This window comes from Symphalangus syndactylus, chromosome 2 (assembly GCF_028878055.3).
Source record: "Symphalangus syndactylus isolate Jambi chromosome 2, NHGRI_mSymSyn1-v2.1_pri, whole genome shotgun sequence".
NCBI classification, from domain to species: domain Eukaryota; kingdom Metazoa; phylum Chordata; class Mammalia; order Primates; family Hylobatidae; genus Symphalangus; species Symphalangus syndactylus.
In genome coordinates, this window is record NC_072424.2 from 79949188 (window position 1) to 80021276 (window position 72089).

The window sequence follows — 72089 nt, forward strand, 5'->3', positions numbered from 1 at the left end:
CTGAGGCTCCTTTGTACCAAACCCATCTTAGTAACCCCCATATCTAGCCAAATCTTTCCTTTCAATGCCATAAGGAATATGATCTCACCTTCAGTTATCAAACTCTGAAATTACTGTCTCTGAACAAAAGCTCCTGTTTTATTTTTTTACTTCTTCATTTCCACAGAAATGTCTTTTACTCTCATTTTCGCCTCATGTCTTCGCCATTCCCAAGCTTTTCAGTAGTTTCATTATATTCCTCCTTCTTCTATTTACCTCCAAGAGAAACACAGTGGAAATAAGAATTTGCAGACAAAGAGACAAGGAAAGAACAAATGTGATACTCTGTTTTTGGAAACATCTGGTTTAAACTTCAAGTTATGTTACTAAGAGTTGTTTATGTTTTCTTCTGGTAACTCTTGTCCATTGTTTTACACTGCTGCATAAAATAGCTATTAATAGATGTGAACCTACTATAAATTATTTATCTATTCTCCAGTTAGTATGTAAGAATGATTTAAGTTATAAACTCTGCTAGTACGTATACTTTTGTGTAAGTCTTCTGATATTCTTGAGTTAAAATTTTATTTATATACATATGTATCCCAGCCTTGGTTTATGTTAATGTGCAACATTGCCAAAGCTGCTGTACCAGTCAGCACTTTAACAATCAAAATATAACAGAATCTGATAATACATTCCTTCTTCAACCTGTGTTCTTGTCAGATTTTTTGAAAGGTTTTTGTTTATCAAATATGTGCAGATGCTACTGTGGTCTTGATTTTCCTTTTGCTTGTGACTAATGCTAATGATATTTTCCAATGTATATTAGATACATGTGTTTCATATTTTGTGAAAAGTCTATTCAAGTATTTTACCCAGCTTCTAATTGACTTATTTTTCTTAATTACTAGAAGTCTATGTACTATTGATATTATCTAATCTGTTATTTTATTTTACTTGCCGCAAATTTCTCCTCCACATGTCACATATGTACAACTCATGCACTGCATAACAGTATTTTAGTCAACAACTAACTGCATATCTGCCAATGGTCCCATAAAATTATAATTATACCATGTAGCTTTGGTGTGTAGTAGGCTATTTTATTTAGGTTTGTTCTCATGCTGTAGATGGTTGTGAAGTACACAGTATGATGTTTGCACAATGGCAAAATTGTCTAACGATGTTATTTCTCAAAATATATCTCCATCGTTAAGTGATACATAACTTTATTTTTCACTTTCTTTAAAGTGTGTTTTGATGAACAGAGATTTGCCAATTTTAATGGTAGCAAATTTGCCATCTATTATTACACTTTCAGCACTTTTGATACCCCATTTAAAAATGTTTCCTTTAATAACAAATGAAATTTATTCATATGTTTTTCTAAAAATTTAAAAATTTAGTTTATGATTTTGGCTTTAATTCAGATTCAATATGTGCATTCATTTTCCCCCATCTGCATAATCATTTTCCTTAACTGAATTTGTTGTACAGTAGCCCCTCTTATTTGATCTGTGAAGCTACATCTGGAACATATCAATATTGTTTCATTTGTACATGGATCTGTATCTGGGCTTTATTTTTAATTCACTTTGGAAAGTAATTGTTCACTATACAAATACTACACCAATTAATTAATATATTTTATAATAAGATTTTATTTTATTCTGGCAGAGAAAATTGCCCTTATTTATTCTTTGTCTTTGGAAGTAAGTTGGTACATCACCTAAATTTCAGATTGAACCAATTTACACAAACATGTTTATCATAACTTTTGGAGTTTTATTTGGAATGAAGTCATATCTCTGTATCAATCTGAAGAGAATTTATATTTGTTAGGTATTATCTTCTTATCCACAAGCACTTGTCTTTTTAAATGTCTTTTTAATAATTTCTTATGTAAAGTTCCCACACATATTTATTTTATTTATCCCTAGAGAAGTTATAATTTACAGGTGTTGTAGCATTTGTAAATAGTGTCTTTTTTAAAATGCATTTTTCATATTGTCTCTTGCTAAGATAAAAGAATGCAATTTATGTTTATGTGTGTATATAAAATAATATATTTTGTGTATATAAACATATTCAGCCACCTTGCTAACCTCTCTTTTTATTTCTACATATTTGTTTTTAGATTATTTTGGATTTCCTATGTAAACAGTCACATGATATGCACACAGTGAATGTCTTGTTTCTTCTTTCAATCTTTTTTTCTTAAGCTTCTTTTTTGTTTATTGAGCTGTCTGTAAACTCTAATACAATGTTGATTATAATAGGTAATGGTAAATATCTTTCTCTTTTCCTAACTTTAAAGGGAATGTTTCCAACCTATGTGTCATTACTCATTTTGCCTCAGTCCTTTTTGTTTCTTACAGCATTATCCTCACCTAATTCTTTCCCCTTTCTTCTCAGCACTTGTCTAGATCTCCAGTCTCTATTATGCACCAGTCCTGCACATACATCTCTCTTCTTGTCTACTGAGGCTGTTCTCTGGATTATTTTCATCTCTAGTAGTGATTTTATATTTTAAGACTCACATATATTAACAATTTTGTGACCCTGTTCACAGTCAGATTTATTTATTTACTTTTATTGGTTCTCATACTGACCTGTAGATAGCCTTTGAATATTCTTTATTTTTTTTTTAATTTAACACGTTTATTGAATCTACCTATGTTTCAGAAACTGTGGTGACCCTCAAATTACAAAGATACATATAAATTACAATCTTTCCCCAGGAAAAAACTGTGATGGAGCCACAGAAAATAACAAGTACATACCCTCAAATATTTGGGGTTTTCTACATGCCTATACAAAGTCAAGGCATTCATTGTATTTTGTTTATTCTAATACATACATCTTCTATCTAGTTTTCCTGTTTCCAGAATTATGCTATTATGCTATTATCCAGTCCACTATTTACTCTCAGTATAGTTGTTTACAAAATGAAACCTGATAATTTTATTTTGCTGAAAACTACAAAAATCTTTGAATTTCAAATACTATCTACGATATAAATACTAGTTTTGACATACTGTTTAGAGACATTTCCAACCTTCCACAAATTGATTCCAAATGTATACATTTTAAGAATATTGAGCATTTCTCCTAAAAGACTGCATCCTACTAACTCAGATCATTCAAATAATTATAAAATATGGGTCTGAGCATCACTCTAAATCCCACAGTTTGTGATCTTCACAATCAGTCCTTTTAATTCTAGTAACAATAGAGTTTATCACTTAGAATCTGTCCTGAGCTACATTTTGACATCCTTGAATATGAACTCATACAGCATTCTTATAGTATCACATCCATACTCATCTCAAATAACTGAGAGGAAGAAATCAGGAATACAGAACAAGAAGAGTTGTACCAAAAAAAGTATTAGATTTTATAATTGTATTTTCAAGAAAATAAAAATGAAGGTGAATGAACATTAAATGAAAAAAATATTTATTTATTTGTGCATTTAATTTAGAGGGATGTAGTGAAAAAATAGATTTAGGGTGAGGTAAATTAACATCCTAATATATGTGGACATCACCAAAAGTCTTTTTTTGTGGTTTTTACTCAGATTTAATCTGTACAGAATATTAAGGAATTACAACATTTTTTAAAAGATTGTTGATTTATCAGATACCTGTTTCATGAAAATTACCTAGAAAATATATTATTTTATAAATTTCTGATGTTTTTAATAAGAATTTTGGTTTAAGTGATATTATGTGGGTGTCAGTGACCAGCATTAAAAGAAAACCTTAGACAATTTGTATTTTTAGTAGAGACGGGGTTTCACCGTGGTCTCGATCTCCTGACCTCGTGATCCGCCCGCCTTGGCCTCCCAAAGTGCTGGGATTACAAGCGTGAGCCACCGCGCCCGGCCCATCAGTCTTTATATGTCTATTTTTATGCCAGTACCATGCTGTTTTGATTACTATAGCTCCGTAATATATTTTGAAGTCAGGTAACGTGATTCCTCAAGTTTTGTTCTTTTTGCTCATGATAGCATTTCCTCTTCTGGGGCTTTGTTGGTTCTATATAAATTTTAGGATTGCTTTTTTATTTCTGTGAAAAATGTCATTGGTATTTTGATTCCTATTGCACTGAATTTGTAGACTGCTTTGAGTAGTACTCACATTTTAACAACACTGATTCTTCCAATCCATGAACATAACTTTTTTTTTTGGTGTTCTCTTCAACTTCCTTCATCTGTGTTTTATAATTTTTATTATAAAGATCTTTATCTTCTTTGGCTAAGTTAATTTCTAGGTATTTAATTTTATGTGTGGTTATTGTAACTGGGATTACTTTTTTATTTTACAGATTGTTCACTGTTGGCATATAGACATACTACTGATTTTGTATGTTGATTTTGTACCCTGAAACTTTACTGAATTTGTTTATCAGTTTTAATAGTTTTTTGGTGGAGCCTTTAGATTTTTCCAAATACAGGATCTCATCATCTACAAACAAGGGCAATTTGACTTTTTCCATTCCAATTTGGATTCCTTTTCTTTCTCTTTCTTTCTTTCTTTCTTTCTTTCTTCTTTCTTTCTTTCTTTCTTTCTTTCTTTTCTTTTTCTTTCTTTCTTTCTTTCTTTTCTTTCTTTCTTTCTTTCTTCTCTTTCTTTCCCTTTCTTTCATTTCTTTCCTTTCTTTCATTTTTTTTCTCTAGCCAGGACTTCCAGTACTATGTTGAAAAAAAGTGGTGAAAATAGACATTCTTGGTGTATTCCAGATCTTAAAGAAAAGGCTTTTAGTTTTTCCTGATTCAGTGTAATATTATTTGTGAATCTGTCATATATAGGCTTTTATTATGTGGAGGTATGTTACTTCTATAAGCAGTATTTTTAGTGTTTTTATCATGAATGGATGTTAAATTGCATCAGATGATTTTTCAGCATAAATTGAAAGCATTATATGGTTTTTATCTTTCATTCTGTTGTTATGATGTATCACATTGATTGATTTGCATATGTTGAAACATCCTTGCATCCCAGGTATAAATCCCACTTGGTCATGATGAATGATTGTTCTAATGTATTGTTGAATTGAGTTTGCTAATATTTTGTTGAAGATTTTTGCTATTGGCCTGTACATATACAGTGGTGTAGATATATACCATGGAATACTATGCAGCTATAAAAAGAATGAGAACATGTCCTTTGCAGGGACATGAATGAAGCTGGAAGCCATCATCCTTGGCAAACTAACACAGGAAAACCAAACACCTCATGTTCTCACTCATAAGTGGGAGCTGAACAATGAGAACACATGGACACAGGGAGGGGAACAACACACACCAGGGCCTACTGGGTGGTAGAGACTGAGGGGAGGGAACCTAGAGTATGTGTCAGTAGGTGTAGCAAACCACCATGGCACATGTATACCTATGTAACAGACCTGTATGTTCTACACATGTATCCTGGAAAAAAAGAAAAAGAAAATATTCATCACCAATGGTGATGAAATTTCACTGAAGTTTTGGTTTATTTCAATAAACCACATAGACTCACAAACAACAACAAAAAATGTTCCATCAATATTTATTAGGACCATTCAATCTATAATGCAGATTAAGTTCCACATTTCTTTGTTGATTTTCTGTCTGGAATATCTGTGCAGTGCTGAAAGTGGGGTGTTGAAGTCTCCAACTATTATTGTATTGGAGCCTATCTCTCTCTTTAGCTCTATAAATATTTGCTTTATATATCTGGGGCTCCAGTGTTGGGTGCATATTTATTTAAAATTATTATATCCTCCTGCTGCATTGATGGTTTTATCGTTTATAGTCACACTTTTTGTCTCTTTTTAAGGTTTTTATCTTGAAATCTATTTTATCTGATATGCGTATAACTACTCCTGTTTTTTTTTGTTTTTTTTTTTTTTGGTTTCCATTGTCATGGAATATTGTTTTTCATTCCTTTAAGTCTAGGTGTCTTCTCTATAGACGAAGTGTGTTTCTTGTAAGTAACAGAACAATGGATTTTTTTTTTTTTTTTCAGCCAGTCTATTTCTTTTGATTGGAGAGTTTAGTCCATTTACATTCAATGTTATTATTGTTAAGTAAGGACTTACTCCTGCCATTTTGTTATTTGTTTTCTGATTGATTTGTGGTCTTCTTTTCCTTCTTTCTTTCCTTCAGGTCTTTCTTTAGCACAGATGATTTTCTCCGGTGTTATGATTTAGCTTTTGCTTTTTATTTTTTGTGTGTACACTGTATGTTGTTTGGTTTGAGGTTACTATGAGGCTTGCAAATACTATCTTATAATCCATTATTTTATCCTGATAACAATGAATACTGTTGCATAAACAAACAAGCAAAATGTAATCTAATAAAAACTCGATTTCTTAACTTCTTTTCCCACTTTTAAACTTCTTGTTGTTTCTACTTGTATCTTTTTGTACTATGTCTTAAAAAGTTGTTGTAGTTTTTTTTTTATTGGTTAATCACTGAGTCTTTTTACTTGAGATAAGAGTGGTTTGCACACCACCATTATACTGTTATATGTTTTTCCTGGCACTTACTATCACCAGTGAGTTTTGTACCTCCAAGTGATTACTCATTGCTCATTAATGTCCTTTTCTTTCTGATAAAAGTACTCCTTTTAACATTACTTGTAAGAAAGGTCTAGTGTTGATGAAATCCCTCATCTTTTATTTGTCTGAGAAAGTATTTCCCTTTCATTTTTGAAGTATATTTTCACCAAATATACTATTCTAGGGTAAAATATTTGTTGTTGTTATTGTTGTTTTTCTATAGCACTTTAAATATGTCATGTCACTCTCTTTTGGGCTGTAAGTTTTCCACTGAAAAATCTGCTGCCAGGCATAATGGAGCTACATTGTATGTTATTTGTCTCCTTTCCCTTGCTGCTTTTAGGATTCCCTTCCTTATCCTTGATGTTTGGAATTTGTTTGATTATTAAATGCCTTGAGGTAGTCCTCTTTGGGTTAAATCTGCTTGGTGTTCTATAAATTTCTTGTACTTTGATATTGATATCTTTGTCTAGGTTTGGGAAGTTCTCTGTTATTTTTCCTTTGAATGAACTTTCTGTTGCTATCTATTTCTCTACCTCCTCTTTGACACCAACACCTCTTAGGTTTGCTCTTTTGAGGCTATTTTCTAGATCCTGTAGGCATGCCTGATTGTTTTTTATTTTTTTTTTGTCTCTTCCTCCTGTGTATTTTCAAATAGCTTGACTTCAAGTTCACAAATCATTTTTCTGCTTCATCAGTTTTGCTACTAGAAGACTCCGATTCATTCTTCCATATGCTACTTTCATTTTTTTTGCTCCATATTTTCTGTTTGATTCTTTTAATTATTTCAATCTTTTGTTAAATTAATCTAATATAATTCTGAATTCCTTCTCTGCATTTTCTTGAATTTATTTGAGTTTCCTCAACATAGCTATTTTTAATTCTCTGTCAGAAAGCTTAGATATTTCTGTTTCTCCAGAATTGGTACCTGGTGGCTTATTTAGTTCATTTGGTAAGTCCTGTGTTCCTGGATGGTACTAACGCTAGTAAATTTCTGGCATTGAATAGTTAGGTATTTATTGTAGTCTTCACTCTCTGGGCTTGTTTATACCTGTCCTCTTGAACACACTTTCCAGGTATTTGCAATAACTCAGTTGCTGTAATCTAAGTAGTGTCTGCTTTAGGGGGCATCCCAAGCCCAGTGACACTGTAGTTCTTATAACTTGTAGAGGTACCACTTTGATGGTTTTGGTCCAGATCCAGGTTAATTCTCTGGATTACCAAGCAGAGACTCTTATTCTCTTCCCTTAGTTTCTCCAAAAATATCTGAGTGTTTCTCTCTTCTGAGTCACCTGAAGCTGTGGTTGGAGTGACACAGGCACTGCTGTGACCACCACTACTATGACCACGCTCGATCAGACCTGAAGACAGCACAGCACTAGGTCTTACATTCGGCCTGCTGTAACCACTCTCGGATACTGCCTATATTTGCTCAAGGCCCTGGAACATCAAGATCAGCAGATATTAAAGCCAGTCAAACTATGTCCTTCCCCCAGAGTGACTGGGTTCCTCAGGCCCTGGGTGGGTCTTGACATGCCATCCAGGAGTCAGAGGCTATAGTCAAAAACTCTAAAAGTCCACCTGATGTTCTATTGTACTGCAACTGAGCTGTAGCTCAATCCACAAGACAATTCTTTGCATTCCTTCTTCCAATTTCCAAAGGCAGAGGAAACTTGCCCTATAGCCACTGCCACCACAGATCAGGAGTACTGCTAGGCTATTGTTGATGTTTTCATAAGTCACAAAGGCTCTTAAGTCAGCTTGTGGCTAATGCTGCCTGGCCTAAAACTCACCCTTTGGGGAAGTAGGCTCCCCACTCACCCAGGGCAGGTCCAGAAATCTCATTCAAGAGGGAATTCCTAGGATTGCAGGCCCCAAGAGCTCATTTGGTACTCTACCCCTCTATGGGCTTGCTGGTACCTGAAGCCAGCAAGTCTCAAAGGCTCATCTGAGGCCCTCAACCTAGTACCTGCATATTCCTGCTAGTTAGTCACTGTCTTCAGGTAGCATATGATGACTGCTGCCAGGACTGCACCCTCTTTTTAAGGCAGTGGGTTCCCTTCTGGCCGAGGTTGCATCTAGAAATGTTGTCCAGGAGTTGATCTTGTAACTGGGGCCTCACAACTCTGACTGGTGTCTGGTTCTGCTGCGGCTAAGCTTGTAACCAATATGCAAGAGGAATTCCTCTCCACTCTTCCCTCTTATCTCCTCAAGCAGAAAGAATGGGTCTCTTTTGGACCTGTGTGCTGTGCAGCCTGCGGTTAGGGGAGAGGCAGTGCCAGAACTCCTTTAGCTGCCTCACGTGGTGTCCTAGCAGGTCGTGTGCCCTCCATCCCATCCGCTGTCACTGGGCCCAGTCCATCACTAGCACTCATCTAAGAGTTGCAGTCCTTATGGTATATTCCGACTTTCAAGTTTTCTAAGAGGCCTGGAGCGGTTTAACCCTCAGTAGCAAGGTTTGCAAGAACTCAAGTTCCAATTGCTGGGACTGGCAATTCCCCATGGTTAAGACTAGTTTAAATGCTACCTTCATGGGCATGGATCATCTGAGTTTGGTCTGGTCCTTCTGTCTGCTCTAACAGGACAGAACTGAGTTCAAGGCCTCACATTTGGGGTGTTGTCCCTTCCCCAGCTCCCAGAGACATTCTCCACATGATGCCACCACTGTCAGGGGTGGGGGACAGTAGCATCGGTGATTTGAGACTGTTTTTTCTATCTCTTCAATGCCTCTTTCAGCAATACAAAAATAAAACCAGGTACTACTGTTTTTTCCTATCTCTTCAGCATGCCTCTTTCAGCAATACAAAAATAAAACCAGGTACTATGAATGGTCACCTGATTTTTTATTCTTGTATAGGTGCTTTTTCTGTGTAGATAGTTTTTAAGTTGGTGTCCTTGTGAGCAGGGGTGATTGGTAGTCTTTTATTGTCCCATCTTGCTACTATACATTGATTTTTTATCCTGAAATGTACTGAAGTCATTTATCAGTTCCAGGAATATTGTGGTGCAGTCATTAGCATTCTAGGCATGGAATCAAATCATCAGCAATAAGAGACATTATGATTTTTCTTATTTGGATGGCTTGTATTTCTTTATCTTTCTTGGTTGCTATGGAAAGGACTTCCAGGACTGTGTTGAATAGGAGTGGTGACAGTGGGAATCCTTGTCTTTTTCTAGTTCTCAAGGGGAACGCTTCCAGCTTTAGTTCATCCTCTATGATGTTGGCTATGGGTTTGTCATAGATGGCTTGTATTATTTAGAGGTATGTTTCTCTGATGCCCAGTTTTTTGAGGTTTTTTACTATGAAGGATGTTGAATTTTATTAAAAGCTTTTTCTTCATCTATTGAGATGATTATATATGGCTTTTGCTTTTAATTCTGTTTATGTGGTGAATCACATTTATTGATTTGCATATGTTGAACTGTCTTTGCATCCCAAATATTGCATCCCAATATTTGCTAGTATTTTGTTGAGGACTTTGCATCTAAGTTCATCATGAATATTGGCTCGTAGTTTTTTTTCTTTTCTTTTTTTTCTTTTTCTTTCCTTTTTTTTCTTTTATTGCATCTTTGCCAAGTTTGGTATCAAAGTCATGCCGGCTTAATCGAATGAGTTTGTGGGGAGTCCCTCTTCCTCAATTTTTTGGAATAGTAGGATAGGTGCCAGTTCTTATTTGTATGGCTCATAGAATTCAGCTGTAAATCCTTCTGGTCCAAGCCTTCTTTTTTATTTTGTTGGTAGTTTAATTATTATTACTTATTCAATTATAGTAGTCAATATTGGTCTGTTCAGGGTTGCAGTTTATTCCTGATTCAATTTTGGGAGATTGTGTGTTTCCAGGAATATATCCATTTCCTCTAGATTTTATAGGCTGTGTGCATAGAGGTGTTCATAATGGTCTCTGAGGTTCTTTTGTGTTCCTGTGGGATCAGTGTAATGTTACCTGCATTTTTTTCTTATTGTGCTTATTTGGATCTTCTTGTTTCCTTTGGTAATCTAGAGAGTGGTCTATTGATCTTGTTTATCCATTCAAACAACCAACTCCTCTTTTCACTGATTCTTTGTTTAAATTTTTTGGTTTCAATTTTATTCTGTTATTCTTTGATTTTGGTTATTTCTTTTCTTCTGGTAGCTTTAGGTTAGTTTTTTTTTGTTTCTTTAGTTCTCGAATTATGATGTTGGATCTTTATTTTGAGATTTTTCTAACTTTTTGATGTAGGCATTTAGTACTATAAACTTTCCTCTTAATGCTGCTTTTGCTACATCCCAGAGATTTTGGTATGTTGTGTCTCTATTTTCACTTATTTTAAATTTTTTTTTGCCTTAATTTTGTTGTTTAACTGGAATTCATTGAGGGGCAAATTGTTTAATTTTCATGTTATTTTGTGATCTTTAGAGACCTACTTGGTAGTGATTTCTATTTTATTCTACAGTGGTCTGAAGGTATTGTTGTTATAATTTTGATTTTTTTAATTTATTAAGAGTTGCTAAATGACCAGGCATGTGGTTGGTTTTGGAGTATGTTCTGTGTGCAGATGAGAGGAATGTATATTCTGTGATTGTTGAGTGAATTATTCTGTAGATATCTACTCAGTCCAACGGTCAAGTGTTGAATTTAAGTACAGAATTTCTTTGTTAGCTTTCTGCCCTGCTGCTCTTTCTAGTGCTATCAGTGGTTTGATGAAGTTTCCCAAGATTATTTCGTGGCTGTCTAAGTCTTTTTTAGGTCTAGAGGTAATTTTTTTATAGATCTAGGTGCTCTAATATTGGTTGCATGTATTTTTAGGATAGTTAAATCTTCTTGTTGAATTGAATTCTTTATCATTATGTAATGCCTTTCTTTGTCACTTTTTACTGTTGTTGGTTTAAAATCTGTTTTATCTGATATGAGAGTAGTGACTCTTCCTCTTTTTTGTGTTCTATTTGTGTGATAGATTTTTATCCAACACTTTACTTTGAGCCTATTGGTATTGTTACATGTGAGATAGCACTCCCGAAGACAGCAGAAAGATGGGTCTTGTTTGTTCATCCTACTTGGCACTCTGTGCATTTTAAGCGGGGTGTTTAGACCATTCACGTTCAAGGCTAATATTGATATGTGAGGTTTTGATCCTATCATGGAATTGTTTGCTTTGCGGTTTCTATTGTGTAGTTGCTTTATAGGGTTTGTGAACTACATGTTTTAGTGTGTTTTTTGTGGTAGCAAGTATCTTTTTTTTTTTTTCATTTCTATGTTTATAACTCCCTTAAGTATCTCTCGTAAAATTTATCTAGTGGTAATGAATTCCCTTAGCACTTGTTTGTCTGGAAAATATTTTATTTATCTTTCACTTATAAAGCTTAGTTTGGTGAGATATGAAATTCTTGGTTTGAATTTCTTTTCTTTCAGAATGCTGAAAATAGGCACCCAGTCTCTTCTTGTTTCTAAGATTTTGGCTGAAAAATCCACTATTAGCCTCATGTGGTTCCCTTTGTACATAATATGACGTTTTTCTCTAGCTGCCTTTTTTTTTTTTTCTTTAGCATTGGTCTTGAACAGTGTGGTGACTATTTGCCTTGGTGATGTTAGTTTTGCCTAGCATCTTGCAGGTGTTGTCTGGATGTTTCTTGAATGTGGATGTCTACCTCTCTAGCAAGACTAGGAAAATTTTCTTAAATTACTCCCTCAAATATGTTTTCCTGGTTGCTTTTTTTTCTTATATTTTTCTCAGGAATGCAAGTAGTTCACAGGTTTCATTGCTTTACGTAATCCCATATTTCTTAAAACTGTTCATTTTTAAAAATTCTTTTTTCTTTATTTTTGTCTGACTTGATTAGTTTGAAAGATCATTCTTCAAGCTCTGAAATTCTTTCTTGTGCTTGGTCCAGTCCATTAATAAAGTTTTCAATTGTATTTTGAAATTCCATAAATTTTTAAATTCCAGCATCTCCAATTCATTTCTTTCTGAGATGATTATCTCTTCATTTATTTCCTTGATTGCTTTAAGAGTTTATTTGTGTTGATGTTCGACCTCATCTTGAATCTCATTGAGCTTGCTTGAAATACATGCTTTGAATTATTTGTCTGTCATTTCTGAGTTTCCATTTTGGTTAGGGACCATTGCTAGAGATCTAGTGTGATTCTTTGGTGGTATCACTACATTCAGATTTTTCATTTTGCAGAATTCTTGCTCTGGTTCCTTCTCATCTGCGATACTGGCACTTATAATTTTTGTAAATTTTTCATGCAGGTAGGATATTTTTTTCTTTCTTTCCCCATGATATTATTTTCTTCTTCCTTCCCCTTTCTCTCCCCTCCACCCCGCCCCCTACCAGGTGGTGTGATTGCAGAGAATATTGTGTAGGGTCTTTTGGCTTTGCTTCTATAGCCCTATGCACTTCTGTCAGCAGGTTTATATTGAGATGTGAAGTTCAACCTACAAGCCAGTAGAGGGCCCCGATGGGACAGAGCTTGTGGTAGTCAGTGCTGCTGGGTAAATATTTGATCCTTGTTTACCCGGAGAATTTCTCTGTTACGTTAGTCAATGGACTGACTTATGGAGCACTCAGTGGTCTGAGCTCCCTCTTCAGCCCAGGGGGGAATGGGGCAAGATGGGCAGGGCTGGACCAGGAAGGTTTTCTTATAGACCCCTCAGTAGCAGGCACAAGAACCAGCATTGAGGGAGAATCAACTGGGCAGCCACCAAGCGTTCAGAGGTGTGCCTGGGTATGGAGTTGAGAAAACTCACCCCACATTTTCTGCACACAGATGGGGGCAGCCTAAACACTTAATCCAGGAGAGTGGGTGCTCCAGATGCATGAAGATCTGCCTGAGCATGAAGCAGAGAGGGCCTCCTTGCACTCAGCTCTCTGCACAGGAAGGGCGAGGTGGCTCAGGCTGCTAAAACAGGCAAGCAGGTGCTCCGAATGCTTAAAGATTTATGTAGGCATGAAGCAGAGAGGATTCCCCTGCACAAGCGTATATGCATAGGAAGGGTAGGGTGACTCAGGCTTCCAGTCTGGGTAAGCAGGTGCTTTGAATGCCTGGAGATCTGCTTGGGTGTAGAGTAGAGAGATCCTCATTGCACTGTGATCTATGTCCAGGAAGGTTGAGGTGGCTTAGGCTGCGGATCCAGGTGAGTGAGTGTTCCAAATGCCTGGAGATTTGCCTGGACATGGAGTGGAGAGAGCTCTGCTGCACTAAAATCTATGCCTATGAAGGGTGAGGAGGCTCAGCTGAACCAGGTGAGCAAGTGCTCCAAGTGCCTAAACATGTGCTTGTGCGTCCGGAATTGGTGGGTTCTTGGTCTCACTGACTTCAAGAATGAAGCGACAGACCCTCGCAGTGAGTGTTAACAGCTCTTAAGGTGGCGTGTCTGGAGTTGTTCGTTCCTCCCGGTGGGCTCGTGGTCTCGCTGCTTCAGGAGTGAAGCTGCAGACCTTCACGGTGAGTGTTACAGCTCATAAAAGCAGCATGGACCCGAAGAGTGAGCAGTAGCAGGATTTATTGCAAAGAGCCAAAGAACAAAGCTTCCACAGTGTGGAAGGGGACCTGAGTGGCTTGCCACTGCTGGCTCGGGCAGCCTGCTTTTATTCTCTTATCTGGCCCCACCCACGTCCTGCTGATTGGTAGAGCCAAGTAGTCTGTTTTGACAGGGCACTGATTGGTGCGTTTACCATCCCTGAGCTAGACATAAAAGTCCTCCACGTCCCCATCAGATCAGTTAGATACAGAATATGGACACAAAGGTTCTCCAAGGCCCCACCAGAGCAGCCAGACACAGAGTGTCGATTGGTGCATCCACAAACCTCGAGCTAGACACAGGGTGCTGATTGGTGTGCTCACAAACCCTGAGCTAGACATAAAGGTTCTCCACATCTCCACCAGACTCAGGAGCCCAGCTGGCTTCACTCCGTGGATCCTGCACTGGGGTTGCAGGTGGAGCTGCCTGCTAGTCCCGCGCCGCGCACTCGCACTCCTCAGCCCTTGGGTGGTTGATGGGACTGGGCGCCGTGGAGCAGGGGGTGGCGCTCGTCGGGGAGGCTCGGGCGGCCCAGGAGCCCATGGAGGGGGTGGGAGGCTCAGGCATGGCGGGTTGCAGGTCCAGAGCCCTGCCCCGTGGGAAGGCAGCTAAGGCCCGGTGAGAAATCGAGCTCAGCGCCGGTGGGCTGGCACTGCTGGGGGACCCAGTACACCCTCCGTAGCCGCTGGCCCGGTTGCTAAGCCCCTCATTGCCCGGGCCGGCCCTGCTCTGAGTGAGGAGCCCGCCAAGCCCACGCCCACCCGGAACTCCAGCCGGCCCGCAAGCGCGGCGCGCAGCCGCGGTTCCCGCTCACGCCTCTCCCTCCACACTCCCTGCAAGCTGAAGGAGACGGCTCGGCCTTGGCCAGCCCAGAAAGGGGCTCTCAAAGCGCAGCGGTGGGCTGAAGGGCTCCTCAAGTGCCACCAAAGTGGGAGCCCAGGCAGAGGAGGCGCCGAGAGCGAGCAAGGGCTGTGAGAGGACTGCTGACATGCTGTCACCTCTCACTTGGACATGAAGCAGAGAGGGCCGCCTGCACAGGAGCTCTGCATTGGAAAGGTAGGCCAACTCAGGCTGCTAGTCCATGTGAGCAGGTGCTCCAAATGCCTGGAGATCTGCGGACACGTGGAGCAGACACGCAGGTGGTTTGGAAGGGCGGGTTGGCTCAAGCTTCAAGGCAAGTTAGTGCTTTAAATGCTTGGATTTCTACCTAGGGCAGAGTGAATAGGGCCCTGCTACGCTAGGATCTCTGGGGAACAGGCTATGACACCCAACAATGGCACATGAAGACTGATTCTAGGTCACCAAGCTGGCCCTGGCTCCAAGTCTCATTGTCCAGGAGAAACTACAACTGTAGCAAATCTCCTACCACCACAGGCCTGTGACAGAAGAGAGCATAATTCCAGTACCTACTTTTGAGGTGCCTTCCACAGTACTGGCTGTGGAAACCCCTACTGTGCTCCAGAGCAGGCACTTCAATCTCTGGTCTGAGATTAAAATGCCTGCACAGCTACACTGCCGAGGCACTAAGGAATGGCTGACTTTGTATGTCCCTGGATTAAAAATAACATGCTGTTCTCAGTTTTATGTCAGGGAAAATGCCTGTAGCTTTTCCTGGTGTGTTTTTCTCACAGCATCTTTAAGTCTCCCTCCCAAGTTAGCTCCAGGGCTTGGAAGAAACAAAGTGCTTTCCCATAGCCTGGATTGTTTAGATCCCCAGTAAAAAGGTGAGTCACAGTGTGAGGCTCCCTGCATGTCTCATGTCTTGAGGCCTCACTCACCTTTGTCAGGTGGATGCCATCACAGGGTTTATTTGTCTGCATTCTCCACCCCAGAATCTGGGATATCCTTCCTTATTCCAGTGGATTCCCATTTTCCTTCCTGAATTAAAGCTCAGAGTTGATCTTTATGCACTATCTATTTCGAATTGGCAGAGGTATGCTAAAGGCCTATAATCTGCCATCTTGAAAAAAATACAAATTCAAGAATTGTATTCTTGAACACAAAGACAAATATAATAATTTATATTTTTTTAGATGAGAAACTCTACTTGATTATTTATTTATTTATTTAATTTTACTTTAAGTTCCAGGATACATGTGCCATGGTGGTTTGCTGCACCTATCAACCCATCATCTAGGTTTTAAGACCCACAAGCATTAGGTATTTATCCTAATGCTCTCCCTCCCCTTACCCCCACCCCACAACAGGCCCCAGTGTGTGTTGTCTCCTGCCCTGTGTCCATGTGTTCTCATTGTTCAACTCCAACTTATGAGTGAGAACATGTGGTATTTGGTTTTCTGTTCCTATGTTAGTTTGCTGAGAACGATGGCTTCCAGCTTCATCCATGTTCCTGCGAAGAACATGATTTCATTATTTTTTTATGGCTACATAGTATTCCATGTTTTATATGTACCACATTATCTTTATCCAGTTTCAAATTGATCAGCATTTGGGTTGGCTCCATGTCTTTGCTACTGCAATAAACATACATGTGCATGTGTCTTTATAATGGAATGATTTATATTCCTTTGGGTACACACCTGGCAATGGGATAGCTGGGTCAAATGTTATTTCTGGTTCTAGATCCTTGAGGAATTGCCACACTGTCTTCCACAATAGTTGATCTAATTTACACTCCCACCAACAGTGTAAAAGCGTTTCTATTTCTCCACAGCCTCACAAGCATATACTGTTTTCTGACTTTTTAATAATCGTCATTCTGATTGGCATGAGATGGTATCTCATTGTGGTTGTGATTTGCATTTCTCTAATGATCAATGATGATAAGCTTCTTTTCAAATGTATTTTGGCCACATAAATGTCTTCTTTTGAGAAATGTCTGTTCCTATCCTTGGCCCACGTTTTAATGGTTTATTTTTTTTTCTTTAAAATTAGTTTGAGTTCCTTATAGATTATGGATATTAAACCTTTGTCAGATGGGTAGATTGCAAAAATTTTCTCCCATTTTGTAGTGGCCTGTTCATTCTGATGTTAGTTTCTTTTTGCTGTGCAGAAGCTCTTTAGTTTAATTAAATCCCATTTGTCAATTTTGGCTTTTAGTTGCAATTGCTTTTGGTGTTTTCATTATGAATTATTTGTCCATGCCGATGTCCTGAATGGTATTGCCTAGGTTTTCTTCTCGAGTTTTTATGGTTTGGGACTTTACATTTAAGTCTTTAAATCATCTTGAGTTACTTTTTGTATAAGGTGTAAGGAAGTGGTCCAGTTTCTGTTTTCTGCTTATAGCTAGCCAGTTTTTTTCCCAGCACCATTTATTAAATAGGGGATCCTTTCCCCATTGCTTGTTTTTGTCAGGTTTATCGAAGATCAGATGATTGTAGATTTGTGGTGTTATTTCTGAGGTCTCTGTTCTGTTCCATTGGTCTATATGTCTGTTTTGGTACCAGTACCATGCTGTTTTGGTTACTGTAACTTGAAGTCAGGTAGGGTGATGTCTCCAGATTTGTTATTTTTGCTTAGGATTGTCCTGGCTGTACGGGCTCTTTATTGGTTAAATTTAAAGTAGATTTTTCTAATTCTGTGAAGAAAGTCAATGGTAGTTTGATGGGAACAGCACTGGATCTATAAATTGCTTTGAGAAGTATGGCCATTTTCACAACATTGATTCTTCCTATCCATGAGCATGGAATGTATTTCCATTTGTTTATGTGCTCTCTTATTTCCTAGAGCAGTAGTTTGTAGTACTCCTTGAAAAGGTCCTTCACATCTCTTTTAAACTGTATTCCTAAGTATTTTATTCTCCTTGTAGCAATTGTAAATGAGAGTTTATTCATGATTTGGCTCTCTGCTTGTCTATTGTTGGTATATAGGAATGCTTGTGATTTTTGCACATTGATTTTGTATCCTGAGGCTTTGCTGAAGTTGTTTATCAGCTTGGGGAGTTTTGGGGCTGAGACAATGGTGTTTTCTACAGAATCATGTCACCTGTAAAGAAAGACAATTTGACTTCCTCTCTGCTCATTTAAATACCCTTTATTTATTTCTCTTGCCTGATTTTCCTGGCCAGAACTTCCAATATTATGTTGAATAGGAGGGGTGAGAGAGGGCATCCTTTTCTTCTGCTGGTTTTCAAAAGGAATGCTTCAAGCTTTTGCCCATTCAGTATGATATTGGCTGGGAGTTTGTCAGAAATAGCTCTTATTATTTTGAGATTTGTTCCATCAATACCTAGTTTATTGAGAGTTTTTAACATGAAAAGCTGTTGAATTTTATCAAAGGCCTTTTCGACATCTACTGAGATAATTATGTGGTTTTTGTCATTGGTTCTGTTTATGAGATGGATTATGCTTATTGATTTGGGTGTGTTGAACCAGCCTGGCATCCCAGGGATGAAGCCAACTTGATCTTGGTGGATAAGCCTTTAGATGTGCTGCTGGATTCGATTTGCCAGTATTTTTTGAGTATTTTTGCATTGATGTTTATCAGGGATATTGGCCTGAAGTTTTCTTTTTTTTGTTGTATCTCTGTCAGGTTTTGGTATCAGGGTGATGCTGGCCTCATAAGATGAGTTACGGAGGAGTCCCTCCTTTTTCTATTGTCTGGAATAGTTTCAGAAGGAATGGTACCAGTTCCTCTTGGTAGCTCTGGTAGAATTGGGCTGTGAGTCCATCTGGTCCTGGCCTTTTTTTGGTTGGTAGGTTATTAATTACTGCCTCAATTTCAGAATTTGTTATTGGCCTATTCCAGAATTCAACTTCTTCCTGGTTTAGTCTTGGGAGGGTGTATGCGTTCAGGATTTTATCCATTTCTTCTAGATTTTCTAGTTCATTTGCATAGAGGTGTTTATAGTATTCTGTGATGGTAGTTTGTATTTCTGTGGGGTCATTGGTGATATCCCCTTTATTTTTTTTTATAAAGTCTATTTGATTCTTCCCTCTTTTCTTCATTGTTAGTCTAGTTAGCAGTCTATCTGTTTTGTTAAATTTTTCAAAAAAAAAAAACAACTCTTGGATTCTTTGATTTTTTGAAGGGTTTTTTGTTTCTCTGTCTCCTTCAGTTCTGCTCTGACCTTAGTTATTTCTTGTCTTCTGCTATCTTTTGAATTTATTTGCTCTTGATTTTCTGTTTCTTTTAATTGTGATATTAGAGTGTCGATTTCAGATGTTTCCAGCTTTCTGATGTGGGCATTTACTGCTATATATTTCCCTCAACACTGCTTTAGGTGTGTCCCAAGATTCTGGTACATTGTCCTTTTGTTCTCATTGGTTTCAAATAACTTCTTGATTTCTGCCTTAATTTTATTATCTACCCAGGAGTTATTCAGGAGCAAGTTGTTCAATTTCCATGTAGTTGTGTGGTTTTGAGTGTTTCTTTATCCTGAGTTCTACTTTGTTTTTGAGAATTTGTATTTAAATAAACCTTGTTTATGTAATTTTTTGATGGAGCCAGCCCATTTTAAATCAGCATTCTCAAATAAGTTTTCATATTAAACTAAATACACAATAATGTAACAAGTATTTAAAATTATTTAAAAGAATTATTAAAAATATTAAAAAAAAGTTTCCCATAGAAATAGGTTAAAATCAACATAGACTATGTCTAGATATGCAAATTTAGTGAAGAACAAAATCATGGTTTAATTCCATTCCATAGCATAAGTGACACACTTTAAGTGTCAGAATGAATGAAGTACGTATGCTATAACACCACTGTTCCATATGCCAATGTTTGTATCTCTCTAAGTTTTATTTTTTTGCTTATTCTTATAATAAATATTGGATATTTTTAAATAATATTAGTAATTAAAATATTAATAATCTTCAAATTAATCATTACTAGTAATACATCAATGTGTATTGCTCGTGTGTGCTTTTGCCATGTCTCTTTGATGTCCTTTGCTCTCCATATGGAAAAGAGAAAAATAGGAAAACACATAAGCAAATTCTTCATTAATCCACATATACATACATCAAATTTTAATTCATTACTTTTTCTATTTGAAAAGCAAATACAGCTGCTTTATTTCCTTTTTTATCTTGCTAATAGGTATGAGAAATTTTTGAAGTGGGTGGGTGGATTCTTAAAATTGCTGATTAATATCTTTGTCTTTTCCAGTTTGAACAATATTTTTCAGGCATATGCTCTAAGATTTCCTCTGTACCTCCCTATTCCTTGCCAGGATTCACATGATCTGGTGGAGAAGGAAAATGGGAGCCTAGAGTTTTTGGATCTGCATAGATCACTCCTTTTACTCTTTATCCCCTGGTTTTTGGGGAGAATGTCTTATATGCTCTTGAATCATTGATTTTTCTGCTGGCAACTGTTGCTGACATTGTAAGTGAAGATCTTTACAATGTTTTTTGTTTTATCTTGCCCTAGTTTGGTCTGCTGGTGCAGCAGACCCTTCATAGTCTCACTCATGTTTCCAATTCTCTCCACAGTTTTTATAGTGCAGTAATTATGTCCTTCAAAAGGAGAGGGTTATAATAAATTTCTCCAAAGAATCTCATCTTCCTATGCCCTCACTACTGCTATGTTATAATTTTGTGCCTTCAGTCAAGAGTGCAAGTATATTTTTTCACCTCTTAAAATTGGGCTGGTCTTATGACTTGCTTTGACCAGTAGGATACACTAAAAGTGCTGTTGCAACTTTTATTCTTGCTTTCTTGAATCCTGAGGAACTATGGCGTGAGGAAGTTCAGTTTAGCCTGATGTTAAGTGAGAAATGTTGTGGAAGAGAATTCAGATGCCCATTTGACAGCGAGTACATATCCTTAAGTATGTGGGTGAGGACATCTTGGACCCTTCAGCCCCAATGAAGCCATTAGATGACTGCAGGCACATGAGTAATCCTAGGTAAATCCAGTAGGAGGACTGTACAGATAGTAAACTTACAAGAGGAGTGAAAAATAATGGGCTGCTGTTTGGGCTTTTATATATATAAAAAATATTATATATAGTTATATATATTTGTACAATTATATATATTATATATAATATATTATATAAATATATAATATATATTTATAACATATATAATATGTATTTTTATATATATTATATATATTTGTATAAATAGATAACTGACCAACTCACAGTGGAGAATTCCATAATGGCCTTTTTGGCTCTGTGCTCTGCCACCATCTACAACTCCACTCCAATCACTCTCACCACCATACATGGAGGAACTTCTGGATTCCGTCCATACTTCATGTTATGGAACGAGCATAAGAACATCAACACATGCAATCTATTTTTCTGTGTAGGTAGGGGTAGAAGATGATGGGGTAGACCTGTGCTGTCAGTTTATTCTTGGACCCCTCATATTTAAATAGACTATTTAAAAATTGTTATCTCTGTTGGATACATATTTAGTCTTTTGTATATTTTCTTCATCTCCTGTTTCCAAGATGGCAGTGCAGTGTTGAGATGGTTGAGGTGTATGTCAGGGACTTATATCTGTCAGCTCCCTCTGTATTTCTTCTGATCTCAGCAAGGAAACTTGCCTGGTCAGTTCCTTAAAAAGGCATTCACTCTAAAGTCTGACACTGGTAAATTTGTGTTTGTTCTCTTGGTTTGATAAGACTTAGTGGTCCTTTTTTGATCACTTGGTCTTAGCTCATCCATTTTAGGTGCTGTAGAAATTTATCATGTCTTGCTGTAAATTTATGTTGATATTAGTCTGGTTTAAGAAACATTTTGTCACTACTAGAGCTAATTCGTGTTCTATCAGCTATGTTCTTATAATCTCATGGAGCTTCTGGGAAATTCTGAATCCCTTCCACATCTCCTGGGAGCCAAGGGGTCTGTAGGCTATCTCTAAATTTAACTGTGTGTGGTATGTTGTCATTTTTGTTTTGATGTGACTGTTGCATATTAATTCAGAGCAACTTTGTACTAATTTCTCCCCCAATATTCAAGATGAAGGGCAAATACTGAGAATCCTTTGTTCTTCTTTTACTAATACCAAGTCCATCTCTAGAACTTTATCCCGGATGGTAAAGTAAGAATGCACATATCTGGCAACTCACTTCTCTCCTTGTTGTGTTGCTTTGGTTTGCTCTCTCTTCCACATAGAACCAGGATTTTTTTTCTTTTATTTGTCCTTCCTATTGGTCAAGGACCTTTCCTACATTTAATACTATTCCTTTCAGGCGTCATTTTTGTACTTCCCATTTTGAAGGTCCATGACAGTGGAATGGCTGCCAGGGAATATCATCTATATGTTAAACTAATGTATTTTCAAAATATCACAATTGTATGCATATTTAACTTTTTCATATGAAGAGAATAAAATTTAAAATTCTTACATTAATAAAACTTTAAGAGTGTAATTGCCAAGCCTTCATGAGACCACTGTATGAACTAAAAAGGCAATTTGTTTGTTTATTTTGAGAAATATAGCTGCCACCTTATTGGACTCATTAAGTCAGACAGAAAATAAATCATAAAACATCAAAAAACACAAAAAAATACCATTGCTACTATATCGTCAAATATGAATTTTAAGCACCTTAACTGCTTTGTTTCTCTTCCTCTGCCTGCAACGCTCTTATATTACCAACTCCTATTCGCTTATCCAACTCCTATTCAGTCATTTTATTCTAAATTTCACTTAAATGTCATCTCCTCTAAGAAGCTTACCTTGACATTTTATACTCCCAATTTTGAAGATCCGTGATTAGATGTTTCCGTAGTATCCTGTGCATATGACATATAACTACCATTACATTTATCACACCAAACTGACTCTCACTCTCATTCTCTCTCCCATCTTCGCTGTGAGTTTTCTGAGGCCAGGATCCATCTTAGTATCTCTAATGCCCATCATAATTCTTGACACTTGGTAAGTGTTAAATAAAGTGGAATAAAATAACATGTTTGCAGAGTTCTACATGAGAGGTCAAAGGAAAATCATAAGACTGCTTGATAAACAATATTAGAGCAAAGAAAGAAAGTTTTATCCTCTAAATGATTAATGTCATCGTGTTGTGATTGTCATATACATCCATCTTCATAATAAGGTGAGGACTTCTGCACTGACTAAATGTTATAGAAATGTCTTGATCCAGGGCATTATTACACTTGGGCCATACTTGCATAAGCAGAATCTGTGATACCGATTTCTTTTTTTCTTTTTCTTTTTTTTTCCTTCCATGAAGCTATAAATTCCGTTGATAATAGTGAGAGTTCTGATCTGTTTCTATTCATAATTATCCAAGTTCAATATTGATTTCTGGTTCATTTGCCCTGTCTTTCTTGCTCCCATCAATTCAAAATATGTGCTCTTATAAGAGATTTTTGTTTATCTTTCTTTTTCATGAAGTTCCAAATATTGAGTTTCTAAATACACTCTGATTTCACCATTAACATTTTATTTTTCTATAATATGAAAATAAAAAAGAAGCAGAACCAGCTCCTCTTCACGCATGTAGAGATACATCCACAGATACAAAGATGCATTCTATTTCATGGATTTTCCAACCTCTTTCACCTGTATAAACTATATATTTCTCATTGCTTGAGATTAAAATAAGAAAAATTATCTTCTACAGATAATTAAGTTTGAGTCAATATACCAAGTCAAAGTGAACGGAAGTTATGTGAAGTATTTCCAACTCATTAAATTTTAACAATAAAAATTAAAATTAGGTCATGGGAAAAGAAATTTATCTAAATTCATATGATACTTTTTTGAAAAAGCATGGATATGTCTATATTCTCTGTTAGTTTACTAACATTCAATATAACAGTGATTCTTGATGTGACTTCCTCGATTTTCCATTAGGAATATAAAAGGGAAATAAAAGGAAGTAAGGAAATGGAAAAAGAAAGAAGGAAGGAAGGAAGGAGGGAAGGAGGGAGGGAGGGAAGGAAGGAATGAAAGAAAGAAAAAAGAAAGAAAGAAGAAAGACAGAAAGAAAGGAAGAAAGACAGACAGAAAGGAACAAAGAAAGAAAGAAAAGGGAGGGAGGGAAGGAAGGAAGGAAAGAAAGAAGAAAGACAGAAAGGAAAGAAGAAAGAAAGAAAGAAAAAGAAAGAAAGAAAAAGGAAGGAAGGGAGAGAGAGAAAGAAAGAAGAAAGAAAGAGAAAGAAAGGAAGGAGGGAGGGAAGGGAAGGAAGGAAGGAAGGAAAAAGCAGAAAGAAGAGAAAAGGAGAGAAGAAAAGGAGGAGAGGAGAGAACAAGAAAGGAAGAATGAGGAGGAGATGAGAGAGAAAGATTTAAAGTCAGAGTGACAACAAAGAAAGATTCAGAAGCGATGGCAATTTTTTGATTCATAATTATAGTTATGCCTTTTTTAGGAGATCGTAGCTGGCTACCATGCTGAAGGATGGGACTTTCTCCTCCTTTTTTTTTTTCTCAGATTGCGGTATTAGGCGTGGATTCCCTAAATGGCTCTGTCGCTGTATTTAGCTGCTGCTGCCACCCAGGACTTGTCTGGCCACCTATGAAAGTCAATTTGCCACAATCCCTAAGCCTAGGGGCTTTTTTACAGGCCAATTATGACAGCTGTAGTGGAAACCCAAGGAGTTCCAGTACACAGGCCTGCCATGACCAGGCTCATGGATGCTTTGACTTCTTCCACCACTTCTGGACTTAATGAATTGCCTCCCCCCTGGGCATGGGATCTGCAGTCTCCAGCAGCTGACCAAATTATCTAACACATCCTGGAAGCATAAGAGATTTAGTGCTTCCTGGGGAAAGAAGTTTTGTGCTATGTGAAGCAGAAGATGGGAAAGAATGTGTAAGTGCCTTTTGCCTCTCAACCTCCAGGGTGTTCTGATGTTCAGAGTTTCTACATATCTCATGTGACCGAGCAAACAGTAGTTTTCTTGTGAAGTGGAACCAACTCAGTAACTTACCATTCTATTGCATTCTTTTCCAATACCTTTCCTCTCATTATTATCTTTCTTACCTATAATTCCACCTCTCAATAAAACCGTGGCATATAAGCTTTGCCTTAAGCTGTTTTCCAAGGAAACTATCCTAAAACAGAGCATCTGTTATTCCATATTGCTGAAAAGAAAAGTTCACTGTTATATAGACTTTTATAGATTTCATAAATTTCTTTTATTCAATCGATCATCAACTATTTATCATTTTTATCCTAAATGTATCTGAAATCCATCTCTTTTTTTGCACCCCTACTTATACTGCCTCAATGTGGACCATCATCATCTCTGTCCTGGAATATAGTACCAGGCTTCTATTTAATGTATAACCTCTTCGTGTGTTAGTTCTTTTTGAGTTATTCTATTTTCAGTGTTCCATCTGCAACATAAAAAGAACCTTAATGTTGTTGGACAATAATACTTTTCTGTCATTCTCCTAGATGCTTAGTTCCTACATTATCAGATCTTCTCACGTAATCTTCTCCATGTGGACCATCATCATCTCTGTCCTGGAATATAGTATCAAGCTTCTATTTAGTCTATAAACCTCTAGTCTAGTTCTCTGATTCATCCCCCATGCAACTGTCCAAGTGATTTTTCTAAAGCCTAAATTTGAACATGCTTTTATTTTGCTTTAAATCCTTTCAATAGCTCTCTGTTGATGATTAAGTAAAGTTTAGTGTTACAATAAGCACATTGGGCTCTGTAATCTATTTCTGATTCTCTGTGTCTTTGTATCTTTACTCATCCCTGCAGACTCATGTCTGCCTAGGAAACATTACCTGCCTTCTCTTACTCTAGTTAAATTTCTACTCTTCCTTTAAGGCAGTAGTTCTTGACTTGTTGGGAGTCATGGGCTTTTTGCTTTTCAAATGAAACATATGAAGTCACTCTTTCAAGAGAAACGTATGCATATAAACATTGCACAACATTCTAAAGGAGAGTGGACTTTCACCCTGTCCCCAAATCTACTCACGTATATAGAAGTTCATCTCCTCTATATAATTACCCCTACATTGAGGTTCCACTCTCTTTATGCTGAGGTCACTTTGAGAACTGATGTTGTGCTTACTTCATTTCTGATTCAGTAGTGCCTGTCACGTAAGTGGCATATATTTATTTGTTGAAAAAACAACCAACTGAATTAAGCTCAGTGGACAGGCTCAACAGTAGAATGTAAGACATAGAGGAAATAAATTGGTTGACAGGGTGTTAGAACAATTTAATTTACAAAATGTTTAAACAATAGAGAGAAATATTTAGTCCTAATATGAATATTTTAAGTGGCAGAAACCCAACAATAACAAATTTATTTTTCAAAATCGTTTGTATCATTGTGTTCAAAAGGTTCAGGTAAACATTGAATTATAATACCTAGCTAGTTATTTTGAAATTAAAATTACTACCTTAGTTTATTACACTTCTCTATACAAAGAAAAAAATGAGACTGAAGAAAAAAATAATACAGAGGGCAGGAGGAAATCCTTGGAGGTGATGAATATGCTTAGAGCATAAAATAACGGTGATGGTTTCATGGCTGTATACATCTCTCCAAATCATCAAAATATACATTAAAATATACATTAAATGTGAACAGTTTTTGTATGCCAATTGTACCTGAGTAAAGTTTTTTTAAAAATAATAGCACCCTGATTTGGGGAAAGTTTCAATGTTTAAGATTAATACTGAAGTAATTATTTTTCTGCCTTTAAATATAAACCGGAAACATTTAAATTAGGCTTCTCAGCTAAATCCTTAAAATTATACAGTAGATTCAATGATCACCTGGGTTACTTTTTCCCCTCAAAATCATAAAGTAAGTATATCTAAAATAACATGTCACCTTTCTGCAAACTTGTATATAAACTCTGGTGCTATCATCTTATATTTACAGACATAAAACAAATGCTAAAATTCTTTGGACTGTGACTGTATCATTTTTTATTATCTATTAAATCACTCTCAATACACCATAATCACAACTTTCCAATTCTGCTTTCATTAAAAATCTCTGAAACATTTTTTCTGTCAATTTTTAAATAATATGACAGCATGGCCTTAAGGATAAAATTGGAAAGAGATTTTTAAACTGGACATGCCTGTCTGTAATGCAAAACGCTGTACTTCTCAGCTCTTCATTCAGAGAAGATCAAGCTCAACAATACATAGTACAAATACTACCTATGAAATGATGATAATAAAATGATAATGTGTAAAAGCACCTTATGAGTAAAAACTCATAAAAATCTTGTTATTGTTGTTTTAGACTTGCTGGTTCTATGATCATGTGAACCCACTCTAAAATCTCAATCTCTGTCTCTCTTTCTCTCTCATCCATATATCCTATTGATTGTTTCTCTGGAGATTCCTGATTAATACACTGGCTGTTACTCATTCTAGCACTATTCAGATTATGATATCTTTGATTCCTAAAATGTCCTGATTTACAGTTTCTAAACTTTCCTCTCTTCCAGTGATTTTGTTTCACCTTTTTAGCCACTTAAAACAGGAAAATATCCTAGAGCTAGTTGTTACTAAAATGGAAACATCTCCATAATCTCAATTTTAAATATCCCACCCCACATGCACTTTCTGATTTCTTTGCAGCTTAATCCCTTTAGTACTTCTAACAATCCTTCAACCTCACTAAGACCTATAAACTTTGGTTTACTCTCTTTCATTTGTGAATGTCCTCTGTCCTCTCTTTAAGAGTTAACAAAAGGTTAACGACGATAATAAAAAAGAATACTTTCTTATGATCACTCTTGAGTTTTAAACACTATTTTGCATAAACAAGTCTTTTGGTCTTCTCAAACTGCCGTAATTTGAAGCCTCACTGAAATCCAGCTTTTTTGCTACTTTTTGTCTGAATATAAACATGGCTGAAGAAAATAAGTGTATTGATTTTTCTAACTTTAAAATTATGATTAATTGCCTCAAGAGGAGGTCCACTCTTTTTAACTTTCTAAATGCTTCCTTAGAAGATCAAGGCATACGGATTCTATCAACAGGATCCCTTATACCTTCAAACTTCAGTTTGGATTTGACGAATGGTAAACCCTAGGATGCAACCATAGGGAAATGGGGAGAGTGAAGACAGATAATCTATTCTCTTGGTTCGGTTCCTTCCCTCAAATTTATCTTGAGCTGTCTGTCTTTTGCGGAAATGTCATTGATAGCTGCCATTCTACCAGTTCTAGTAAATGTTCTCAGTTACTAGTAGCTTCTCCCAGTTTTGGCAGTTTCTTTTTCTCATGTCTTTCAGACTAGCAGTGAATTCCTGGAACATTCTACCCCTGACATATTGCATTAACCATTATAGTTTCTCTGCACCTGCACCTTTGTAAATAACCTCTTTGTGTATTAATTCTTTTCGAGTTATTCTATTTTGAGTGTGCCATCTGCAACATAAAAGGAACCTTAATGTTATTTGACAATAATACTTTTCTCCCATTCTCCTAGATGATTAGTTCTTACATTTTCTAATCTTCTCAGGTAATCAGCAACTCCCTTCTACATCCTCATTCTCAGTTTACGATCTCTGAAAAATTAAAAAAAAAATCTCAATAGAAAGTTCATAATCTCCCACCTCCACCAATATCTACTCGATATATTTAAATCCATACAATTTACTCTTTAGCATTAATTCTTCCATCATGGCTAATTGGAAGTCATAAATATGGTGCCACTGAGGTTGTAACAAGGTGAGCACAATCAGCTCTTAGGATGAGCCATGCTAACTGGCTCTATCAGACACTGTGTAGGTAGGAATTTTATAAGTTTGTTCACTGCTCTTTACCCAGTTTCTAAAATCATGCCCAGCAAATAGTAGGTGATTAATTAATATTTTCTGAACAGGATGAAAATAGTAGTTACTAAAATGAATTAAGTAGTTAGTCAATACATTATTTCTAAATATCGTTAAGTAAACATGATTATGTGCAGGCACTTGGGTGTATAATTTTATTTAAACATATCTGATTTGCTATTACTTTATGTTTTAAAATTCTCAACCTTAATTGAAATGTTTCATTTTCTAAGAAATATTTTATTATATTAATAACATCGATATTATTATTAATAATTAACAATAGTTAATATTAATATCATATTAATAATTAATATTATTAATATGATATTAATAATTAATATTATTAATATCATATTAATAATAAGCTATTATGTCATGTATTACTTATATTGTTAACTCGAGTCTATCTAAGAAAACATATTTTTTTCTCTTCTTTATTAACAACTTTTCCACCTAGGGAGTAAATAGTTACATTAAGAGAAACAGCAAATGCTAACAATTATTTTGTATTGCGAATATCAATCACAGTTAAAATAAAGACTGTGTTCTACAAAATACAATTAATAGTATATTTATATTCCACGTTCTCAGCAGAAGCTGGGGCAGAGTAGAATAAGTCAAAGTGGAGTATTAAAATAGTGAGACATGAAAACACCCAATCGACCTGAGAATATTGTTACATAAACATTTACTTACTTATTTAATATATTTCCTGCTCTTTCAGCACCTTGCTGATAATTTTCTTTCAAAGCCAAATAGTGTGATAAGTACAGGCAGAAGAAATCCACGAAGATAGAAAATCCCCAGACTCTAGATTAAGGTATATTCCTCACATTTTATGAATTCTATAGACGATGAGCTCCCTTTTTAAAGCATACTTTACAGTCCTTCTGGCAGTAAAGATAGCCTTCAACCTGAAAAATCAGTGTATATTAAGAGCTGAGAGTGAATTTCCTTCACTTACTTAATGTAATTCCTTATACTTATTTTCTGAATATTTGTATGTGTAGAAGAGGATAATACATATTTAGTAAAAAAAAAAAAAGCATGGGCAAAAATAGATCAATTATAAATGTATCAAACTGTTCTCAGGATACTAACAATATTTTGACAGTTGAAATTTCAGAAAGAAAAAATATAAGACAGATTTCTGCATGGTGCAATATATAGTTCATTAGGGTCTATTATGTGAAAAAATAGACCTCTTTTTCAACGAGTAGGTAAAACTTTACTAATTTCTAGACAGAAGTTTCTATCATATTTTCTCATTTTAAAAGTTAAATTGATGCTTCTTGTGGTAGGCCAAATAATGGCCCTCACAGACCTCCATGTTCTAATCTCCAGAAGGTGTCAACATATTATTTTATATAGTAAAGGGAATTTGCAGTTGTGATTGGGTTAAAGATATTTAGATGGTGATATAATATTGGAATATTCAGGCAAGTGCAATGTAATCACCAGTCCTTATAATAGGGAAGCAGGAGGCGGGGGCTTGGTGGCTCATGCCTGTAATCCCAGCACTTTGGGTGGCCGAGGCAGGCAGATCAACTGAGGTCAGGAGTTCAAGACCAGCCTGGCCAACATGGTGAAACCCTGTCTCTACTAAAAATACAAAAATTAGCTGGGTGTGGTGGCACATTCCTGTAATCCAGGCTACTAGGGAGGCTGAGAATTGCTTGAACCTGGGAGGTGGAGGTTGCAGTGGAGGTTGATCCCGCCACTGCACTCCAGCTTGGGTGACGGAGCGAGACTGTGTCTCAAAAATAAATAAATAAATAAATAAGAAACAAGAGAGAAAAGTTGGTGATGATGTGACCAAGGAAACAGAAATTGGAGTGATGGAGCTACAAGCTAAGGAAAGCCAGCAGCCTCTGGAAGCTAGAAGAGGAAAGGAACAGATTGTTCCCTGAAGCCTTCAGAAGAAACCAGCCCTGGCAATCCCTTGATATTAGTTAGCCTTGCAAGACTCATTTCAAAGTTTTGATCTCCAGAACTAAAAGAAAATAAATGAGTGTCATCTTAATCCACTATATTTTTAGTAATTTGTCACAACACCAATAAAAAATTAATATACTTTCTTTAAAAGAAGTGATAAATATCTTTAAGTATATGCATTTAAAAATAATTTGAGGTGTTATAAACCTGACTGTGAATGCAAATTGTATATATAAATAGATGTACACACATATATAATGCAGATTATATACATATAATTACATATATGATGAAAACATAAAGAGGTAATTTGTAATCTTCTCTGGCACATTATGGATAGGAAAAGCTTAGAGCATTTATGATAAGTTTACTTTCTTCAGTGATAAAAGTTTTCCACAAACTGTATAAATTATTTCATTTTTTTTTAGCTGGAGTGTCATATTTTTATTTCAAACCCACTGTATACAGTATGTTTTCTAAATTACAAGTATAATAATAATACTCATTGAAATCATCAACTATTTTGCTTTATAACCTCATAGATTGGAATTATCTAGATGCTAAATCTTAATACATCATATACTCTGTTCAAAAATATTTCTATTTTGTTTCAATCCTTTTTAGCTGTTGGAATGCCTGAACTGGGGAAGAAGAGAGATATAGAAAAAGACTTGGATAGAAACAATTATGTAAAAGATAGTAAATTTCTTAAACATATAATATAATAATTATTATACATTATATTAGCAAGCATATTAAAACCTGAAAGAAAATCATTTATGCTGAATAAAAATCAATATTTACTGTTAGAGATAAGGTATGAGAAAATTTTATTATATTGATTGTGGCATCAATAAAGTTAAATACCAATCCTTTCTACTAAGTTTTATTATGTAATTTTATCTTTTGAATACTACCTTCCAGTAAATATGGATTTTTAAAAGAACAAATCGTGAGTCATTTTCTATTGATAATTGCCGTACGGAACAGTTATTAATTTAACAATACAAAATAAAAGTAATTTTATAATTTTAAATATGTTAACATGGATCCCACTGAGAAAGCAAATATTTTTTCTTTGTACATTATCTTTTTGGAGAAGCATAGAAAAAAAGCATTTAAGTGTTCTTTTGAGAATCTTGTCTAAATTTACACAGTAATTGAATTAATAGCAAACATTTTAAGGTGGGCAAAGGCATGAATCTATTTAGCACAGAAGAAAGAGTGAATGATGGATACACATAAAAAATAGGTAACAATATTACTAATAAATAAATGCAGCATTAATAGTATTTTCAGATCCCTTATGTTGTGTATTAAACTGGAAGATTATTTACAACATAATAATGATCAATTTTGTTATAATTCAAGACAATGACATACTTCTACTCCCACAATGTTGGAGGGAGTCTACAGTGGTATAGACATTGTGGATGGTGAGTTGGCAATAAGTGTCTCTCAGATTCCTGGCAGGTATTAACTATAATATTTAATTTTAAAAACGTGAAAATGGAATAATAATACCAATTTAATGAAGCGGGACTAATCTAGGAAGGATACCTGAAAATGTGATTCCAAATTCTTCTGATTTCGTCTAATATGACGATATTAAATTGCTGGGAAGATTGTGTAAACTGTGCAATTAAGATTTTCCTAAACTGCTAAATGAGATTATTTAAGTATGAAACCTGAGGAAGATAGTGAAAAGCAGATTCTTTCCATGTTTTAACAGGAGAATCAATACAAAAAGGAGTTAAGAACTTGATGTAATATTTATAGAGAAACAAAAGTAATGGAGAGTGTGATACTTTTAATAAAAATCTCATTGATATTACTATAGGATGTGTTAAAATGGTTTGTTTTCCACTATCACAAAAGATAAGCTGTGTCTTTCAAATAGCTGGATTTTACATACCTCCTACCATACTGTGTAAACAAAGGCCCTATGAAGTGCTCACTCTTATCCATGCAGGAGTAAGTCATTAGTATTTGTGAGAGAAAAAGATGAAAAAATTGTGAGGGAGAAAGCATTAGAAAGTACATTTTTTATTTATTAAAGTATTGAACCATAAAACTTGAATTTTATGAAATATTTTAAATTCCTAAGATACATAGTGTTACAAAAACACCACTTCAGTAGCTTTGCTTTTACTGGAAAGCTACAATCCTTTTTTTTTAGCTTAAGAGTTTTGCACCTTCTTTCATTTTCTGTAGGATCTGTCTATGTGAGTAAGATTTAGCAGGATTCTGGCATTGCAAATAAATGAAAGGTTGATAAAAACACAACAATCGCTGAAAACTTTCTAAAAAACTATGTCAATGTTGTGGACATGGTGCATTTAACATGAGCACTGCTTGAAACAAAACAAATTGCAAAACTTTTCTCTCAAGGGAACTAAAAACTCAGGTTATTTCTTTGTATACATAATCCACCACTTTATCCTTCAAGATAACTTGTATTATTCTTTTTTCTTATTTAGGTTTACATTGCTATATTAACAAATTATCACAAACTTAATTACTTTGTGTTAGTCCACTGTGCATTGCTATGAAAGAATACCTGGGGGTGGGTAATATATAAAGAAATTTATTTGGCTCGAGGTTCTGCAGGCTGTATAAGCATGGCATGAGCATGTGGTCTGCTTCTGGTGAGGCCTCAAGAAGCTTTTAATGATGCAGAAAGCAAAGAGTGAGCCAGCATATCACATGATAGGGAGCAAGAGAGAAAGAGGAGGGAGTTGCCACAGTCTTCTAAACATCCAGATCTTGCATGAATTCACTTCTATTCGTTTACGTGCGGAAGGCCCCAAGTCATTCATGAGGGATCCACCCCCATGATCCAACACCTCTCACTAGGCCCCACCTCCAGCACTGGGCATCACATTTCAACATGGGATTTTGAAGGGACAAATATCCAACTCATATCAGACTTAAAGCACAAATTTATTCGCTCACAGTTTCCATGTGTCTTGAGTTTAGGCATGATTTGACTGGGTCTTCTGTTCAAGGTATCACAAGGAGGCAATCAAGTTGATCTGTCTCTATGGCTTCTTTCCTTTCTGAAGTTGAGACCCACTTTCAAGCTCACATTGTTGGCAGATTTCATTTCCTTGTAGCTTCCCTGTTGTTTGGTTCGCTGTCAGACGGTTTGCTCTTAGCACTTATTTCCTAGCTCTCCTCCCAGGTTCTTGCTGCAGGGTTCCATTTTGTCTTCTGACTACAGAAAGGCTCACCTGATTAGATCAGACCCAACCAGATAATCTTCCTTTTGATGAACTCATAATTAACTGATTAGTAGCCTCATCATTAGAGTAATATCCCATGATATTCACAGGTTTTGATGATGCCCAATGTTGGGAATAGGGATTACACAAGGTGAGAATACCCGGGAGTAGGAAACATTGGGTCCTCTTAGAATTCTGTCTATCACAGATGTATAAGTGCTTGTTTCTTGCTTGGGTTTAATATATACAATCATTAAGCTTTCCACTTAAGCATTGTATGCCTGTATCAAAATATCTCAGAAATATATACACCTACTAGGCACCCACAAAAACAATAAAAAACACACTGAAAGACTAAAAAAAGTAAATGATGATATTCATTCTGCTTTACAGAACCATTAATTTTGCCAATAAAATGCAAAATGGCTCTTTCTAAAACTGATGCTTTGAACTTTTGGAAACCATCTTAGAATTTCACACATTCATTTAAGTTCTTACTTGAAGATACTTAAGCTTCCTTTCTAACATTTTTTATCATAAAATAAATATCTCCATAAGATCTATTGGCATGAGTAAAAAACTTTTTGATTACTGTTTTGTTAATAATGACTTGATTAAATTTTATGAAGTTATGCAAGAGAAATGCGAACAAACATAATAATGCAATATTAATGCATAACTTCATAAAATGTACTGTAATACATACTGTACTACTGCAATAATTTCATAGCCACCTCCTGTAGCTATTGTGGTGAGATCAAGTGTTGTGAGTGTTGTGAGCTTAAAACGCCATGTGATGATAGTCATCTCCCCATGAGAGGTTTTCTTTCTAGTAACTTGTGTATTGCAGTAAAAGGTGGTCTGTTTTGGTTCTCGCATACTTATCATTGTGTTTAGTGCAAAACCATAAACCTGAATAACACCATGACACCCATATGAAGTGCCCCTAGTGATCCTGGAAGTGATTCCAAGAAGCAGATAAAAGTTATGATATTACAAGAAAAAGTTGAACTGAGTGATATATATCATAGATGGCTGGCTGCAGTTGTGGTTGCCTGCCATTTCAGACAACTCACTTTGATAACAGACAACACTATTGTAAGTTTATGTTGAAACTCTAGAAGTTTATGTACTGTATCGAAAATATGGCAAGATACTGTAAATATATTTTCTCTTCCTTGTTATTTCTTAATAACATTTTCTTTTCTCTAGCTTCCTTTATGAATATGGCATATATTTAACATGCAAAATATGTGTTAATCGACTGTGTTTTTGATAAGGCTTCCAGTTAACATCAGGCTATTAATAGTTAAGTTTTTAGGCAATCCAAGATTATAAATGAATTTTCTACTAAGCAGAGGATTGTCACCCCTAACCGCCCATTGTTCAATGATCAAATACACACACACACACACACATACATATATACAGACAAATATATATGTAATATGACATGTAACATATGTCATATATATGTCTGTATGTGTGTGTGTGTGTATATATATATATAATCGTTTTCTAAATCATTTAGGAGAAACTTGAAGATATTATGTCCCTTTATTTTTGAAATGCAATATATTGAAGGCTTACTTACCTTTTTAAAAAAACATTTTTCCTCTAATTAGGCAAAAATTTCATTTTTGAACATTTATTCACTGGCAATAGTTTTGCCACTGTGGCCACAGATAGTAAATATAATTATTCCACCTACAAACCTCTTAATTTTTGAAACCCTATTATGTTTTTAAACCTTTCGTTAGATTTCATTACTGTTACTCAGTTAACCTGAAGTTAGACTGCTGCTCCTTTTTCACACGAGTTGGATTATTGTTGTCCTTAAATTTGTTATCTTCCCTACACTTTCACCACCAGGTCCTGACCAGCAGGTACTTTTTCTGCATAATGGAATTTCCACATTTATTCTTCTGGTTACTGTGTTGTACTCATGCCTGTTTAGGGCAGACAAATAGTCAATTTTAGGAACTAATGATAAATTATTTTCCAAAGCGCTGGTATCAGTATACACTTATACTGTCAGTATATCAATTACTCTGCTCTACAACCTCAGCAAACATTTAAATTTTGCAAAGTTGTTAAGTATAAAATGTTTTCCTGTTGTAGCTTTAATATACATTTCCTGATGTTGAACATCGTTCCTTATATTTATTATTTGTATTTCTTTTGAGTAAAACGCCTACTCATATTGTTTGCTGAGTTTCCTATTAGATTCTTTTTATCCTACTAATTTGAAAAAACAATTATACTAGTTTGTATACAAATCCACTAAGAGTTTCTGTTACATCTTATGAAATATTTCCTTCCTATTGGCAGGGGGCAGATGGAGTGTGAAGCTTGTCTTTTCATTTTTATAATGCCTTAAGATAACAAAATTTTATAATTTTATTGTAATTTAATTTATCATTTTTTTCTATTATAGGTTGCCTATCTTGCTCATAATAAAAACAAAACAGTTTTCTTTACCCAGAATAATGAATATATTTTCTACATAGTTGTGAAGTAATTTAAGCATTTGTATTTCACATTTCAACTAAAAATCCATTTGGAATTGCAGGTACTGATAATTCTGTTTTGTTTTGCTTTACTAGGTAAAACATTTTTTATTTAGAAATGTATTCTAGCATGTCTTTTGATATTTTTCTTCACCACTGATTATAAATACCACCTTGTTACATATCAAGTTTCCATATATATGTATAAGGATCTGTCTTCCGAAGTTCAGAGACCACAGTCCCTATTGCACACAAAGGTTCGGGAATGATACCTGTTCTTACCAGCCAGATTGGAAAAAGCCATAATTCATGAGATATTACATAGAGTATAGAAAAGAATAATGACTCAAAAGTGGAGAATAAATATTCCTAGACTAAGCACCCATTTAGAGATCCTAAAAGCAAGATTTGAAAAATATCAAGTGTTTTCCAAGTAACTTGACTGCATTGCAGGAAAAAGCTCAAGAATATTTATAGAAACACAGAAATGTCCAACATCTTAAAGGGTAAAACCATAATAATTGGAATCAAATAAAATTTACAGAGCATGCAAAAATCAGAACTCTATGACACATAATGAGGAGAAAAATCAATCCAAACTGTTAATTCTAACATCTGTCATTTTTGATAGATATTTCTCTTCAATTGTGTCATATTTTTCTGTAACCATTATATATAATATGTAATACAATAAACAAATCTGAAATTTTGTAATACAACAGATAACTGAATTATAATGGGCCAAAAATCTGACTTGATGCTTCACTAAGAATTCTACTACAGTCACTTCATCAAAGAAGATACGCAGATGTCAAATATGCAGATGAAAACATGCTCAACACCATTAGTCACTAGTAAAAAGCAAGTTAAAACCACAATTAAATACCAGAATAAAAGTATTAATATAGCTACAATTAAAAAAACAAAGACTGGCCATAAAAGTGTTGGCAAAGTTGTAGAGGAATAGAGCTTGTATAACTGCTAGTAGAAATGTAATATGTTACTACCACTGTAGAAAATTTAGCAGTATCCTAAAAAGTTAATTATATCCTTACCACATGATGTAGGTACTCTATTCCTACATATTTACTTAAGAGAATTGAAAACATATCTCTACAAAGACTTGTACCTGAATGTTCACTGCAGCTTTATTTGTAATAACCACAAACTAGAAATAAATCAAATGCCTATCATTGAGTAAATGGCTAAATAAGCTGTGGAAATATTCCTATAATAGAATATTATTCAGCAATAAAAACTGAGCTATTGATACATGCTTTAGCATGAATGAATCACATAGTAATTAATCCAATTGAAAATGTCCGACAAGAAAAAGAGTGCATGTTATATATTGTAATGTACATACAATGTTAGAAAATGCAAACTAATATATAGTGGCAGAGCAAAGCAATGTTTTCCTTAGAAGTAGGATGTGGGAAAGGGTATGAGGGAGGGACTCCAAAGGATCAAAAGAAAACTTACAGGGCAATTGAAGTATTTATTATCTTGAATGTGGTGAGTTTTTCATAAGTTTATATGTTTTTCAAAAGTTATCAAGTCATTCATTTTAAATATGTGTGGTTTATTCAACGTCAATTATACCTCAATTAAGCTATTTTAAAAAATAACTAGGTCCAGCTCCTGGGGAAATTAATATCTTGCCTTATTATCTGTGACATAAAATGTTTTAAAATATTTACCTATTTTTGTTGCTTTTTAATAGTAAGGTTTTTCAGGATTTGTAGTCTGTCATATTGCTAGAAATGGAAACATCTTCCTAGATTTTTTTTTCTCCACAATTTCGGCCATGAGCTATTGATGAAATATGGCTTTAGAGCCTAAATTGTAAGAGCACAATTGTACCTGTCATTTTTTTTCTAGTTTTTCTTCCTAATGAATCTGTGCCCCGGACTTTTGAAATCTTTATTATTTTTTTAAATCACAACTCATTAACTAATCTTACCACTCTTGGGAACCACCTCTCAACTAAATATTCCCTCTATGCTTGTGTCCTGTTCACCAGAAAAATCTTAAACAGGACAGACATGGAGAAAGGCTAAAGAATTCCACCAACTATTACCTTTCATTGGAACTGAACCATCAGAATGTTTGTTTAACCTAATTCCAAATTGCCTAACACACTATTGCCATATCCTTCATAGAAATTTGCTTATCTATATTAATATGATGATATACCAATGTATTAACTCTGAAAAGTAGGAAGAGGATTCGATTATTGCTTTAACAGCCTCTGGGGTACCCTACTTAATAATAAATTCTAGAATTTGGGAAATCTTATTTGCTAGATCATTTTTCACAATTCATGAATATTTTCTTCCACCGTTACCCTATACTCTTTGCTCAAAGATTTTCAGGAGCATTGCTCTTATTATCTTGTTATTTGCCTAGAATGAAACTAGCCAAGACCAATATGTCTACTCCATGGAATTACCTTAGTACCCCAGATTTCAATATCATGATTCCCTGAAAACTCTTTGGTTATACTTAATGGTCAACTTGCTATGCTTAGACTAAAATTCTCCTATGAATTGGGGGGATATTTCAAAATGCAACACAGGTGCAGAAAATGTTACAAGTTTTTATCACTTGGGATAATTCATTTAGATATGAATTCACATATCTAATTCAAATTTAAGTAAGATTTTTGATTTGAGATGGATTTTTCCAGTATTAATTATGTCTTTCTTCTTTAGATTGAATATTGACATTATTTATTTTAAAATCTTTGTTCACACACTCACATTCCATGAATATAAGTTATGGAACTTGAGATACAGCTTTTTTGTGTTTCCTGTCTAAGAAAATTTATTGAGTAAAACAAACTATCTGGAAAATAACATACATCATCTTTTGTTATTTTGTAAAACCTATTTTAACACTCAGCCCCAAGCAGAGATGGTATCTGCATTTAATAACAGCTACTTCAAAGATATGCAGCAACATATTTGCATATACTAACACTAGAAGAATTTATGTGCTTAATTTACGGATATTAAAATTAATCGTAAAATGCCACTAAGGCAATTTGTCTTTTGATGTTCTCTGTAGGGGCAAATTTACATTTTGAGATTAGACATTAAAAAAACAAAACAAAACAAAAGAATGTATGTTATGTTTTTATCGTATGATTAGTGAGTAAGGCACCCATATATCTCAACATATTATTAATTGAGTGTTCTTGGGGATCTGTGTTTGGAATATACCAGAGGAAGATATTTTTAGTACTTTATGAAGAGCTCAATTTCCCTTCTTAATACATAATGCTATGGCTGCTGCATTTTGCTCTAAAGGACATTATACCAGGCATGTGAATATTATGGAGATATTTGCTGGCAATTTCTCATTTAAAGGTTAAAAAACCTTTTAATTAGTAAGTATATAATAAGAAACTTAATGAAAATGTCTAATGAATTTCATTTCACATAAAAGGATTTTTTTGTCCATATTTTAAGAGTCAAAATCAGAAGTTGACCTCCTGCCCTAGAATCATCACATCCTTCTTCATAATTAAGTTTTCAAGTATTTTCATGGCACTTAAGTAACACACTCCTCTGGGTTGTCAGTTCATTTAATTTTCTCCATCCAATGTTTCTAAAGAATTTTTCAGTCTCAGTGGATATGGCTTGATAATCTCCCAACCATACACCACCATATCACTGGTCTCTTGAAGTGCTGCCAACTCACACATGGTGCTAAAGTATCCTCATTGAAGTGTGCTGAGAGGAAAGAGTCAGCCACTTCATTGCCCAGTAGTGGCCTTAATAAAAAGGAAAACAAAATAGAATATCTGAGTGTTATTTATGAGATATAAAATCAGCTAGTTGAAAAGTGGAAAATACAGTCTGTTTTGGGCTAAATTTAAGTATGCACCTGCTTTGTTCTTAAGAGCCAGCTACAGAGGTAAGGAGTTTCTGTGAGTTCATTGTGAAAGCACAAATATTCACAGGGTAGGAAGAAAATGAGAAGGATGGTAGAAAGCAAGAGAAAGGTACAGAGGGAGAAAAAAGAATAAAAGGGATAGGGGCACAAATGAAAAATGGCAGTGTGACATAGCTTTATAGTGGATACTCTGATGGATGTCTGGCCCTTGTGCTAGCAATTAAATTGAATAATTGACTCATGCATATAAGAATAAATATAACCTCATTTCTGTAGAGCTCTTGATATCATACTCTACTATGACAACAGGTTATGTCACATTTTTTCAAAATGGGGATAATCAAAATATTGGTGAGAATTGTCTTTGAAAAGTTGTTACCTATATCAATGACGTTTATACTTATCTGGCTAATAGGTGCCAGGGATAGGATATTAGTCTCCTAATCTTATTATTTAGACTGCTACTTTACAGGGTTCCATATACACTCAAAGCTATACGCTACTATGAAATAAAGTATTATTTTATTAACATCTAGGGAACAGCAATGGATAGGTCACATACCCTAGAAGGGCAGTTTTCTTCTCTGGCCTTCTATAGTATAAGTTTTTCCATCTAGTGAATGGATTTCTGAGGATATAAGTAAGATATCTTTCTCCTCCCTCTAAGCAAAAGAGGTTTTGCCAGTAGAAACAAACACAAACCCATTTACTAATGGAACAAAATTAAAGGTTAAGCTCTAGAAAGGAGGATGGGAAATGGAAGGAAGCTGATTGTATATGGATTTAGAAAGATTAAAGTTAGCTATTGATTCTTTTCCTCTTGTAACTGGAGGAGAAAATGTGAGATAAATGTTACAAATGTCTTAATATTCTGTACCTTATGAACTTTATGAAGGTGTTCACAAGAGTCACATGGAGGAAAGAGTGTGTTATTTACATAAGTCACATAATCAGAGGAAAGAATATTAGTCTAAGGATTATTATAAAGTCCTGACTCACAAGTTTGTCCACTTTTGAGTAATTAATAAACATTCAATAAAATGGTGCCTCCAGTAGTTCTCGGTGCTGAAATGAGTGTTCCCTATTCTTGCGAACATTACAGTTTGTCTGGAAAGATGAAGTGTCCTCATATGATACCTTAGGTATCTCATCAAAGTTTGGTGGGTAACAGTAAAAAGCAATTCACAGGTAGGCAATTGTTGATAAGGAAGAAGTTGGAATACACTGCAAACTTTTCTCAACTCTTCCCTTACGTCCTTTGTGAGTTCAAGCAGAGTAAATCTAAAACAGGATTTTGGAAATACCCTAATCTCCATGCTGTTCCTTCTTTTCAATTTTCCTTCCTACTCCACACTTTCTCTATCATATTGTCAGTATATTCTTAAATTTCTCCTTACCCTAAAGTGATGGTTCTCTCAGAGAGAGATAGCAACAAATCTTGATATTTTGATTGTAACTTTTCACTCTATCTTGGCAAATTTTCATCATGGATTTACTGGATTTATTATTCTAAGGGAAAGCTTTACATCTGTAATTAGCTTTGCATAAATTATCTATAAATAAAGCTTTTTATCTTCCTAACATTTGGTGTTTTTAATAACAAAACTTCAAAATCTTACTTAACTAGTGAATCTTGTTTTATTTACTTACACTAGGTTTAAAGAGAGATGGAAAGAAGAGGAGCAAGGAAAGAGAAAAATACGATTAATGAATACACTAAATAAAAACTTTTTTTTCTTTATTATTATACTTTAGGTTTTAGGGTACATGTGCACAATGTGCAGGTTTGTTACATATGTATCCATGTGCCATGTTGGTTTGCTGCACCCATTAACTCGTCATTTAGCCTTAGGTATATCTCCTAATGCTGTTCCTCCCCAATCCCCCCATCCCACAACAGTCCCCGGAGTGTGATGTTCCCCTTCCTATGTCCATGAGTTCTCATTGTTCAATTCCCACCTATGAGTGAGAACATGCGGTGTTTGGTTTTTTGTCCTTGCGATAGTTTACTGAGAATGATGTTTTCCAGTTTCATCCATGTCCCTACAAAGGACATGAAGTCATCATTTTTTATGGCTGCATAGTATTCCATGGTGTATATGTGCCACATTTTCTTAATCCAGTCTATCGTTGTTGGACATTTGGGTTGGTTCCAACTCTTTGCTATTGTGAATAGTGCCTCAATAAACATACGTGTGCATGTGTCTTTATAGCAGCATGATTTATAGTCCTTTGGGTATATACCCAGTAATGGGATGGCTGGGTCAAATGATATTGCTAGTTCTAGATCCCTGAGGAATCGCCACACTGACTTCCACAATGGTTGAACTAGTTTACAGTCCCACCAACAGTGTAAAAGTGTTCCTATTTCTCCATATCCTCTCCAGCACCTGTTGTTTCCTGACTTTTTAATGATGACCATTCTAACTGGTGTGAGATGGTATCTCATTGTGGTTTTGATTTGCATTTCTCTGATGGCCAGTGATGATGAGCATTTTTTCATGTGTTTTTTGGCTGCATAAATGTCTTCTTTTGAGAAGTGTCTGTTCATGTCCTTTGCCCACTTTTTGATGGGGTTGTTTGTGTTTTTCTTGTAAATTTGTTTGAGTTCATTGTAGATTCTGGATATTAGCCCTTTGTCGGATGAGTAGGTTGCAAAAATTTTCTCCCATTTTGTAGGTTGCCTGTTCACTCTGATGGTAGTTTCTTTTGCTGTGCAGAAGCTCTTTAGTTTAATTAGATCCCATTTGTCAATTTTGACTTTTGTTGCCATTGCTTTTGGTGTTTTAGACATGAAGTCCTTGCCCACGCCTATGTCCTGAATGGTATTGCCTAGGTTTTCTTCTAGGGTTTTTATGGTTTTAGGTCTACAATGTAAGTCTTTAATCCATCTTGAATTAATTTTTGTATAAGGTGTAAGGAAGGGATCCAGTTACAGCTTTCTACATATGGCTAGCCAGTTTTCCCAGCACCATTTATTAAATAGGGAATCCTTTCCCCATTTCTTCTTTTTGTCAGGTTTGTCAAAGATCAGATAGTTGTAGGTAAGTGGCATTATTTCTGAGGGCTCTGTTCTGTTCCATTGATCTATGTCTCTGTTGTGGTACCAGTACCATGCTGTTTTGGTTACTGTAGCCTCGTAGTATAGTTTGAAGTCAGGTAGCACGATGCCTCCAGCTTTGTTCTTTTGGCTTAGGATTGACTTGGTGATGCAGGCTCTTTTTTGGTTCCATATGAACTTTAAAGTAGTTTTTTCCAATTCTGTGAAGAAAGTCATTGGTAGCTTGATGGGGATGGCATTGAATCTATAAATTACCTTGGGCAGTATGGCCATTTTCACAATATTGATTCTTCCAATCCATGAGCATGGAATGTTCTTCCATTTGTTTGTATCCTCTTTTATTTCATTGAGCAGTGGTTTGTAGTTCTCCTTGAAGAGGTCCTTCACATCCCTTGTAAGTTGGATTCCTAGGTGTTTTATTCTCTTTGAAGCAATTGTGAATGGGAGTTCACTCATGATTTGGCTCTCCGTTTGTCTGTTATTGGTGTACAAGAATGCTTGTGATTTTTGTGCATTGATTTTGTATCCTGAGACTTTGCTGAAGTTGCTAATCAGCTTAAGGAGATTTTGGGCTGAGACAATGGGGTTTTCTAGATATACAATCATGTCATCTGCAAACAGGGACAATTTGACTTCTTCTTTTCCTAATTGAATACCCTTTATTTCCTTCTCCTGCCTGATTGCCCTGGCCAGAACTTCCAGCACTATGTTGAATAGGAGTGGTGAGAGAGGGCATCCCTGTCTTGTGCCAGTTTTCAAAGGGAATGCTTCCAGTTTTTGTCCATTCAGTATGATATTGGCTGTGGCTTTGTCATAGATAGCTCTTATTATTTTGAGATACGTCCCATCAATACCTAATTTATTGAGAGTTTTTAGCATGAAGGGTTGTCGAATTTTGTCAAAGGCCTTTTTTACATCTATTGAGATAATCATGTGGTTTTTGTCTTTGGTTCTGTTTATATGCTGGATTACATTTATTGATTTGCGTATGTTGAACCAGCCTTGCATCCCAGGGATGAAGTCCACTTGATCATGGTGGATAAGCTTTTTGATGTGCTGCTGGATTCAGTTTGCCAGCATTTTATTCAGGATTTTTGCATCAGTGTTCATCAAGGATATTGGTCTGAAATTCTCTTTTTTGGTTATGTCTCTGCCAGGCTTTGGTAGCAGGATGATGCTGGCCTCATAAAATGTGTTAGGGAGGATTCCCTCTTTTTCTATCAATTGGAATAGTTTCAGAAGGAATGGTACCAGTTCCTCCTTGTACCTCTGGTAGAATTCGGCTGTGAATCCATCAGGTCCTGGACTCTTTTTGGTTAGTAAGCTATTGATTATTGCCACAATTTCAGAGCCTGTTATTGGTCTATTCAGAGATTCAACTTCTTCCTGGTTTAGTCTTGGGAGGGTGTATTTGTCGAGGAATTTATCCATTTCTTCTAGATTTTCTAGTTTATTTGCGTAGAGGTGTTTGTAGTAGTCTCTGATGGTAGATTGTATTTCTGTGGGATCGGTGGTGATATCCCCTTTTTCATTTTTTATTGCATCTATTTGATTCTTCTGTCTTTTCTTCTTTATTAATCTTGCTAGTGGTCTATCAATTTTGTTGATCTTCTCAAAAAACCAGCTCCTGGATTCATTAATTTTTTGAAGGGTTCTTTATGTCTCTATTTCCTTCAATTCTGCTCTGACTTTAATTATTTCTAGCCTTCTGCTAGCTTTTGAATGTGTTTGCTCTTGCTTTTTTAGTTCTTTTAATTGTGATGTTAGGGTGTCAATTTTGGATCTTTCCTGCTTTCTCTTGTGGGCATTTAGTGCTATAAATTTCCCTCTACACACTGCTCTGAATGTGTCCCAGAGATTCTGGAATGTTGTGTCTTTGTTCTCATTGGTTTCAAAGAACATCTTTATTTCTGCCTTCATTTCATTATGTACCCATCAGGAGCAGGTTGTTCAGTTTCCATGTAGTTGAGTGGTTTTGAGTGAGTTTCTCAATCCTGAGTTCTAGTTTGATTGCACTGTGGTCTGAGAGACAGTTTGTTATAATTTCTGTTCTTTTACATTTGCTGAGGAGAGCTTTACTTCCAACTTTGTGGTCAATTTTGGAATAGGTGTGGTGTGGTGCTGAAAAAAACGTATATTCTGTGGATTTGAGTCTATGTGTGTCTCTGCACATGAGATGGGTTTCCTGAATACAGCACACTGATGGGTCGTGACTCCTTATCCAGTTTGCCAGTCTGTGTCTTTTAATTGGAGCATTTAGCCCATTTACGTTTAAAGTTAATATTGTTATGTGTGAATTTAATCCTGTCATTATGATGTTAGTTGGTTATTTTGCTCATTAGTTGATGCAGTTTCTTCCTAGCCTCGATGGTCTTTACAATTTGGCATGTTTTTGCAGTGGCTGGTACCGGTTGTTCCTTTCCATGTTTAGTGCTTCCTTCAGGAGCTCTTTTAGGGCAGGCCCGGTGGTCACAAAATTACTCAGCATTTGCTTGTCTGTAAAGTATTTTATTTCTCCTTCACTTATGAAGCTTAGTTTGGCTAGATATGAAATTCTGGGTTGAAAATTCTTTTCTTTAAGAATGTTGAATATCGGCCCCCACTCTCTTCTGGCTTATAGAGTTTCTGCCAACAGATCAGCTGTTAGTCTGATGGGCTTCCCTTTGTGGGTAACCCGACCTTTCTCTCTGGCCGCCCTTAACATTTTTTCCTTAATTTCAACTTTGGTGAATCTGACAATTATTTGTCTTGGAGTTGCTGTTCTTTGTGGCATTCTCTGTATTTGCTGAATCTGAACGTTGGCCTGCCTTGCTAGATTGGGGAAGTTCTCCTGGATAATATCTCTCAGAGTGTTTTCCAACTTGGTTCCATTCTCCCCATCATTTTCAGGTACACCAATCAGACGTAGGTTCGGTCTTTTCACATAGTCCCAAATTTCTTGGAGGCTTTGTTCGTTTCTTTTTATTCTTTTTCTCTAAACTTCCCTTCTCGCTTCATTTCATTCATTTCATCTTCCATCACTGATACCCTTTCTTCCAGTTGATCGCATTGGCTACTGAGGCTTCTGTAATCTTCACGTAGTTCTCGAAACTTGGCTTTCTGCTCCATCAGCTCCTTTAAGCCCCTCTCTTCATTGGTTATTCTAGTTATCCATTCCTCTAATTTTTTTTCAAAGTTTTTAACTTCTTTGCTATTGTTTTGAATTTCCTCCCATAGCTTGGAGTAGTTTGAACGTCTGAAGCCTTCTTCTCTCAACTCGTCAAAGTCATTCTCCGTCCAGCTTTGTTCCGTTGCTGGTGAGGAACTGCGTTCCTTTGGAGGAGGAGAGGTGCTCTGCTTTTTAGAGTTTCCAGTTTTTCTGCTCTGTTTTTTCCCCATCTTTGTGGATTTATCTACTTTTGGTCTTTGATGATGGTGATGTACAGATGGGTTTTTGGTGTGAATGCCCTTTCTGTTTGTTAGTTTTCCTTCTACCAGACAGCACCCTCAGCTGCAGGTCTGTTGGAGTTTGCTAGAGGCCCACTCCAGACCCTGTTTGGCTGGGTGTCAGTAGCGGTGGCTGCAGAACAGCAGATTTTCGTGAGACCACAAATTCAGCTGTCTGATAGTTCCTCTGGAAGTTTTGTCTCAGAGGAGTACCTGGCCGAGTGAGGTGTCAGTCTGTCCCTACTGGGGGGTACCTCCCAGTTAGGCTGCTTGGGGGTCAGGGACCCACTTCAGGGGGCAGTCTGTCTGTTCTCAGATCTCCAGCTGTGTGCTGGGAGAACCACTACTCTCTTCAAAGCTGTCAGACAGGGACATTTAAGTCTGCAGAGGTTCCTGCTGAATTTTTGTTTGTCTGTGCCCTGCCCCCAGAGGTGGAGCCTACAGAGGCAGGCAGGCCTCCTTGAGCTGTGGTGGGCTCCTCCCAGTTTGAGCTTCCTGGCTGCTTTGTTTACCTAAGCAAGCCTGGGCAATGGTGGGCGCCCTTCCCCCAGCTTTGCTGCTGCCTTGCAGTTTGATCTCAGACTGCTGTGCTAGCAATCAGTGAGACTCCGTGGGCATAGGACCCTCCGAGCCAGGTGTGGGACACAATCTCCTGGTGTGCCATTTTCCAAGCCCGTTGGAAAAGCACAGTATTAGGGTGGGACTGACCCGATTTTCCAGGTGCCGTCTGTTACCCCTTTCTTTGACTAGGAAAGGGAACTCCCTGACCCCTTGAGCTTCCCGAGTGAGTGAGGCAACGCCTCACCCTGCTTCGGCTCATGCACAGTGCGCTTCACCGACTGTCCTGCACCCACTGTTTGGCACTCCCTAGTGAGATGAACCTGGTACCTCAAACGGAAATGCGGAAATCACCCGTCTTCTGTGTCGCTCATGCTGGGAGCTGTAGACCAGAGCTGTTCCTGTTTGGCCATCTTGGCTCCACCCCTAAATAAAAACTTTTAAGAAGAAAGTTAAAAGAGTGAATATTATACTGAAATAATGACTGTATATCAGATGCTGAAGGAATGACAAATGAGAAAAAGGTATGTGTAGAATGACATAAATTGGATAGATCTTATGTGAATGTTCATATTATGTATTTTAAGAAAAGTAAACAACCGTATTGCTGGGAAAAAAAAGTATATTTCAGGTGAAGAGAAAGAAGGATAAGAGTGAAGGCCAGGAATAAGAACTGGGGAGAAACAAACTATACAGAAAAGATAATGAGAAATTCTGAATAACTGGAATTGAAAGGCCAGACAGAGAAAACTTGAGATGAACATTTACTAGACAAAATAATGTGAATTAAAATATTTTAATCCAATTTTGAAACATTTTAACCAATGAATCTTCTAGAACAGGGACAACAACCAGTTATTTTTCAAAACCTATTTTTTTCTTCTACCATAATTAAGGGATTTTCAGCTGGGTGTGTTTAAGCCATTCTTGCACTGATTTGACAAAATGCCTGAGACTGGGTAATTTATAAAGAAAAGAGTTTAATTGATTCACAGTTTTGTAGGCTGTACAAGAAGCATGGCAATAGGCCTCTTCTCAGCTTCTGATGTGGCATCAGTAAGCTTACAGTCATAGGGGAAGGTGAAGGGGAAGGGCATAGGTCACATGGCAAAAGCAAGCATGAGAGAAAAAGAGAACATGTGTGATGGGAGAGGTGTCATACAGTTTTAAATTATCAAATCTCATGTGAACTCAGAGGAAGTGCTCACTTGTAACCAAGGAGATGGCCCGAGTTATTCATGATGGATCTGTCCCCATTATCCAAACACCTCCTACTAAGCCCCACCTCCAACACTGGGGATTACATCTCCGCATGTAATTCGGGCAGGGACAAATATCCAAACTATAATTTTCTACCCCAACCCTTCCCAAATTTCATGTCCTTCTCACATTTCAAAATACAATCATGCCTTCCCAATAGTCCTCTAAGGTCTTAACTCATTCTAGCATGAACTCAGACCTCCAAAGTCTCATCTGAGACAAGACAAATCCCTTCCACTTATCAGCCTGTAAAATGAAAAAAACAAGTTAACTACTTCCCAGACATGATGGGAGTATAGGCATTGGATAAACACTTTCCTTCCAAAAGGGAGAAATCTCCCCAAAGAAAGAGGTTACAGGCCCCATGCAAGTTCAAAACCTAGTAGGGCAGCTACTAAATCCTAAAGCTCCAAAATAATGTATTTTGACTCCACATCCAATATCCAGAACACACTTGTGCAAGGAGAGGGCTCCAAGATCTTGGGCAGTTCAACCCCTGTGGCTTTGCAGGGTTCAGTTCCTCAGGCTGCTCTGACAGGTTATTGAGTACCTGCAGCTTTTCCAGGCACAGCATTCAGTCTGGCAGTGGAATTGCCATTCTGAGTCTGGAAGATGGTGCCTCATCTTCCGAGCTCCACTTGGCAGTGTCCAGTGGGTACTCTGTGTGAGGGCTCCAACCCTATGTTTCTCCTTGGCACTGCCTTAGTAGAAGTTCTCTGTGGGGGCTCTGCCCCTGTAGCTGACTTCTGCCTGGGAACTCAGGGTTTTCCACACATCCTCTGAAATCTAGGCAGAGGATGCCAAGATTCCATCACTCGTGCACTCTGTATATCCACAGGTTTAACACCATGTGGAAGCTGGCAAGGCTTATGGCAGCTTGAGCTCTTTGGAGCAGTGGCATGAGCAGTATCTGGGGCCTTTTGTGCCAAGACTGGAGCCAGAGTGTCCTGGATGCAGGGAATAGTGTTTCTGTGGCCTAGCTCAAGAAAACATTCTTCCCTCTTAGGCCTCTGGGCCGTGATGAGAGGGAATGCTGCAAAAGTCTCTGAAATGCCGTTGAGGCCTTTCTCACATTCTCCTGGCTTAAGCATGCACTTGGTTCTCTGTAAGTTATGCAATTTCTCTAGCAAGTGGTTGCTCCAAGTCTGCCTGAATTCCTCTTCTGAAAAAGCTTTTCCTTTCTCTGCCACATGGCCTGCAAACTTTCTGTACTTTTATTCTCTGTTGTCCTTTTAAATCTAAGTTCCAAATTTAAGCCATTCTTTTGCTACTATATCTAAGCATAGGCAGTTAGAAGCAGCCAAACCACAGTTTGCTGCTTAGAAATTTCTTCCACCAGATACCTTAAATCACCACTATGAAGTTCAAACTTCCACAGATCCACTGGACGTGAAGAGAATGCAGCCAAGTTCTTTGCTAAGGCATGACACACGTGACCTTTGCTCCAGTTCCCAATAAGTTCCTCATTTCCATGTGAGACCTCCTCAGCCTAGATTTCACTGTCCATATCACTATCAGCATTTTGGTCATAACCAATTAACCAGTCTTAAAGAAATATTGAACATTCCCTCATCTTCCTGTCTTCTTTGAACCCTCCAAGCTCTTCCAACCTCTGCCTGTTACCTAGTTTCAAAGCTGCTTCCACATTTTCAGATATCTTTATATTAGGTTAGTGTAAGAGTAATTGTGTTTTTTGCCATTACACCTAATGGCAATGCCCCACTCCATGGTATCAATTTTCTGTATTAGGCCATTCTTGAATTGCTATAAAGAAAGAACTGAGACTGGATAACTTACTACACAAAAGAGGTTTAATTGCCTCCTGGTTCTGAGGCTTTATACAAAGCTTCGTCCTGTCATCTGCTTGGCTTCTGGGAAGGCCTCAGGATGTTTACAATCACAGCAGAAGGTAAAGCGGGAGCAGCCACCTTACATGGCCAAAGCAGGAACAAAGAAAGTGAAGGGTAGAGGTGTCACACACTTTTAAATGACTACTTCTCACAAGAACTCACTATAATGAAGACAGCATGAAGCCAGGAGGGATCTGCTCCACATGATCCAAGCTCCCCATCAGGCCCCACTCCTGGCATTAGGGACTACAGTTCAACATGAGATTTGGATGGGGATAAATATCCAAACTATAAAATATGGTGTTCATGTGTCTTTGTATCCTACTGGTTTTGCTTCTTTGAATCTGTACTATCACATCTGCTTAATGGGAATATACTGTCCCTTCACTTCTTCACGCACACCTACAAACCTAGTTGGGCTAAAGACGCAAAAGTGAAGCAAGGCCAAATGAGTCCATGCAGAAAAGGACAACACACTAGAGGATGACAGAACAAGTTGGAATTTAACTGTGTTTCCAAGAAAAATCCTATGGAACCAAGTTGTCTACCCATCTTGGACTGCCTACCAAATTCTAGACTTTTATAAAAGAAACAAACTTCTATTTTATTTGAGACACTATATTTGGAGGTCAAATTATTTACCATGGAAGCTTATTTTATATGCAGTAATTACAGCACTATGTTTTTAATGGATAAAAATGCATTTTAGAAAGGTTTGGGCACTCATATGTTTGGCCAACTGGATCAGAAAGACTGGAAATGAGGTAACATTACATGGAATGATGTTGCTGCCATACCAGTTGTGTATTGTTGTTTATAAAGTTCCTTACAACAATCAGGAATTGCATCTTTATATAGGATGCTGAAATATTTTCAATATAAAAAGCAAAGGAATATCAGAGAAATATACTTAGAAGTGGTTATATAATTTTACCACATTTATAGTTCTGGAAAATGGTGTGGACACTGGCCAGTAGAATATGTTCCAACTTTTATGTGACCATTGAAATGAGTTAATTACTCTTAGGACTTCAGTTTTGTCAGAAGAGGGATTAGCTAAAATTTCCTCTACTTCTGAAATTCTATGACACTACGTTTGTTTTATAATGAGGTATACAAATTATGGGGGGAAAAGGTGTTCAAAATAGTTTGTCTATACTCGTGATTATTGCTAAATAAAAAAGCATTTCACATAAAATGCTAACTTCCACATGTATGCTAAAAAAACCCCTGCCTACTCTGAAGGATGATATATTAAAAAATGTAATAAATAGTATCTAGTATTGTCAGAATTAGTAGCAGGAGTTTATTTGAATGTGGAACTGGGAACTAAACTCTGAAATAGAACATATCACAACCTACTAACTATTCCTCTTGGCTGTTATTTCAAGATTTGAAGCCACTTTTTAAAGAGTTCAGTTGTTGAAACTAAATAATTTTGTTCCTTATAATTACAATGCATAAGGTATACCTTTAAAATTAATTATCCCTGAAGATCCAAGGAAAGGAAGACCACACTGTAGCCATATTAAGTTACAGTGTTTCCTAATTTTCCCCAAACTCTTCCTTTATTCTAGACCTTTGTTTATGCCAATTTATTTTTCCCAGAATGTAAATCCTCCAGAGCCTTTCATGTCTTCAAGACATATCATTATGCTGTCATTGTGGCTTCTCCTTAACAAGATTGTATTAATGAATGACTCATGTACTAGACTAGTGTTCTGTATTATTCTCTTTTACGTGAAGTATATACTCTACTAGGTTTCAATTGCTATTGCCCATCTGTGATTGGAACACTTAGGCCTGCTTTTGTGAAACCTCAAATAGACACAGTGGCATGCTAAAAAATGGAATGCAAATGTGTAACTGTGGCATAGCAATAATATCCTTAGGTAGAAATTTGAATGTTAATGTAGTACTTTCTGGGTAAAATGGTATTTAAGACAGTAAGTCCTCAGTTTTGAGCTGCTCTGCATGGTGTATTTTTCACTCCTTATTTCATACAATTAGAACTTTGAGCTTACTCCCTAAAAAACAAGGAAGCCATTCTCTTAACATGTCCTTTAAGACCTCTTGTGTATTATTTGCTAGTGTAGTAATAAACCAAAGTAGACAATATACAAAACCACTTATTTTTAATGAACAAAACCTAAGTTATTATTTTTTATCAGAGACAGCCTATGTGGTTTTTCCTGGCTCATGCTGCTAAATAAAGTCTCTGGCAGGAAAAAGAGAGAGGATTTTGCCTTATTCATTGTGATAGCACAAGTCTTTTTTCAGTACCTGTCATGGAGTATGCAAAATGAAATATTTATTAAATAAAATGTGAACTAACATGGCCAGACTCCTTTTCTTTTTCTTATTAGCTTACTGACAATTTCAATATGATGCCCAAAGGCATATCAGATCCAGAATTTCTAAAATTTGACTTATTAATTCCCAAAACTATGTCTTTTATATAATTTGTTATCCCATTAAATGACAACATAAGACACAATATTGCTCCACTAGAAAAACAAGAATCTTCTGTTCTCCCTGTTCAGCAACTTTCTTCATTTAGTCATCAATGTCATCAACTGAAGTTCATCTGAAGAGGCATCTCTCCATGTAAATTTCATCTTACTGTGGAATTCACACTGTTTATATTAGTGGTCTCTTGTTAGGAAAGTTAGTATGTATCAGAAGTGCTACCTTCCTAGGTAGTGTTAAATGTTTTAAATCATAATTCATTAGCACTTCTATTACTCTTGCTTTTCAAAAAAAAAAAAAAAAACCAACAATTACCACTCCAAATTCCAAATCCTTGCAAATGGACTCTTATAATTAATCTTAAACTTAAATCTGAACAGCAGCACCTGCTACTGCCTCTTATCTCTATAAATATATATCAAAATTAGAAAACATAGAATGGAAACCCAAACTAGATATGAGATTTGAACTATTAATAGCATTTAGGAAACATATCTATTAATAACAAAAATGATGGATCTGGATTGCAGAAATCAATAAACAACCACACAAAATACCAATTAGATAAACACACAACAATGGGGAAAATGTAGTAATTCTGTTTTCTGAAAGATAACAAGTGAATCCACTTCTTTTTTTTTTATTATTATACTTTAAGTTTTAGGGTACATGTGCACAACGTGCACGTTAGTTACATATGTATACATGTGCCATGTTGGTGTGCTGCACCCATTAACTTGTCATTTAGCATTAGGTATATCTCCTAATGCTATCCCTCCCCCCTCCCCCCACCCAACAACAGACCCCAGTGTGTGATGTTCCCCTTCCTGTGTCCATGTGTTCTCATTGTTCAATTCCCACCTATGAGTGAGAACATGCGGTGTTTGGTTTTTTGTCCTTGTGATAGTTTGCTGAGAATGATGGTTTCCGGCTTCATCCATGTCCCTACAAAGGACATGAAGTCATCATTTTTTATGGCTGCATAGTATTCCATGGTGTATATGTGCCACATTTTCTTAATCCAGTCTATCGTTGCTGGACATTTGGCTTGGTTCCAAGTCTTTGCTATTGTGAATAGTGCCTCAAAAAAATACGTGTGCATGTGTCTTTATAGCAGCATGATTTATAATTCTTTGGGTATATACTCAGTAATGGGATGGTGGGGTCAAATGGTATTTCTAGTTCTAGATCCCTGAAGAATCGCCACACTGACTTCCACAATGGTTGAACTAGTTTACAGTCCCACCAACAGTGTAAAAGTGTTCCTATTTCTCTACATCCTCTCCAGCACCTGTTGTTTCCTGACTTTTTAATGATCTCCATTCTAACTGGTGTGAGATGGTTTCTCATCGTGGTTTTGATTTGCATTTCTCTGATGGCCAGTGATGATGAGCATTTTTTCATGTGTCTTTTGGCTGCATAAATGTCTTCTTTTGAGAAGTGTCTGTTCATATCCTTTGCCCACTTTTAGATGGGATTGTTTTTTTCTTGTAAATTTGTTTGAGTTCATTGTAGATTCTGGATATTAGCCCTTTGTCAGATGAGTAGATTGCAAAAATTTTCTCCTATTCTGTAGGTTGCCTATTCACTCTGATGGTAGTTTCTTTTACTGTGCAGAAGCTCTTTAGTTTAATTAGATCCCATTTGTCAATTTTGACTTTTGTTGCCATTGCTTTTGGTGTTTTGGACATGAAGTCCTTGCCCACGCCTATGTCCTGAATGGTATTGCCTAGGTTTTCTTCTAGGGATTTTATGGTTTCAGGTCTAACCTGTAAGTCTTTAATCCACCTTGAATTAATTTTTGTGTAAGGTGTAAGGAAGGGATCCAGTTTCAGCTTTCTCCATGTGGCTAGCCAGTTTTCCCAGCACCATTTATTAAATAGGGAATCCTTTCCCCATTTCTTGTTTTTGTCAGGTTTGTCAAAGATCAGATGGTTGTAGATATGTGGCATCGTTTCTGAGGGCTCTGTTCTGTTCCATCGTTCTATATCTCTGTTTTGGTACCAGTACCGTGCTGTTTTGGTTACTGTAGCCTTGTAGTATAGTTTGAAGTCAGGCAGCCTGATGCCTCCAGCTTTGTGCTTTTGGCTTAGGATTGACTTGGCAATATGGGCTCTTTTTTGGTTCCCTATGAACTTTAAAGTAGTTTTTTCCAATTCTGTGAAGAAAGTCATTGGTAGCTTGATGGGGATGGCATTGAATCTATAAATTACCTTGGGCAGTATGGCCATTTTCACGATATTGATTCTTCCTACCCATAAGCATGGAATGTTCTTCTGTTTGTTTGTATCCTCCACTTCTTTGTCATGTCTGATTCTTGCCTCAAAAAAATAGATAAAAAGGAGAAATTAATGGAAGTATTCTGTAACATTTCTATATCATGTATATTGTGTTTTGAATGACTGAGGGTGCTTTTTCTCTTACCACCCTCACTATCCCTGTTGGTATGTATATATAACCACCTGAAAATATCAAATCACAAAACCATCTGGACAAGACATAGAGCAATGGGTAAAAAAAAAAGGTTGGATGTGATGGCCTGGGAGGAAGTCACTTCTCCAAAAGTCTAGTATTCACAATTATTAAGCTACAGATTGGGGGAGAGGGAAGAGGAGTCCAAATAAAGAGGTATTTTACACTTTAGATGATCTTTTTTCTTATTCTTTTTCTGATTAGGTTTGCAGAGAGTCAAGAAACAGTGGTGGTGAGGTAGGGAGGGAGAGAAATAAAAATAGGTGCCAACATTTTTATAACACTTTCTAGGTGACAAACAGTATTTTTATTTTATTTTATTTTTTAGTGAGAAATGAGTTGAATATTTAATTGCCTGTGTTTTAAATGGAATCACAAATGTTCTTTTTATTACTTTTTTTTTTTTTTTTGAGAGGGAGTTTTGCTCTTGTTGCCCAGGCTGGAGTGCAATGGTGCAATCTCAGCTCACTGCAAACTCTGCCTCCAGTTTCAAGCAGTTCTCCTGCCTCAGCCTCCCCAGTAGTTGGGATTACAGGCACCTGCCACCACACCTGGCTAGACAAACATTATATAAGGACTTTATACACATTAATTTAGTTAACTCTCACAACAACCAGTAAAGAAGGTATTCTTTTTATTTTCGTTTTTGAATGAGGATATTGAGTCACAAAGGTTTCAGGTAACTTATTCAAGGTCAAACAGAATGTGGCAGAGTTGGAACTCAAGCTGTGGTTTCAAAATCCATGCTCTTAACTACACTACACTATTAAGATAATCTTGGTTCAAGAATGCTTACTAGACATTAGGGATCAAGCTAGGAATTATGCTTTCAACCTGCTTGTAATCTTATCTGTGAAGGAGACTTGAGCAGGTCTCAATAATTAAGTTTGCAGACCAAGTGGAGTACATATATTTCTGTGAATGAGCAGAACAACCAGTAAACTCTAATGAACACGCTATAACTAAAATATAATCTTGATTAGGGTATAATCACAGAGGTCTCTGAAAGTTATTTAATAGAACTTACCTTAGCAAAATTATTTAGAAATATATTTACATCATTGATAATATTCAAGAAACCCACCATGATACAGAAATGAATAACATAAAGAGGATATAAACTGAGATAAAAATAACACATTGTGTGTGAGATGAATGAAAATCAACTAAATATATCACAACATAATATAAGCATCACAGTAATATAAAGAGAATAAATAGTGTAGAAATTGGAATGTGTACTTTGAGGGTAACATTCGCAGAGATTGCTTAAGAATGAGCAAAATTGATTAGTGAGAGGCTGGTATATACGGAAGAAGCAGATATCTGAGCTGAAAATTGTGTGTTTCTGTGAAGGCAGAAAATTTGAAATGGAAGTCATAATCAAAAACATGATTGAAGAAAACATCAGTGAAATAAATATTCTCAAAGGATGGCTCACTGCAGCTCCAACAAAAGCAAATAAAAGCTCAGACGAAAGCTATTAAAATGTAACTTTCTAAGTTGTCCTAGTGCAGAAAATCTTCTAGATCAATAAAAGCATGGAAATTATGAGGGTACCACCCAGTGAAAACTGGAATTAGCATATTGTATATATGTTAGATATACACACAATTATATCATTCCCTTGTGTTATAGCCTGAATTTTTATCTGAAATATTTTTAATTTATTAAATATACATTTACCAAAATAATTTCTAAATTCTTCCGGGCACTACTTATTTAATGAATTCTGCAATTTTCTTTGCTCTTGGTAATGATATACTAAACATTTTTATGGTAACATTATGGCACATATCCATTATTTTATTCTTAGAATAAATTGAAGTTGATGGTTTACTTAGTGTATACATTCTTAGGGATTTTGCCACTAAGCCTCAAAATATTTAAAATGAATAAATGGATTGACGAAAGGAGTGTCTTCGGATCTAGTTTTTAAGTGAAAAATATAGACAGATAGATAAATACATACATACATAATAGATGCATAAATAAAGCAAATATAACACTGTCTTTTATTTATTTTATTTTAATTTCAGGGGGTTATATGTGCAAGTTTGTTACATGGGTAAAAACTGCATGCCACTGAGGTTTGGTGTACAAATGATATCATCATCCAGGTAAGGAGCATACTACCTGATAGGTAGTTTTCTAACTCACATCCCTCTCCCAGCCTCTCACCTCAAGTCGTCTCTTGTGTCTATTTTCCCTATCTTTGTATCCATGTGTATTCAGTGTTTAGCTCTTGCTTATAAGTGAGAACATGTGGTATTTGAATTTCTGTTTCTACATTGATTCACTTAGGATAATGGACTCCAATTACATCCACGTTGCTACAAAAGACATGATTTCATTCCTTTTTATGGCTGCATAGAATTCCATGGCATATATATTGCATTTTCCTTGTCCAGTTCACTATTAATGGACATCTAGGCTGATCCCATGTCTTTGCTGTTGTGAATAGTGCTGCGATATTCGTGAGTATGAGTAATGAGTGCATGTGTCCTTTTGGTAGAACAATTTACTTTCCTTTGGGTATATTCCCAGCAGTAGTATTGCTGGGTCAAATGGAAGTTCTGTTTTAAGTTCTTTGAGAAATTTCAAAGAATTGACAACAGAAATATCAACTTAAAGCTGAACTGCTTTCCTCAGTGGCTGAACTAATTTACACTCGCACCAGCAGTGTATATTGCTCCCTTCTCTCTGTAACTTCACCAGCATTTGTTATTTTTTGACTTGTTAATAGTAATTTTGACTGGTGTGAGATGGTATCTCACTGTGGTTTACATTTGTATTTCTCTAATGACTAGAGACATTGAGCATTTTTTCATGTATTTGTTGGCCACATGTATGTCTTCTGTTGAGAACTGTCTGTTCATGTCCTTTGCCCATTTTTTTAATGGGATTCCTTTTTGCTTGTGGAATGGCTTAAGTTCCTTATAGATTATGGATATTAGACACATAGACCAATGGGACAGGATAGATAACCCAGAAATAAAGCTACTCACCTACAGCCATCTGATCTTCAACAAAGTTGACAATAACCAGAAGTGAAGAAAAGATCCCCTATTCAATAAGTGATGCTGTAATAACTTGTTAGCCATATCCAGAAGATTGAAACTGAACCCCTTCCTTTCATCATATACAATAATCAACCCAAGATGTATTAAAGACTTAAATGTAAGATTTAAACTATAAAAGTCCTAGAGCAAAATTTAGGAAATACCATTCTGGATATCAACCTTGGCAAATAATTTGTGACTGTTTCCAAAAGTATTGCAACAAAAACAAAAAATGATGAGCTCACCTAATTAAAGAGCTTATGCACAACAAAAGAACTATCAATAAAGTAAACAGACAACCTATAAAATGAGAGCACTATCTTTTTTGTTGTAACTGATTTTGTTTTCTAATGGCAAGTAGTTTTGCAATATAGATTGAGGGTGTTTATCTTTCTCCTAATTGTATAAATTCCTTAATAATTGGCATAACCAATTTTTATATATTTTTCCATATTACTGGATCTCACACAACTTTTTTTCTGTACTCCAGTTGTCAGACTACAAATGCTCCACCTATCTTTCCCATAAATCACTTAATCAAGTGCAAATATGTATTACTATGAATTATGCATCGAGGAACTTTTTCTAATACATTTGTATAAATCCTGAAAATATTAATAAATCTGATATATAGCCACCATCTTGGTGCTATTGGTGTATATATTACTTGTATAAAGGAACCTAGAAGTATATATTCGTTTATATGCTTGGTTTCTAGAATGAGAGATTTAGCAAGCAGGGCATTAAATAATCTTGATAGCTTGCAATTTGAATACATCAAAAAATACATTTTTTCATGTAACCTCAGAAAATATCAGGGCACATAGCCTATATCACTCTAAAAGATAGATACCTAACCGAGAATATATCAAAAACTTGGAGAGAAATATGCTGGCTCATGGAAAAAAAAATCACTCTCATTGTCACTGCCACCATTGAACCCATGTGTTTTTTCATCTTTGGCCTCATCCAACATTATCTCAGACTCCTCCAAAGTTCATTTATCTGAAGCTCTGCTCTGACCGTGTCATTTTTTACATTCTAAAATTTCAATAGCTTTTCAATAAATAGCAAACACCTTCGGCTGGCACGCTAGATTCTTAGTAATCTGGCTGCAGCCCACATTTCCTGCTTTATTCTCTCACAGTCATCTTATTGTAATGGACATACTTTTATTGTCCATAATCTACTGGTTATTTTTGTCAATTTTTGTCCACTTTATTGTTTCATCATGAATTTTTTAAACCCACGTTGGACTCTATTAATTTTCCTTTTCCTTTAAGATTGGTAAGATAATACATTGTGGAAGTATTAGTTTAGAAACAATCTACCTTGAATTCCAGATCCACCACCAACTTTTTGTGTGGCTTTAATATAGTATTTGACACTCTGCTCTTTGGCATCTTTATGAATAATATGTAGAAGATGACAGTCTCTACCTCACTGAGCCCCTATTACCCTTATGTGGACATTGTTTGGCACAGAGGAAAAAGTTCAGGAAATGTTAGCTCTTGATACTTCACTAAATGCTTTTACAAAACTTAGTCTTAATTTGCATTATGCTTATTTGCATGTAAACATTATTTTTGTCTCTTCTAGACTATGAGCAACTGATGTCTCCAAGTATGACTTATTTCTTTTTTTATTGTCCTAGCGCTTATCAAATCATCTTGCTCATAGTAAGCCTAAAATATATGCTAATTGAATAAAGCAATCCCAGGTTCTATTAAGGTTGTCTAGCCAAGGAAATTTTGCCTCACAGAGCTTGTTGCTACTTAAAGCATTCAGAGAGGTTGGTTAACTCACGCAGTAGGATAATGCAGAATATTAACAAAGTTGGAGATAGGAACAGATGAGCTCTCAGAATTAATCTAATGCTAAGACTCTTAGATAAGTAAATTATCTAACTACAGTTATACAAAATAGAGAAACAATTATTTGTTGGTTTTAGAGCACCATATTTGTTACAAAATTACGTGATATTTGGGGTCAGATAAATGATTAAGGTGGAAATAGAAATCATGATGTTTACATTATTTTAGCCAGGAATTATATTAAAATATGTAGTTTCCAAACATAATACTTGCATAATTATGCCTACTAAAAAGTCGTTGTCTGGTGGCAATTAGAATAAACAGGAAATACTGAAATTTAGGTGTCCAATGAATTAGCTGTATAATTTTGAAACTATCCCTTAACCACTCAGGATCTGTTTTCTCATCTATAACACTTTACCTTGGACTATGTAATCTTAGCATCGAAAGTTTATAAAAGCAATGAGGAAACTCCAAGTTCTTTAATATACAAAATGTGAAATAGACAAACATTATATTTCTTAAGAATTGTAGAAATTTAGAAGCACATAAATATTCAGCAAAATATGTGGCCAAATTCCTGACAAGCAAACTCTGGTGTATTTGCTCATCAGCCTAAATTAAACTGCAATTGTACCCAAAGCAGCCTTATATGTCTATGAGCTTCTGCCAATATGCAGTTGGATCTCTCTTCTGCAGCTGTCTATAATCCACCAAAGAGACAAGTGAATACTGTTGTCAAATTAGAAGTGAAGAAAATGGCATCATTAAAGCAGAATGAATAAATTATGATAGCTCTAGAAGAGCATCTTTAACAAATAAACAGACATAGCAAAAGTATCAACTACTATTTTTGCACATGTACAACTTCAAAAATTTTTAAAAGATGACATTTTAATTTAATAGTCTGTAATTTTATTTTAGTTATACACATTACCTTTGTCATTGTTAGGAAGTTTTAATAAGAAGCCCTGGGAAAATTAAGATTAATAAAAAGATTTCTAAATGTGAGGTCAGAAACTCTGAAATTTTAATTTTGGTTCTTTCACTGAGGATCCACTATTAATAGTATTGGATCTTGGCTTCTTTAAGTGTAAATTAAGACTAGATTGTATACAAATTTTGGATTTTTGTAAGTACTCTATCTGATGTTGAATATATAAACCAAAATACATTTATTTTTACATTGTATGCATTACAAAAAGGTGTATATAAGTATTTTTCTATATTGTAGATTTGTTGAGGTCAATTTGAGGTTATTGATGGAACCAACCTGGTAAACACGACAAGTTATATGTTTCAGGGAAATGGAATTAGAAACTAAAGCAGATGAAAGATTTAAATATTCACTGCAAATATCAGATAGGATCAATGCAGATATTACTTATATCAGTGCTAGAGTCACCCAAACAAATAAAGCATTCTCGTGTTTGTAACAAGTGTATTTGAACTGCATACTCTCTTCAGATATTTAAAAGGGGACTTGGCAGCACTAGCAATTGTTAATAGTGAAAATATGGGAACTGGCAGCAACAATTCAGCAGGTAGGCAATATTACAAAGGATCACTTAAATTGGCACTCAGAATTTAAATGAAAAGCTACATGAACTATGTATTTCAAAATAAAAGCTGCTAGATTGTCTGTCACATCTTAGACTACCTTTAAAGGTTATGTTTAGAGAAATGATGAAGGAATGAGATGGCAGGTGGTCAGAGCAGGCAGCAGAAGTAGTTTGTTTTTTACTTGAAATGATGCATAGACAGGCAGCAAAGTGGGAATCTGAGCCTGCGGTGCAGATACTAATTATTCTTTCAGTGGCACCAACAAAGGTCAGGATCGAAGCCAGATTTATAGCCTATCTTGGCTAGTACTGACCAGGCATAAGTAATTCTGGATGCCAAGTGCAATGGGGGCACTAGAGGGGCTCAACAATAAATAGCAACGATAAATTTTTTAGATGAAAATTGTTGCACCTCTGTCCTATTACTCTTTTTGCTAAGTAAGGATTATTCTGAGTTATAGAATGTGGATTTGTGCTGAAATTGACTTTAAAACTTGTACTAGATTTCAGTATACCTTGACTAAATGTATTTGTCCTTTCCCCACTTACACCTCACCCAAGTGTCTCACTGTCAGCCTAGATCACATAGTGACAAGCATCTCTTATGATAAAGTTAAAATTCTTCGAAGAAATTAAGTACCTAAGTACCTATAATTTGCATCTTTCTAAGAAAACAAAAATTAAAAACAAAACAAAGAATATGTTTTAGAATGTTCTTCCCTACATGCCTCACTTGTCAAATTTGTACTTGTAATTTGAGACTTGAGTTCAAACACTTCATGGTGTATGAAGTGAGAATGAGCCTTCTCTTTAACCTTCCACCTCAAAGGTTAAGCACATTTATATTATATTTCAATTTGTGTTTGTTACTTCTTGTACTAGGCCTTGAAATCTTTCATAGCAAGGAATGTATCTCAATTGTAAGTGTTGAATTAATGTAAACATAATCTATAGATGATTGGGTTGCTTGACAGACAACGAGCTTAACCCTACTATCTTGACAACCAAAAGTAGCAAGTCCAGGCTTATGGGTTGAAAATGGTGGGATGGCCAAAAAAAAAAAAAGTAATAATGAGTAACTTTTAAAGTCAAGGAAAGCATAACACGGGGGTTCTCAACCCTTGGTATGCATCAGAATCTTGTGAGAACTTTTTTCAAAGTGCTTATATTCGTCTTACTCCAGATGATCCTGATGCATAATAAAGTTTGAGAACAATTGTGAGATTCTGACTCAATTGATCTGGAGTGCAACTTAGGCATTCATATTTTCTCTCGAGCTCTTCAGATGATTCTGATACATAGCCAGAGTTGTGAACTATGGCAATAATAAAAGAGAAAAATAAAAAATATATACACAGAGAAATATATATATTTGCAAGGGACAAGAAGAACAGAATAAATAAAAACAGAATGAAGAGAAAAGAGTGTATAAGATTGTAAAAAATGTTGATTCAGCTAACTTGTTGTTTGTGTTGACTGTGCTGACAAGATGAGCACATTACAGAGGGAAGTATTTTCTAGAGCCTTCCACTAGGAGTGATTAGGTTATTCTATAAAATATAGTGACAATCTGAATGCCATATTATTCTACTTTGTGAAACAGCTTAACCATAGGTCTCTGTTCTCCCAGATCATCATTTATACTTACATAACTATACATCAAACACAATCTTATTTAAACCTTAAACAGTCCTTTGAGGAGTAAGCATTCTTACACTCATTTTTTTTTATAGATATGTAAACTGAAACCCAGAGCATTTAATTAACTTGCCTTGAGTCACACAACAAGGGAGTGATGCATCTGGGATTAGAACTCAAGTCTCTTTCACTGTACCACCCTGTTTCTCACAGGCAAAACCCTTAGGATATTAACATCATAGAGTATGAATCATAAAAATATTCTAAAGGCTGTAATTAAAGTCCAGTGTAGAGATGTTACTCTAAATGGTTTATAATTCTATACCTATTTCTTTACTTGTGTTGAGACATACACAAGAGGAAACCAAAAGGAAGTAACATACTCTAATGCCTATTACTAGCTGAGCATTTAATATCCATTAATACATACATCTTTTAAAAATCCCAAATAATGGGCCAGGCACAGCAGCTCCCATCTGTAATTTGAGCAATTTGGGGGGCTAAGGCAGCAGGATCATTTAGCCCAGGAGTTCGAGACCAGCCTAGGCAACATAAGGAAACTCCATCGCTACAAAAAATTAAGAAAAAAAATTAGCTTGGTGTGGTGACACGTGCTGTGGTCTCAGCTACTCAAGAGGCTGAGGTTGGAGAATCTGCTGAGCCCAGGGGGCTGAAGCTGCAATGAGCCATCATTTTGCCACTGCACTCCAGCCTGGGTAACAGAGACCTGTCTCAAAATAAATAAATAAAATAAATCCTGAATGGTGAGTATTATCATAACTATTTATAAACAAGGGAATTCTCATTTGAAATTGATATGAATGGTAACCAATTCTCTCTGAAACAGATATGAAGTTCACACAGCCAGGCAACACTGGATAAAAATCCAAAACTAGATCTGTATAATCACAAAATAATTTGACCACATTCATTCTCAGTATAATGGCACGTCCTTTCCTCAAACATCTGGAAGTAAAAACAATGAAAAATTATGCCTGAATTATTCTGAGTCTAAAAGAAATGACAAAGAGTAGGATAAAACAAGGTAAGTTTGGAGTGAAAATAGTATGAAAAAGTGTAGAAATGTGAATGTCAATTTAAAAGTGCACATTTAAACTTTATTAAAAATGACAGGCTTTTCTAAAAACAGGTGGAATCTAGGGGGGATTCAGAGCAAAATGGCAGAATAGGAGGCTTCATCGATTTTCCCCTACATAAGGACACCAAGTTAACAACTATCTGCACATAAAAAAACACCTTCATAAAAAACAAAAATCAGGTGAGCACAGAGTACCTGGTTTTACCTTCCTATCACTGAAAGAGGCACTGAATAGATAGCAAACACAGTTGTGATTGCCAACGCCACACCTCCCCAACACCAGGCAGCCACAGCTTGCAGGAAGTGTCTCTTGAGCATTGAGGGAGAACAAACATAGCAATTTTGAAACATTGAACTCAGTGGTGTCCTATTAGAGCAGAAAGGAAAACCGGGAGCATTAAAACTGACCATTGACAGAGAGGAATTACCGATCCCAGTAGTCCGAACTTTAGTGCCTGCAAACCTTGCCACCAAGGGCTATAGCACTCTGTGTTTCCAAGTAAATTTGAATGACTGTCTAGGCCATAAAGACTGCAACTCTTGGACAAGACCTAGTGCTAAACTAGGCCCAGAGACAGTGGACTGAGAGAGCATGCAGCATACTGAGACACCAACTAGGACAGCCAAGGGGGTGAGGGCATCATTCCTCCCCTAACTCCAGTTTGCACAGCTCATGGCTCCAAAAAAGACCCCCTTCCTTCTGCTTGAGAAGAAAAGAGGGAAGAGGGGGGAAGACTTTGTCTTGCATCTTGGATACCAGCTTAACCACAGCAGGATAGGGCACAACACAGAGTTGTGAGCCCCCGTTCCAGGCCCTAGCTCCCAGATGACATTTCTAGACACGCAATGGGTTAGAAGGGAACCTGCTGCCTTGACGGAAAGAATCCAGTCCTGGCAGCATTTATCACCTGCCAACTGAAGAGCCCTTGGGCCCCAAATAATCATCAGTGATACTCAGGTACTACAATGAGGGATTTGGGGGCACCTCTGAGACTTGCTGGCTTCAGGTGAGACTCAGCACATTACCAGGTGGGGTGGTTATGGGGCAAAACTCCTTCTGCTTGAGAAGAACAGAGGGAAAAGTAAATGGGGTCTTTGACTTGCACCTTAAGTATCAGCATGACCTCGGAAGGCAGAGCACCAAGTGGACTCTTGGGGTCCTTGATTCCAGGGCTTGACTCTTGGACAGCTTTTCCGGACCTGGCCTGGGCCAGAGGGGAGCCCACTTTCCTGAAGGGCAAGTCCCAGGCCAGGCAGCATTCAACACAAGGGGATTTAAGAGCCCTTGGGCCTTAAGAGAACATTGGCTGGTAGTCTGGCAGTATGACTCATGGCCTGGGGTGGTGGTGGCTAAGAGGTGAAGCTCCTTTGCCTTTGGAAAGGAGAGGGATGAGTGGGAAGGACTGCATCTTGTGGTTTTCGTGTCAGCTCAGATGCAGTACAACAGAATACCAGGTAAACTTTTAAGGTTTTTGACTCTTGTATCTGACTCCTGGCCAGCAACTTTGGACCTACCCATGGGCTTGAGGACCTCACCAACCCAAAGGGAAGTACACAGACCTGGCTGGCTTTGCCACCTGCTGATTGTAGAGCCCCAGGGCCTTGAGCTAATATAAGCAGTAGCCATGGAGTGGTTACAGCAGAACTTGGGTGAGACTCAGTGCTGTGCTGGCTTCAGGCCTGTCTCAGTGCAGTGATAGTGGTGGTAGCCACAGGGGTGCCTGTGTCACTTTACTGCCAGCTTTAAGTGGCTCATAAAGAGAGAGTGAGAATCTGGGAGAAAGGGAAGAGAACAAAGAATCTCTGCCTGGTAGTCCAGAGAATTCTCCTGGAACTTGTCCAAAATCATCAAGGGGATACTTGTATAAATCTGTAAGATCCACAGCATTACTGAGTTTGGGGTGCTCCCTAAAGTAGATACAACTTATTATATATACAGATAACACCCAAGTCCTTTCAAACATTGGAAAAGCCTTCCCAAGTAAGATGCTAAAAATAAGCCCAGATAGCGAGGACTGTAATAAACACCCAACTCTTTAATGCCGAGCCACCAGAGAACATCTACTGGCATCAGAACCATCCAGGAAAACATGACCTCACATAACTAAACAAGGCAACAGAAACAATCTTGGAGAAACAGATCTGTGACCTTTCAAGTAGATAATTCAAAATAGCTGTGTTGAGAAAATTCAAAGAAACTAAAGATAACACACAGAAAAATTTCAGAATTATATCAATTTAACAAAGTAATTGAAATAAAAAGAATCAAGCAGAAATTCTGGAGGGGAAAAATGCAATCAGCATACTGAAGAATGCATCAAAGACCTTTAATAGCAGAATTAATCAAGCAGAATAAAGAATTAGTGAGCTTGAAGACAGGCTATTTGAAAATATAGAGTCAGAGGGAGAAAAAGAATAAAAAACAATGAAGCACACATAGAGGATCTAGAAAATAGCCTCAAAAGGACAAATGTAAGAGTTATTGGCCTTAAAGAGGAGGTAAAGAAAGAGATAGAGGTAGAAAGTTTCTTCAAAGGGATAATGAGAGAGAACTTCCCAAACCTAGAGAAAGACGTTAATGTACAAGTATACAAGTAGGTTATAGAACACCAAGCAGATTTAATCCAAAGGATACTACCTGAAGGCATTTAATTTTTAAATTCCCAAAGGTCAAAGATAAATAATCTTAAAAGCAGCAAAAGAAAAGAAACAAATAACATACTGTGAAGCTCCATGATGCCTGACAGCAGACTTTTCAGTGGAAAGCTTACAAGCCAGGAATAATGACATGACATATTTAAAGTGTTGAAAAAAACAAACAAACAAAACCTTTTACCTTAGAATAGTATATGCAGTAAATATATCCTTCAAACACGAAGGGGAAATAAAGACTTTCCCAGACAAACAAAAGCTGAAGGATTTAGTTAATACTAGCTAGACCTGTACTACAAGGATTGCTAAAAGGAGTACTTCAATCAGAAAGAAAATGACATTAATGAGCAATAAATAATCATCCAAATATACAAAGCTCACTGGTAATAGCACAGAGGAAAACACAGAATATTATAACACTGTAACTGTTGTGTGTAAACTACATTTATCCTAATTACAAAGACTAAACAATGAACCAATCAAAATTAATAACTACAATAACTTTTCAAGACATATTCTGTACAATAAGATAGAAACATAACAAAAAGTTAAGAATCTGGGGGACAATGTTAAGGCATAGAGTTTTTATTAGTTTACTTTTTTGCTTGTTTGTGCAAATAATATTCAGTTGTTGTCAGGTTAAAATAATGGGTTATAAGATAGTATTTGCAAGCTCATGGTAAATTCAAACCAAAAAATATACAATGAACACATAAAAAATAAAAAGGAAGAAACTAAATCATATTGCCAGAGATCACCTTCCCTACAGGAAGGAAAAATAAAAGAAAGAGAAGACTACAAAATACCCAGAAAATAAATAACAGAATGGCAAAAGTAAGTCCTTACTCATCAATAATAACATTGAATGTAAATGGACTAAGCTCTCCAATCAAAAGACAGACTGAATGGATTAAAAAAGAGACCTATTGTTCTGTTGCCTACAAGAAATGCACTCCACCTATAACATACAAAGACACACATAGACTGAAAATATAAAAATGGGAAAAGACAATCTATGCCAATGGAAACCAAAATAAAAGCAGGAGTCTCTATACTTATATCAGACAAAGTAGATTATAAGACAAAAACTAAAAGAAGGGACAAAAACAATCACTACATAATGATAAAGAGGTCAATTCATCAAGAGGATTTAAGAATTTTAAATATATATGCACCCAACACTGGAGCATCCAGATATATAAAGCAAATATGATTAGAGCTAAAGGCTACAATACAATAATAGCTGGAGACTTTAACACCCCACTTTCAGCATTGGAAAGATATTCCAGACAGAAAATCAACAAAGAAACATTAGACTTAATCTGCACTCTAGACCAAATGGACCTAATAGATACTTAAAAAACATTTCATGCAAGAGCTGCAGAATAATATTCTTCTCCTTAGCATTTGGATCATTCTCAAGGATAAACCATATGCTAGGTTACAAAATAACTTTTAAAGCACTCAAAAAATGGAAATAATAACACCTTCTCTGACCAAAATGGAATAAAACTAGAAATTAATAACAAGAGGAATATTTGAAACTACACAAATGAATGGAAATTAAACAATATGTTCCTGAATGATCAGTCAATAAAATTGACAAGGTCAATAAATAAATTAAGGAGAAAATTGAAAAATGTCTAGAAACAAATGTTATTGTAAACACAACATACTAAAACCTACGGACTATAGCAAAAGCAGTACTAAGAGGGAAGTTTATAGCTATAAGTGTCTACATAAAAAAAGGGGGAAAAACTTCTAATAAACAATCTAATGACGCATCTTGAAGAACTAGAAAAGCAAGAGCAAATCAAACCCAATATTAGTAGAAGAAAAGAAGTGATAAAAATAGAGCAGAAATAAATGATTTGAAATGAAGAAAGCAATACAAAGTATCAATGAGAAAAAAAGTTGGTTTTTTCAAAAGTTATACAAAATTGAAAAAACCCTTAGCTAGACTAAGCAAAAAAAAAGAGCAAGAAAGAAGATTCAAATAAATTAATCAGATATGAAAAAGGAGACATTACAACTGAGACCACAGAAATTCAAAGAATCATTAGTGGCTAATGTGAACAATGATATGTCAATATATTGGAAAATTTAGAAGAAATGAACAAATTGCTAGGTACATACAACTTACCAAGATTGAACCAGGAGGAAATTCAAAACCTCAACAGACTAATAAGAAGTAATGGGGTCGAAGCTGTAATAACAATTCTCCCAGGAAAGATCCGATAACATCATTTTGAATTCTAGCAAACATTCAAAGAAAAACTAATACCAACCTTACCCAAGCTATTCCAAAAAATACAGGAGGAGGGATACTTCCAAACTCATTCCACAAGGCCAATATTACCCTGATACCAAAGCCAGACACACACACACACCCCCACACACAAATGACAAGCCAATATCTCTGATAAATATTGAAGAAAAAACCATCAACAAAATACTAGCAAACTGATTTCAACAACACATTAGAAAGATCATTTATCATGAGCAAGTTGCATTGATCCCTGAGATGCAAAGATAATTCAGCATATACAAATCAATGTATACTATATCAACAGAATAAAGAATAAAAACCATATGATATTTTCAATCAATTCTGAAAGAGCATTTGATAAAATTCAACATCCCTTCATGATAAAAACCCTCAGAACACTGGGAATAGAAGAAACATACCTCAAAATAATAAAATTCATATATGACAGACCCACAGTTAGTATCATAGTGAATGTGAAAAACTGAAAGGCTTACCTCTAAGATCTGGAATGCAACAAGAATGCCCGCTGTCACCAGTGTTATTCAACATATTAGTGGAATCCTAGCTAGAGCAAATCAGGCAAAAGAAGGATATAAAAGACATCTACTTAGAAAGGAAGTAGTCAAATTATCCTTGTTTGCAGATGATACGATCTTATATTTGGAAAAGCCTAAAGACTACACAGGAAATCTGTTAGACTTGATAAACAAATAAAGCAAATTTGCAGAATACAAAATCAACCCCAAAAAAGTAGCATTTCTGTATACAAACAATGAATGATCTGAAAAAGAAATAAAAAGTAATCCAGTTACAGTAGTCCCACATAAAATTAAATACCAAAGAATTAACCAAAGAAGTTTAACCAAAGGAATTAACCAAAGAAGTAAAAGATCTGTATAATCTAAACTATAAAACACTGATTAAAAGAATGGAAAAGAGCTCCAAAAAATGAAAAAATATTTCATGTTCATGGATTTAAAGAAACAATACTGTTAAAAAGTCCATATTGCTCAAAGCAATCTATAGATTAAATGCAATCCCTATCAAAATGCCAATGGCATTTTTCACAGACATAGAAAAAACAATTCTAAAATTTATATGGAATCACAAAAGACCCAGAATACCTAAAGGTATTCTGATCAAAAGGAACAAAACTAGAAGAATCACATTACCAGGCTTCAAATTATACTACAGAACTGTAGTAACCAAAACAGTGTGGTACTGGCATAAAAACAGACACATAGACCAATGGAACAGAATAGAGAACCCAGAAAAAAATACACACACCTACAGTGAAACTATTTTTGGCAAAGGTGTCAAGAACATACAGTGTGGAAAAGACAGTCTCCTTAATAAATGGTACTGCAGAAAGTGAATATCCATGCACAGAGGAATGTAACTAGACAACTAACTCACCATTTTCAAAAATCAAATAAAAATGGACTAAAGACTTAAATATTAGGCCTCAAACTATAAAACTACTTCTAGAAAACATTGGGGCAAATCTCCAGGACATTGGTCTGGGCAAAAATTTCTTGAGCAATACCAAACAAGCACAGGCAACCAAAGCAAAAATAGACAAATGGAATCACATCTAGTCAAAAAGCTTCTGCACAGCAAAGAATACAATCAACAAAGTGAAGAGACAACCCAGAGAATGGGAGAAAATATTTGCAAACTACCCGTCTGACAAGAGATTCGTAACCAGAAGATATAAGGAACTCAACTCTATAGAAAAAAGAAAATCTAAGAATTTGGTCAAAATTTGAGCAAAAGATTTGAATAGACATTTCTCAAAAGAAGGCATACAAATGACAAGCAGGCATATGAAAAGGTGCTCAACATCCTGATCAACAGAGAAATGCAAATCAAAACTATAAAGAGATATCATGTCACCACAGATAAAAATGGCTTATATCCAAAAGACAGGCATTAACAAATGTTGGCAAGTACATGGAGAAAAGGGAGCACTTGTACACTGCCGGGAGGAATGTAAATTGGTGCAAGCACTATGGAGAACAGTTTGGAACTTCCTCAAACAACTAAAAATTGAGCTACCATATTATCCAGAAATCCCACTACTGGGTATATAACCAAAAGAAGGGAAATCAGTATATTGAAGAGACATCTGCATTTCTATATGTGTTGAAGCACTGTTTGCAATAGCTAAGATTTGAAAGCAACCTAAGTGTCCATCAACAGATAAATGGATAAAGAAAATGTGGTACATATACACAATGGAGTACTATTCAGCCATAAAAATATAATTAGATCCAATCACTGGCAACAGCATGGAAGGAACTGGAGATCATTATGTTAAGTGAAATAAGCCAGGCATAGAAAAATATCGCATCTTCTCAGTTATTTGTGGGATCTAAAAATTAAAACAATTAAACTCATGGAGATAAGGAGTAGAAGGATAGTGATCAGATGCTGGGAACGGTAGTAGGCGGATGGGGTCAGGTGGGGATAGTTAATGGGTACAAAAAATAGAATGAATAAGACATACTATTCATGAATGAGTAAATAATATATACTTGAATAAGATTTAGCACAATAGGGTGACTATAGTCAATAACTAATTGAATGTTTTAAAATAACTTAAAAAGTGTAATTGGATTGTTCGTAACTC